This window comes from Oncorhynchus gorbuscha, linkage group LG15 (genome assembly GCF_021184085.1).
Source record: "Oncorhynchus gorbuscha isolate QuinsamMale2020 ecotype Even-year linkage group LG15, OgorEven_v1.0, whole genome shotgun sequence".
Taxonomy (NCBI): Eukaryota; Metazoa; Chordata; class Actinopteri; order Salmoniformes; family Salmonidae; genus Oncorhynchus; species Oncorhynchus gorbuscha.
The window spans coordinates 12,192,364-12,254,138 of record NC_060187.1 but is presented as its reverse complement, the minus strand read 5'-3'; the positions used below and the strand labels follow the sequence as shown (position 1 = coordinate 12,254,138).

The 61,775-nt window shown below is 43.2% G+C and overlaps 2 protein-coding genes across 6 annotated transcripts; both read right to left on the bottom strand.

Moving 5' to 3' along the window:
• Positions 1-6,618: 6,618 nt before the first annotated feature.
• prrx1b (paired related homeobox 1b) lies at positions 6,619-20,025 on the bottom strand. Of its 3 annotated transcripts, none has more exons than XM_046299718.1 (5): positions 18,970-20,025; positions 14,882-15,057; positions 13,363-13,544; positions 8,864-8,929; positions 6,619-8,563 (listed from the first exon to the last, which is right to left on the bottom strand). In XM_046299718.1, exons 1-5 carry the CDS (start codon positions 19,484-19,486, stop codon positions 8,431-8,433), a joined length of 1,074 nt encoding a protein of 357 aa, XP_046155674.1. In that variant the 5' UTR covers positions 19,487-20,025; the 3' UTR covers positions 6,619-8,430. The 3 variants fall into 3 exon arrangements, with proteins under 3 accessions (XP_046155674.1, XP_046155673.1, XP_046155672.1); XM_046299717.1 differs by having other exon boundaries at positions 8,868-8,929; positions 18,970-20,019; XM_046299716.1 differs by lacking the exon at positions 8,864-8,929 and having other exon boundaries at positions 18,970-20,017.
• Positions 20,026-25,186: 5,161 nt separating this feature from the next.
• gorab (golgin, rab6-interacting) lies at positions 25,187-32,999 on the bottom strand. Of its 3 annotated transcripts, none has more exons than XM_046302465.1 (6): positions 32,947-32,999; positions 30,569-30,638; positions 28,490-28,823; positions 28,124-28,225; positions 27,856-27,996; positions 25,187-27,317 (listed from the first exon to the last, which is right to left on the bottom strand). In XM_046302465.1, exons 1-6 carry the CDS (start codon positions 32,956-32,958, stop codon positions 26,714-26,716), a joined length of 1,263 nt encoding a protein of 420 aa, XP_046158421.1. In that variant the 5' UTR covers positions 32,959-32,999; the 3' UTR covers positions 25,187-26,713. The 3 variants fall into 3 exon arrangements, with proteins under 3 accessions (XP_046158421.1, XP_046158423.1, XP_046158424.1); XM_046302467.1 differs by lacking the exon at positions 32,947-32,999 and adding an exon at positions 32,926-32,944; XM_046302468.1 differs by lacking the exon at positions 32,947-32,999 and adding an exon at positions 32,911-32,929.
• Between the last annotated feature and the right edge of the window lie 28,776 nt (positions 33,000-61,775).

The following is a 61,775-nucleotide window of genomic DNA, read 5'->3' as shown; positions in this document are numbered from 1 at the left end:
TCACCAGATAGGCTGTAATAGGTTTCACGTTTCGTTTGTTGTTTTCATTTACAGTTATTTCATGTACCGCGATTATTTTCATTAAAGTCATGAGTAACCTACACGTTGCATTTCGGTCTGACTCTCTTCATACAACAGACGAACGTCGTTACAGTAGTCTACTATAACAACATTATGTAGCCTACTATAACAACATTATGTAGCCTACTATAACAACATTATGTAGCCTGCTATAACAACATGTATGTAGCCTACTATAACAACATGTATGTAGCCTACTATAACAACATGTATGTAGCCTAATATAACAACATGCATGTAGCCTACTATAACAACATGCATGTAGCCTACTATAACAACATGTATGTAGCCTGCTATAACAACATGTATGTAGCCTGCTATAACAACATGTATGTAGCCTACTATAACAACAGGTATGTAGCCTGCTATAACAACATGTATGTAGCCTGCTATAATAACATGTATGTAGCCTACTATAACAACATTAATGTAGCCTGCTATAACAACATGTATGTAGCCTGCTATAATAACATGCATGTAGCCTACTATAACAACATGTATGTAGCCTGCTATAACAACATGTATGTAGCCTGCTATAATAACATGTATGTAGCCTACTATAACAACATTAATGTAGCCTGCTATAACAACATGTATGTAGCCTGCTATAATAACATGCATGTAGCCTACTATAACAACATGTATGTAGCCTGCTATAACAACATGTATGTAGCCTGCTATAACAACATGTATGTAGCCTACTATAACAACAGGTATGTAGCCTGCTATAACAACATGTATGTAGCCTGCTATAATAACATGTATGTAGCCTACTATAACAACATTAATGTAGCCTGCTATAACAACATGTATGTAGCCTACTATAACAAAATGTATGTAGTCTACTATAACAACATGTATGTAGTCTACTATAACAACATTAATGTAGCCTGCTATAATAACATGTATGTAGCCTACTATAACAACATTAATGTAGCCTGCTATAATAACATGTATGTAGCCTACTATAACAACAGGTATGTAGCCTGCTATAACAACATGTATGTAGCCTGCTATAATAACATGTATGTAGCCTACTATAACAACATTAATGTAGCCTGCTATAACAACATTAATGTAGCCTACTATAACAACATGTATGTAGTCTACTATAACAACATGTATGTAGCCTGCTATAATAACATGTATGTAGCCTACTATAACAACATGTATGTAGCCTACTTTAACAACATGTATGTAGCCTACTATAACAACATGTATGTAGCCTACTATAACAACATGTATGTAGCCTACTATAACAACATGTATGTAGCCTAATATAACAACATGCATGTAGCCTACTATAACAACATGCATGTAGCCTACTATAACAACATGTATGTAGCCTACTATAACAACATTAATGTAGCCTACTATAACAACATGCATGTAGCCTACTATAACAACATGTATGTAGCCTACTATAACAACATTAATGTAGCCTACTATAACAAAATGTATGTAGTCTACTATAACAACATGTATGTAGCCTGCTATAATAACATGTATGTAGCCTACTATAACAACATGTATGTAGCCTACTATAACAACATGTATGTAGCCTGCTATTAACAACATGTATGTAGTCTACTATAACAACATTAATGTAGCCTGCTATAATAACATGTATGTAGCCTACTATAACAACATTAATGTAGCCTGCTATAATAACATGTATGTAGCCTACTATAACAACAGGTATGTAGCCTGCTATAACAACATGTATGTAGCCTGCTATAATAACATGTATGTAGCCTGCTATAACAACATGTATGTAGCCTGCTATAACAACATGTATGTAGTCTACTATAACAACATGTATGTAGCCTACTATAACAACATGTATGTAGCCTACTATAACAACATGTATGTAGCCTGCTATTAACAACATGTATGTAGCCTACTATAACAACATGTATGTAGCCTACTATAACAACATGTATGTAGCCTGCTATTAACAACATGTATGTAGCCTACTATAACAACATTAATGTAGCCTGCTATAACAACATGTATGTAGTCTACTATAACAACATGTATGTAGTCTACTATAACAACATGTATGTAGCCTGCTATAATAACATGTATGTAGCCTACTATAACAACATGTATGTAGCCTACTATAACAACATGTATGTAGCCTGCTATAACAACATGTATGTAGCCTACTATAACAACATGTATGTAGCCTACTATAACAACATGTATGTAGCCTGCTATAATAACACGTATGTAGCCTACTATAAAAACAGGTATGTAGCCTGCTATAACAACATGTATGTAGCCTGCTATAATAACATGTATGTAGCCTACTATAACAACATTAATGTAGCCTGCTATAACAACATGTATGTAGCCTACTATAACAACATGTATGTAGTCTACTATAACAACATGTATGTAGTCTACTATAACAGCATTTATGTAGCCTGCTATAATAACATGTATGTAGCCTACTATAACAACATTAATGTAGCCTGCTATAACAACATGTATGTAGCCTACTATAACAACATGTATGTAGCCTACTATAACAACATGTATGTAGCCTGCTATTAACAACATGTATGTAGCCTGCTATAACAACATGTATGTAGTCTACTATAACAGCATTTATGTCGCCTACTCTAGCAACATGTTATATGTGAATGAGGTTGACTGGTCAGTGGCCCCTTCTGACCCAGTGACATTACTGCATGGAGAGACAGCAGCCAGCAGAGGGAGGAAGAGAGCTGGTTATCTGATGAAGAGTCGTTCAGAAACGTTATCTCCCATTGTATGCCTATGTCCATGGGCAGACTGGTCCAGTTTTTGCCAAGTGGGACCGTCTAACTTGTTTTTTTGTTTGTAAAATGATCATTATCTGGCTAATAACAGGGGGCCTCGGGGGAAAAAAGGGGATGGTGTAATAAATGCCAGGGCTGATTTCTGGTCCCAGTCCGCACCTGCCTATGTCTGTATTTACCTGTTGGGCCCGAGCAGGCTAGTCACCCTTTCTTGTAGCTTCTTGATGACCATCACAAACATTCTAGTACCGTAGTTCGTCCATTTACCTGTTCTTGAGTAGAGTGGTTGGTTATGTGCCATTTCCCAATGTGTAGACTATCTTCAAAAGGCCTTTATCATGGAGAACAACTCTGAATGCTAGATGGGTAAGAGCTAGGCTTGTATCGTAGGCCCTTCTAGCTTTAATCAGAAACAATCCTATGATTAGGCTCCATGATTCAGTTCTTCCATCAGCCAATCAGAAAATGGGAATGTAATATCAAATTGTGGTCACTGTCTTTGATATTGGATTGATTTGGTCAACTTTTGAAATACCAAGTAGCAAACATTAGTGACTGCGAAAACAAATGTAGTGCCATTTTGACGGAACAGTGTCATTTCTGGTGGAGTGGAAAGGGCCTATGGAGTAGATTACAGCAGGCTATAGGTCCATTTTTACAACATGAATTTAAAGATTCATAAACCAAAAACTGTTATATAGACCTAAGGGTAAGAAAACAGGAAGGATATGCTGCTTGGTTATTTTTAGGGTTGTAGAGGTCAGGCAACTCAGCCTGTGTTGCGTGCAGTGAGCTCTCCTCTCCAGCTCCCTTTTCCCACATGATGAAACCTGTCATGTTCTGAGCCAACACGCGCATGTGTTCCACTCAGAGCAGCTCAAGCCAAACCCCTCAATCAATTTCTATTCATAAACGCCCTTTCAGCAGCAAATACTGGAAATAGTTCAGCTGTGCATGGGGAATATGTATTGCGCGCAAGAGGAATCTGATGGTGATTATATTGTGACGATGTCTCGGAACACACGTCATGTCAGTCACCGTAATTGTTGTTTTGGTCTGTACCCGGCTGCCTCTCGCCTCTCGGGGGCTGAGCAGGCCCAACCAACCATGCCACAACAGTCGGTTTAGGGCCTACACAACCCAAATGTGTATTTCACAATAATTGGCTTTCTGTGAGTTGAGAAAAACATGGGGGTGATCTTTAGGCTGAAAATGGCATTTGTTTGCCTGGCATTTACATGAGCTTCCTGTTGTCAGGCCGAATCTACACACTAGGCCTAGCTAACAGAAATGACTTTGATATCAAATACAAACATGGTGAATGTTATTTATGATTTTAAATGTACTCATTTTCAAATTCCAATAAAAACATGTGTGACGTAGCTAGTAGCATTAAAAGTCAATTGGAAATGGCTTCAAGGTCGACTGATTATGTTCATAATGATAGTTGACTGTAGGCCACAGAGCTTTGTTTATCCTATGGCTGTTGCATCTGTATTTAAGAGAGATGTTCAACCTTTATTTAACTAGGCAAGTCAGTTAAGAACAAATTCCAATTATACAATGACAGTCTACCCCAGCCAAACCCTCCCCTAACCCGGACAACACTCGGCCAATTGTGCGCCACCCTATGGGACTCCTCATCACAGCCAGTTGTGATACAGCCCGGGATTGAACCAGGGTCTGTAGAGCACCCCTACCACTGAGAGGCAGTGCCTTATACCACTGGCTCACTCAGTCAACTTAACTCTCCTTGTGTGGAACCATGTGTCTACTATAACAACCTCCACAACACAGAACATTCTTTTGGTTGTTCACCCGAAACACACACTGTTAACAGCTGTGCAGTATTTCACTCAACCTCTTCAGCTCGAATGTTTTCTGTGCAAAGCAAAACCTCTCACTATTATAAGATCTGTGATCATGTGGCAATGACAGCAGGGCGGTCGTGGGAAGTCCCTGGGAAGAGACGAGAGGGAAAAAAGTGGGAGAAGGAGAAACAATAGGAAGAAGATGGACAAGGACAGAAAAGAGAGGGATGAATAATGAAAGGAAGGAAAGGTAGATACAGAGTAGATGTGTGGAGGCTGAAGTTGATGGTTCTCTCTCTCTCTTCCACTCTCTCTCTCTCTTCTTCTCTCTCTCTCCTATCCCCTTTCTCATTCCCTCTCTCTCTCTCTCTCTTCCACTCTCTCTCTCTCTTCTTCTCTCTCTCTCTCTTCCTCTCTCTCATCCTCTCTTTCACTCCGTCTCTCTCTTTCCTTCTCTCTCTCTCTCCTATCCCCTTTCTCATTCCCTCTCTCTTTCTCTCCCTCTCTATCACCCCCCTCTCTCTCTCTCTCTCTCTCTCTCTCTCTCTCTCTCTCTCTCTCTCTCTCTCTCTCTCTCTCTCTCTCTCTCTCTCTCTCTCTCTCTCTCTCTCTCTCTCTCTCTCTCTCTCTCTCTCTCTCTCTCTCTCTCTCTCTCTATCTGTCTCTCACACACACTCTCCATACACACACACTCTCCATACACACACACTCTCCATACACACACACTCTCCATACACACACACGTACACAGACCCCCCCCCCTCTCTCTGACTGTCTCCTCTGTAATGAGCTCCAGATGTGGAGCTGAGGGGGGTGAAGGGGGAGGAGGGGGTAGCAGCTTGCATGTCATCTGTGCGGCTGGAGAGAGAGACACCCATCCAAAGGGACCCTGTCAGTCCTGATGGAGTGGCCAGGGCCTGGGGCGAGGGGTGCGGAGGACAAGGGCGAGGAGGGGTACAGGGGGTGAGGGTTAGAGGGGTGAGGAGGGGTACAGGGGGGCGAGGGTTAGAGGGGTGAGGAGGGGTACAGGGGGGAGGGGGTCAGAGAGGCTGTACATCTGGAATCACTTCAGGTCAGTCTGGCCTGGCCGTGAAAGGTGAGCCAGGGCGCCACTGTGCTGTGCAGACCTGCAATGACCAAGCACCCCTGGTATCTAGTACTATCCCATATAGACTACCATACAGCAAACCTCCACAGTGACCAATGCCGTCACAAACCAATATGGTCAAAAACAAGCCCTAACACTGTTAGGGCTTGAATAGGGCTTAAAATAGTCCCTTTCTCATACACAACAAGGTGTAGGGACGACAAGCTGTAAAATACATTGGATTGCGCTGCAAAGATGTCAAACACCAGCAGTTTTATGGCAGGATATTCAGTGTCAAGTTAAGTCAACTAGTGTTTGTTTACGACAGGTTATGAAGGGCCAGTGAGTAGAAACACCTCTCTCTGACAGCCGCTGAGCACAAAGAGGCCACTGTGCCCACACTTTTAGAGAGAGGATTTCCCTACTCGTAAATATCTGTTTTTTAAAGATGGAATATTTTTGTTTGTGGTAATCAGCAGATCGTGAAAAGCTTGAGGTTTGGAGAGTAGCGTTATTCTGAAGAAGTCTGTCCCTGGGTTATAAAACACTTTTAAGTGGACATGCACAACTTTCAAAAGTCATTTTCTCTCCAAATGGTCACCAATTATTTGATTTTTTAAAAACAAATCCAATGTTTGAAATGGCCTCTGTTGCAGTGGCCGAATGGAAGAATGGCACTTGGTGTCATGGTTATTTTACAGTATGAATGATATCTATGGATATGGCCTCCTTAGGAGCATAATATTTGTTCCTTTTTATTTAGCAGAAGTCTTGAGCCATACCAAGATCCAAGTCACCGTAGAAAACAGTTAAATCAAGTACAGGCTTAACTGAATGAACCACAAAGACTGAATGTAATATGACATTTTATTCAATAGTTTGGAGAATGGCCTCATCTCCAAGGGAAGATCCTCAGAGCCAGATGTGATGGCAGGTAGCTATGCGGGACTACTGGCCGGGAATCGAACCCCCGCTGGGGTAAAGGAGTTACAATTACGCACCTTAAGGTTATTATAGCTGCTGGTGGTGGGGAGGTGAATGGTTGTTGAAAACTGTTGCTGAAAGACAGCAAGTGAGAGAACGAAGATAAGTTGACATGTAAATACATCCCAAGACTTACGACCCATATTGGTTGAGCGAGAGGAAGGTGATAATTGCAAAAGTGAGCCCATAAGTTAAACATCAAGCGTGAGGAATGTGCATAACGGGGCCGTGCTTATAGGCTATAGGGTCAATAGGTGAATGTCATTCTGCACGTGGCTAATAGGAAAGAGGAGAAGAAACAAGACACTATGTCCCTAGAATAGGAAACAGAGTGAATTATGTTATGCTTCCTGGATGAAGTTTAACAAGCTTTCACACCGGCCTTCCTGATTGAACTTTGGTAAATTACATTTGATATGATTCCCTTTCGTCAACAGCTCATAACACATTGTATTCTAAAAATAACTGCCAATATTCTAAAATTCTACATATTCTAAAATTCTAAATATTCAAAAATTCTAGATATTCAAAAATTCTAAATATTCTTAAAATTCTAAATATAAAAAAATTCTAGATACTCTAAAAGCGGCCTCCACATCTTTCTATTTAAATAGTTTAAATCTCATGTAGATATCGTGGCTGGATAGTGCAACCCTCAAATAGCTTTCAACCGTGTAAGTCTGACACAGTGGCATTACTTTGCTTGAGTTTATTAATATACATGATTATCTGTTACAAATAAAGATTATCATACAAAGATGAAGCGAAACTACGGTCTTGGATTCAGAAATAGGTTACATTAGCCTTTCCTGTATAGTGTACCATGGCATTATATGAATCAAAATGCGCCGGGAAAAATGTTTGCTTGTCAGTGGAATAAAATGGAAAGAAATGTGAGAAGAAAAAATATTAAAACGTATAAATGTTTGTAACCTCCCAAGGATAAGTCCTTGTTGATGTTGTTGTTGTTGTTGATCAGGAAGTTACTCATCCCATTCTGCTGTTATAATCCTATTGAATGCTCTATAATAAAAATACAGAAAACTCCATTTGAAAAGTCGTCCATCCTGGTGTCTCCTCCTCATCTCCTCCTCATCTCCTCCTCATCTCCTCCTCACCCCACGGAAGTGGTCACTGTGGTCTTGACCGTGAATAAAACTAGAAATGGACACTGACAGCCTGACAGTCAGATTGATTCTGTCAGAATTTCCATATCTTTGGAGACTAGCCTTTCATTCAGTCAAAATCAAATTGAAAGAAAGAATAAAAACAGTCATTTGCTACAGCATCCAGTCCCAGTCTAGATGTCTTTGGTTTAATTGGTTGATCTCTTTGGTTTAATTGGTTGATCTCTTTTGTTTAATTGGTTAGTACAGACAGCGACAGTTCAGCGATGCTCAGGATAGGAGAGACGCGGCTCACAGAAACAACCTCTCATGATTCCCCCGTGTCGCTTGCTTTCTCATCAGATGCTTCAGGTTTGCGGACAGTATAGGAAGCAGGTCCATCGCTATAGCTCCGGAACGAGAGGAGACTTCAAGCTAAAATGGATGGCAGATCTTAATCATCCCTGTGGGGGCCAGGCAGGGGTCTTACTGTCTGTCTGTGTGGGACAGACATGTGAGAGAGAGAGAGAGAGACCCCAGCCCCACCATGAAGCCTCTCTCTCCCCCCTCTCTCCTCAGTTGACCGTGGGCACGTGGTTCAAGCTGTACTCCTTGGCTTTGAGCCGCAGGTTGGCGATGCTGTTAGCCATGTTCATTCCCTGGGATGTATTGGGGTTGGAGCATGTGGGGGGGTAGGTTGCCATGGCACTGGAGGAGAGAATGGTACAGAGGGCAAAGGTCAGATAGAACTGTAACCAGTGGCGATGGAGCCAACATGACAATGTGAGTTCAACTAGAATAGCATTGTTATTAACATCACAGAGCTCATCATGAGGAAAAACATAAAATGTGTTTAATTGTTCATTGCTGTAAAAGTCCAGATTTTGGCAGTCTTTTTAATGATGACTGAATAATTCATTTGTTTTGACTTACTCTGGAAAATACCAAGACACATCAAGCCAAAAAATAAAACAATAAGGAACCACATGTAGTAAAGTGAAAGAGTACTTGCTTTGTGAGGGCAGCATTTTCTGTGGCACTCGCATTGGCACTCCCTCCGGCATTGGGTACCAGCTTAATAAGAATATATAAATGGTGATGTATGTGTTAGCACCACATTAGTGTGATATTATTCACTGGCATTACTTCTGGTCATGTGACTATCCACTATAGTGAGTACAGCCGGGCCAGAAAGCCATCCCAATTTAGTTATTTAGCAGACACTCTTATTCAGAGCGACTTGCCTACATTTTATTATTTGTCCCCCGTGGGAATCAAACCCACAAACTTGGCGTTGCAAGCTCCATGCTCTACCACCTGAACCACATGGGTTCCCCACTGAGATACAGTTGGAGAATGGAGCCTTTGGTCATAGCGCCCAGGCCAGAAATGTTATACTTAGTTTCATGGGGGGGGGTTTACTGTAAATCACAACCAATGTAACCAGAGGCACAAAAAATCCTGCCCAGTGGAGCCTGCTGTTGCTCTAGTGTTTGTTATTTGGTATTGTATAACAGAGAAGGTCACAGGGATCAACAGTGGATTTAATACAGTTTGTTTTCAGATTATCACCTCCTCACAAGGGCCATTGGATCTCTCATTCCTCCCTCGTGTTAAGGAGAATGGAGAAAAGGAATGAAAAGAGAGAAAGACTGACCTGTTTACAGATACTCTGTAGTTCTAGAAATAGGACTCAATCTATATTGTGCCACCATAGATTATACAAAACATTCATGCACTGTGTTTTTAGAATATTAGTTTGTGATGGGTATAAGAAAGGTCATTGGAGAGAGTGTAGAACTGGCAAAAACTGAGAGATGGAGAGGAAAGTATAGGCCTGACTGAATTCAACCACTAAAACTATGACAAATAGGGCCAGGTTTTTCTACTGTAACACAAATATTCAAAAAGAAACACACTATTGACTAAACCTGACTATTGTTTAACAAAGCCAAGGTCGAATACTGTTTCATTGGATCCAGATGGACAAAAAGAGAGATCTCGAAGGGTTAGTGTCAATATGTGGTGTATATGCAGGTAAGAAAGGAGGAGGAAGTGGTGGTGGGGTGGTGGGGTGGTGAGAGGGGGTTGGAGGTTAGGGGTGATGGGGTGGTGGGGTGTTAGTGAGATGAGAGGGGGTTGGAGGTTAGGGGTGGTGGGGTGGTGGGGTGTTAGTGAGAGGAGAGGGGGTTGGAGGTTAGGGGTGGTGGGGTGGTGGGGAGGTGGGGTGGTGAGAGGGGTTTGGATGTTAGGGGTGATGGGGTGGTGGGGTGTTAGTGAGATGAGAGGGGTTGGAGGTTATGGGCAATGGAGTGGTGAGTTGTTAGTGAGAGGAGAGGGGGTTGGAGGTTAGGGGTGATGGGGTGGTGGGGTGTTAGTGAGAGGAGAGGGGTTTGGAGGTTAGGGGTGATGGGGTGGTGGGGTGTTAGTGAGAGGAGAGGGGTTGGATGTTTGGGGTGATGGGGTGGTGGGTTGTTAGTGAAAGGAGAGGGGTTTGGAGGTTAGGGGTGGTGGGGTGTTAGTGAAAGGAGAGGGGTTTGGAGGTTAGGGGTGGTGGGGTGGTGAGAGGGGGTTGGAGGTTAGGGGTGGTGGGGTGTTAATGAAAGGAGAGGGGTTTGGAGGTTAGGGGTGGTGGGGTGGTGGGGTGTTAGTGAGGTGAGAAGGGGTTGGAGGTTAGGGGTGGTGGGGTGTTAGTGAGGTGAGAGGGGGTTGGAGGTTAGGGGTGATGGGGTGGTGGGGTGTTAGTGAGGTGAGAGGGGATTGGAGGTTAGGGGTGGTGGGGTGTTAGTGAGGTGAGAGGGGGTTGGAGGTTAGGGGTGATGGGGTGGTGGGGTGTTAGTGAGGTGAGAGGGGGTTGGAGGTTAGGGGTGATGGGGTGGTGGGGTGTTAGTGAGGTGAGAGGGGGTTGGAGGTTAGGGGTGATGGGGTGGTGGGGTGTTAGTGAGGTGAGAGGGGTTGGAGGTTAGGGGTGATGGGGTGGTGGGGTGTTAGTGAGGTGAGAGGGGGTTGGAGGTTAGGGGTGGTGGGGTGTTAGTGAGGTGAGAGGGGTTTGGAGGTTAGGGGTGATGGGGTGGTGGGGTGTTAGTGAGGTGAGAGGGGGTTGGAGGTTAGGGGTGGTGGGGTGTTAGTGAGGTGAGAGGGGATTGGAGGTTAGGGATGGTGGGGTGTTAGTGAGGTGAGAGGGGTTGGAGGTTAGGGGTGGTGGGGTGGTGGGGTGTTAGTGAGGTGAGAGGGGTTGGAGGTGATGGGGTGGTGGGGTGTTAGTGAGGTGAGAGGGGATTGGAGGTTAGGGATGGTGGGGTGTTAGTGAGGTGAGAGGGGGTTGGAGGTTAGGGGTGGTGGGGTGTTAATGAAAGGAGAGGGGTTTGGAGGTTAGGGGTGGTGGGGTGTTAGTGAGGTGAGAGGGGGTTGGAGGTTAGGGGTGGTGGGGTGTTAGTGAGGTGAGAGGGGTTGGAGGTTAGGGGTGGTGGGGTGGTGGGGTGTTAGTGAGGTGAGAGGGGTTGGAGGTTAGGGGTGATGGGGTGGTGGGGTGTTAGTGAGGTGAGAGGGGGTTGGAGGTTAGGGGTGATGGGGTGGTGGGGTGTTAGTGAGGTGAGAGGGGGTTGGAGGTTAGGGGTGATGGGGTGGTGGGGTGTTAGTGAGGTGAGAGGGGGTTGGAGGTTAGGGGTGATGGGGTGGTGGGGTGTTAGTGAGGTGAGAGGGGGTTGGAGGTTAGGGGTGATGGGGTGGTGGGGTGTTAGTGAGGTGAGAGGGGTTGGAGGTTAGGGGTGGTGGGGTGTTAGTGAGGTGAGAGGGGTTTGGAGGTTAGGGGTGATGGGGTGGTGGGGTGTTAGTGAGGTGAGAGGGGGTTGGAGGTGATGGGGTGGTGGGGTGTTAGTGAGGTGAGAGGGGATTGGAGGTTAGGGATGGTGGGGTGTTAGTGAGGTGAGAGGGGGTTGGAGGTTAGGGGTGGTGGGGTGTTAATGAAAGGAGAGGGGTTTGGAGGTTAGGGGTGGTGGGGTGTTAGTGAGGTGAGAGGGGGTTGGAGGTTAGGGGTGGTGGGGTGTTAGTGAGGTGAGAGGGGTTGGAGGTTAGGGGTGGTGGGGTGGTGGGGTGTTAGTGAGGTGAGAGGGGTTGGAGGTTAGGGGTGATGGGGTGGTGGGGTGTTAGTGAGGTGAGAGGGGGTTGGAGGTTAGGGGTGATGGGGTGGTGGGGTGTTAGTGAGGTGAGAGGGGGTTGGAGGTTAGGGGTGATGGGGTGGTGGGGTGTTAGTGAGGTGAGAGGGGGTTGGAGGTTAGGGGTGATGGGGTGGTGGGGTGTTAGTGAGGTGAGAGGGGTTGGAGGTTAGGGGTGATGGGGTGGTGGGGTGTTAGTGAGGTGAGAGGGGTTGGAGGTTAGGGGTGATGGGGTGGTGGGGTGTTAGTGAGGTGAGAGGGGTTGGAGGTTAGGGGTGGTGGGGTGTTAGTGAGGTGAGAGGGGTTTGGAGGTTAGGGGTGATGGGGTGGTGGGGTGTTAGTGAGGTGAGAGGGGGTTGGAGGTTAGGGGTGTTGGGGTGTTAGTGAGGTGAGAGGGGATTGGAGGTTAGGGATGGTGGGGTGTTAGTGAGGTGAGAGGGGGTTGGAGGTTAGGGGTGGTGGGGTGATGGGGTGTTAGTGAGAGGAGAGGGGTTTGGATGTTTGGAGTGATGGGGTGTTAGTGAAAGGAGAGGGGTTTGGAGGTTAGGGGTGATGGGGTGGTGGGGTGTTAGTGAGAGGAGAGGGGTTTGGATGTTTGGGGTGATGGGTTGTTAGTGAAAGGAGAGGGGTTTGGAGGTTAGGGGTGATGGGGTGGTGGGGTGTTGGTGAGGTAAGAGGGGTTTGGAGGTTAGGGGTGATGGGGTGTTAGTGAAAGGAGAGGGGTTGGAGGTTAGGGGTGGTGGGGTGATGGGGTGGTGGGGTGTTAATGAGAGGAGAGGGGTTTGGAGGTTAGGGGTGATGGGGTGGTGGGGTGTTAGTGAGAGGAGAGGGGTTTGGAGGTTAGGGGTGATGGGGTGGTGGGGTGTTAGTGAGGTGAGAGGGGGTTGGAGGTTAGGGGTGATGGGGTGGTGGGGTTTTAGTGAGAGGAGAGGGGTTTGGAGGTTAGGGGTGATGGGGTGGTGGGGTGTTAGTGAGAGGAGAGGGGTTTGGAGGTTAGGGGTGATGGGGTGGTGGGGTGTTAGTGAGAGGAGAGGGGTTTGGAGGTTAGGGGTGATGGGGTGGTGGGGTGTTAGTGAGAGGAGAGGGGGTTGGAGGTTAGGGGTGATGGGGTGGTGGGGTGTTAGTGAGAGGAGAGGGGTTTGGAGGTTAGGGGTGGTGGGGTGGTGGGGTGTTAGTGAGAGGAGAGGGGGCTGGAAGTGGCATTAAGGAAGGGGTGGTGGGGTTAAAGTGTGGTTATTGCAGGAACAAGGGGTGAGAGGGAGCCTGGGGTCTGAAGGAGAGAGCGGTTGGATCTGTGTTTTCGGTGAAAGGGGTAGAGCTATGACAACGATAGGAAGGAGGGGGGGGGTCTACCTGTAAGGAGAGGCACTGCCCCAGGATAGGTAGTCATTTGGGCGGGGGGCCGGACGGGGTACGATGGGCTGCTCCACGGCTGTGACGTCCCCGGAGTAGGACTTAAGGAGCGAGGCGTTCTTGCTGGCCAACATGGCTCGCTCGTTCCGACGAAACTTTGCTCTTCTATTCTGAAACCACACCTGGGAAAAATACATACAAATGAGCGCACATTCAAAGAATTAATGTACAGTAGTCCCTCAAATAAAAGCAGTCCAATTGATAATGACAGTAATTATAGACGTTTAATTTAGCTACAGTTTATAAACTACTTTTCATACTGATATAAATCCTTCACACTATATCTCTATGTAAAGTGTTATTCATATCTGAATATTTCAGAATTTATATAATATTTAACTCCTGAATTTAATGATATCAACAACTTCTCCATGAGATTCATGTTTTACATTTTACAATGTGTAAAAAAGTATTAACATGCATGTTTTAACGGTCATGTTTTATAACCTTTGTTCATATCTAATAGATACTGTAACACTGAGCCGTATCTCTCAGCACGCCATGATGATGAAATACTGTCCCTTCAGTGTCGAGTCTTCCATACTCAACCACACACACGCACGCACGCACGCACGCACACACGCACACGCACACACACACACACACACACACACACACACACACACACACACACACACACACACACACACACACACACACACACACACACACACACACACACACACACACACACACACACACACACACACACCACATGCCTCCTTTGTTAGCAGATCAAGGGCCTGACTGGGGAACTAATAATGCCGTTCCTCACTCTGAAATCAAATCCATTATTAAACGTTTTGGGAGCGCCAAGGCTCGGGAGGCACAGCTTTACGCAGCGCCTCAGGAATGAGCCCAAAGTCTCTTTTATCAAAGGATTTCTGCATCCCGCTCTGGTACGAATTAATCGCAGATGTTCGCTCCCTCTCCTTCACTCTCTTGTTCAGTCTCTCCCTTTCTCTCTCTTTCTCCATCTCTCTCTCTCTCACACACACACGCACCCACACATACACAACTGTGTCATCAAGATCTACCCAATGTTTTTAATAAATATCATACAGTTGTCTGATATAGAGAAATAGCCTGCAAGGTCCTTGGGTCCTAATAGTTTCCATGATTAGAGGACACAAGAACGTGGGAGCCTGAGGATCACCTATTAGGATTATGCTGTGGAGTCCTCTTTATGATGAGATAACACAAGGACGTGGGAGCCTGAGCATCACCTATTAGGATTATGCTGTGGAGTCCTCTTTATGATGAGACAACACAAGAACGTGGGAGCCTGAGGATCACCTATTAGGATCACCTGGCTGGGGCTATTAGGATTACAGTATGCTAATGACTGGGAGGACGTGGTTCTCTGTGGCTCAGTTGGTAGAGACGATGAGGCCACCCAAACTAAAAATGTATGTTTAGGATAAAAGCGTCTGCTAAATGGCATATACTGTGACCCTACCTGCACCCGTGCCTCTGTGAGGTTGACCCTGCGTGCCAGGTCCTCTCTGACGAAGGCGTCGGGGTAGTGTGTCCTCTCAAACACCCTCTCCAGAGCCTGCAGCTGGCTGCTGTTGAACGTAGTTCTGTTCCTCCTCTGTTTCCTCTTCTTCTTCTCCTCTGCGTTCAGCTGCTCATCTACAACACAACATCATGGTCAGACACAGGAAATACTTCGCACAGACTAACTGTAGAATATGATCTGTGATCTAACAGAAACAGTAAACATCCTCTCACTGTTGGCTGTCTGCTCCCAATAATTATTTTTATATCCTACATTTGTTTATCCCATTTATACGCATACAGGTTCACACAGATAAACATACTACGATAGAGATATATGTTATTTACATTTACATTTAAGTCATTTAGCAGACGCTCTTATCCAGAGCGACTTACACGGTGTATAATGTACTGAATACAGGTATACACACATAGGCTTACAGTACGTAAACACTTCCTGTCAATAGCACCATATTGTCTCTCAAGTGTGTTCACTGTGGACTGTTTCTACAACCCAGTTTGTTGTCATCATGTAATGTAATGAGAGAAAGAGGGAAAGGTAGAGGTGGGGAGAAAGAGAGAGAGACATCGTTACAACACTGTATATAGCCATAATATGACATTTGAAATGTCTCTATTCCTTTGAAACTTTTGTGAGTGTAGTGTTTACTGTACATTTTTTATAGTTTATTTCACGTTTGTTTATTATCTAGTCCACTAGCTTTGGCAATGTTAACATGTTTCCCATGCCAATAAAGCCCTTTGAATTGAATTGAGAGGGAATGCGAGAGAGAGAGTGAGAGAGTGAGTGAGTGAGAGAGAGTGAGTGAGTGAGTGAGTGAGAGAGAGAGAGAGAGAGAGAGAGAGAGAGAGAGAGAGAGAGAGAGAGAGAGAGAGAGAGAGAGAGAGAGAGAGAGAGAGAGAGAGAGAGAGAGAGAGGGAGAGGGAGAGGGAGATCAATCACCAACTATGTATGCTTTATTTCTCTCCTCAGAGGATGTATAACCTCTTCTATGACTTTATTGTACTGAGAATGTTATAATTGTTACTGTTGCTGCAGTGGGTGAATGTGTGAATCCAAATTAAGCCGACAAGTCTCTTTTGGGGGATAGTTGCACAATTTCACGCGGAAGAACAGCCATTTACAGTTCTCAGTAAGTTCCCACAATGTTGTCATCTTTTACCCATTCATCAACGGAAAACCATGATGAATGCACTGAACAACAGCCATAACGTTTCTATTAAGAGGCCTATTCTCTTAGTAAGTTTATTTTCTTTATAGCAAGGCAACACAGAATGGAGTATATATTAAACTTCATGTTTCTCTTTATTTTTACCAATCACATTTTCTGTCGCCTATTGCTGTGGTTGGCCTTGTGGTCGAAAGTTTGGAAGACTCAAGAAGGCCCCAACATTTATATGCTAGGGCAGGCTTCAAATAAATGTTTAATCAGTACCTTGTCCATTTCAACGGTTTAAATATGTAGGTTTTATATCAGGAATACACCCGGAGAGACTAATAATACAAAACAAAAACAAATTGCGCACAGTCGACATTGGGAACACAGTCGACATTGGGAACACAGTCGACATTGGGAACACAGTCGACATTGGGAACACAGTCGACATTGGGAACACAGTCGACATTGGGAACACAGTCGACATTGGGAACACAGTCGACATTGGGAACACAGTCGACATTGGGAACACAGTTCCAGGGCTATAAGAGGCTTATCTTAATTATACCATTAACGATCAAATACTGTGTAAAAAAAAGTTTGAAACTAGAATGTATAAAATACATGTATTATGTTATGCTAATAATTTATATTAATCTGAAACCAATTGTTAATTCTGTAAAGTTGCAATTGCACTCATTGTAATAGGGTATCTTGTTGTAAACTAATGATAAAAGAACAACTGCTAAGTCACACGTAGCAGCAGACGACATAACAGGACATAAAGGCTATTTCTGTTATTATGTTACTCATATCAACTACATCTATCATGGCGTAATGGGCGTGGGAAATGGGCTTCAAAAATCATTATTAGGCTAAATAATTGTGCATAAAAAGATATACACATTTTTTCAAATACAACGATTGCCAAAATAATAGAATCGATATAGGCTATTTGTTTCTATCAAATTTAGCTGAGGTTTATTCGTTGCCAAAAAGGATAATGTGTAAATTTCGAAATTACAAATTTAAACATGAACTGAAAATCGATAGGATAGTTCCGCACTAGGAAAATACCCACTGGGCACAAATGTCAGTTCAACGTCTAGTTTTGATTTACATTTGGTTGAGTTGTCAACTAAGGTGAATTCACAGTTAAATCAACCAACAATGTCACTATGTCATTGGATTTATGTTGCAGGTTGGGTGAACAAAAATAAAAATAAAACCCTTACATTGATGACTTTTGCAAATCCAAACTGTTTTCCACGTCATCAGTTATTATTCTTTTTTTATGATATGGAAACAACGATTATTCAACCCGTTTTTGCCCAGTAGGTATGTTGTTTGTCCCTGCTAAAATAATACATTAAAATCATGTTATTATGTGAGGGCCTAAGAAATATAATAATCTGAGCTGAAAACATTAGGCCAAAGGTGCAGTTGTTGTTTGCATACTGACAAATGGCGTGATGCTTTACTGGAGGCTGATCGAACCACATAAGAAACCTTTTATGTGGTAAACGGGGTGAAAACCATTCAATTTCAACGGATGCCTATAATCATGATGATTTAGGCCTTAACCAAATTATAGTAGTCTAGATCCTACTGCGATCTGACTCCATGAAAAAATGTTTATGGGAATTAGTTAAAGCTCGTGTGAAATTGTTGGTAATATATTGTAAAAGTAAGAAAATTCACAACGATGATTTATGGGCTTTGCATGATGTTAATTGTCCAAGCTATGTGTTCCGCCTCCTAATATTACACGTTTATTGCTTGTTTTCTATAGGCCTAAATATGTTTACGAATACCAAACATTACACAAACATCCCAACATGATTAATTACGGAACATAGTTATTCTTGACAAGCAGATCTAATGACGTTGTGTTATTTGATCCCGTAATTGTCACAGCCACGTCAACAGGACACATCCGATAATTATGACAAATTATTATGTAGAAATATTCTGAAGTTGTTTGACAAGCGAAATAACTGAATTAACGACATCAACTTGCGCCTTCCCTTACCCACGTTTCTCACATACCTCTCCTCGAGGTCCGATTTACCCGTAAAATAACAATAACACTCATTAAACCCTAACGTTTCTGTCAACCTCTCCAAATGACTGGATAGGAGGGCGTATCACCCGGGACCTGACGGGTTCATTTACTCTCTCAACAGTATGGCTGAATGGGGAAAACCCGCGGTGTTCTTTTGCTTTTAATGGGGTGTATCCAAATTGATTTCTGTCTCCTCTATCGCATTTAAAAAAATGTTTTTATAGACAAACCACATTTCAGGCTATCCTCCTGACCCATCTAAGTCATCAAGGCAGTTGTGGACGCCTCTATAGTAGTGTTTGATTTGATTTATTATTGTAAAGCTTGCCTTTCCCATAATATTTTGTTTACCATATCCACCAACATCGCCATACTTCGTTGACGTCAAAGTGTTAATGGTAAATGAATGGTCGTTTTCAGTGTAGTCGTCAGAGACGATATATTACCACGAGTCACGAAGGACACTATATTTCAACGGGAAAAGACTGTGCAAGACTTAATGAAAATAAATGAAAGTAGCTTGCAGTATTGTGTTCATAATTCTGTACGGTATTTGTTCACACTGTACACTGCAATTCTTCTCCAAAGTGGCCCACTCAAATTACCGATGGCGCACACCAAAATGAGTTCAAACCTCAAATCATGCGGATTATTTTGCGAATTATTAACAACATGGGTTCCTATAGTTTACACGATATAGACCTAGCCTGCATTTGCTAATGTAGCCTAATAATCCATTTCTGCGTTAAGGTGTTAATCAGTCCCGAGTGTATAGGCTGCACTTGGTGTCCACTTCTTACTTACTCTCCTGCTGGGTGGTGTCGCTCCCACTGGTCAGCCCCGGGGACTCCAGCATATTCCTCCCTGCCTCACCGACACTCTCGTCCGCCTGTGTCCCAACCATTTCCCTGGCCTCCTCCAGATCCAACAGGTGGCTCACGGAGAAGTTCTTTTTGGCTTGAAGGTTTTCCAGATTCGATGTAATCGGACTCTCCAAGCGATTTGATATCGTTGCTTGCCTGTCCCTTACATGTGCATAGCTAGAAGTCATGACGCAAATAGGATACAGTAGAAAAAAACTGAGCAATAATAATAAGCGAGCCAAATGTATCCTTGCACATAGAACGCACGAACAGGAACAGCGCCTACAAACCAGCGGAGAAACCTCAGTTTTCCAAGCAAAGCACAGTTGCTGCTCACATCCAGACGCAGCAGCGGCAGTAAACCAAACTTCTACAGATAGAAGAAAAAAGCTTTTCCCCTTGTTTGTTTTCCCTCGATCACAAATCTCTACGCATCCGGTCCATCCATACACGCGCATAAACAACAAATAGAGTCTCCATATAAAATCACAGCGTCCTGCATCTGGGTTTTCAAGAAGTCCTCTTAAAAAGTCCTCCCCACTTCCCACTCCTGTTGACTCACGGTCGCAACTGACTGAGCTTAACTGATGCCGAACAGATGCGCTCGTGTGTGAGTAAAGCTGGCTCAGCTCAGGGCTGAACGCACTGGGAAACTGACTCTGCAATGGCTAAGGCACCTTTCTTGGAACTATTGCTTTTTCTCAGTGAGAATCAGTCGACTCTCTCTTGCTTTCCCTCACTCTCTCTCTGTTTCTCTCAGTCTCTGCTTCTCTCTTGCTCTGGCACTTCAAATGAGGCGCACGCTGGCACGCTGCGGATGCTGCCTGAACCAACCGGGGAGTAAATGAAACTCTGAGACTCCTGGGAGGGTAGATGGACCATAATAGGAGTCCGTAATTACGTGGCGATGCTTGTGTGCTGTTTCTGACGTTTCACAGACCCCCTCGCTACGCTCCCGTCCTCCTCAAGCTCTACCCTCCCCTTTCAGCAGCAAACAACCACACCAACAACATCTCCACCACCCAAAAACCCACTGATTAAGGCTTTTTAACGAATCTCTGGCAACCTTAACCAACCCCTTGGACCCCGCGGCGGGAAGAGCCCCAGGAGCTCTGGAGGGGAGGGATAATTATCACCCCATGTGATGATAGCGTCAGTAAAGAGATTTTAACTGTCGGGGTATATCGGCCCCAGACCAACCCAATCACTATTACTGTTCAGGACGATTTATTGTCAATGTCTCCTCGTAAAACTGTTATCAGAACAGCAATTATGCAGTATACTTTGAATAACCACATATCTAATGAACATGTTGCCATGGGCAACATGTTCATTAGATATGTGGGTATTCAAAGTATACTGCATAATTGCTGTTCTGATAACAGTTTTACGAGGAGACATTGACAATAAATCGTCCTGAACACAAATAACAAACCTCTCCTTTCCAGCTCATATAGCTAGCTCAAAATAATACCAAATAAAAACAATGATAAACAATACATTCTTAATTAATCAACTGTAATAATGCCGTTATTGGCATTGCTTAGCTATGATTCACCCTGGCACACAATAGGCTATAACCAAAGCCAAACCCCAGACATTCTAATAGGCTGCACAAGCCGTTGTCTGACAAACATACATTTGTAATACTTTGGGTTTAGTGCAAAATTCTATTCAGAATTGTTGGAATTGGGGTCTCATTTGTGTGCGCTCTGACTGGGGGTCTTGACAGGGGGGCTCGGGGTGGGATGGAGGAATGGAGAGATGGAGGGAGTGACGTGTTTAGATGGCAGGAGTATAGACCCACTATAGGCTCCATACTGCCATAGACATCCCGTAGATTCCAGCCCCTGATCTGGGAAAAGAACCCTTGATGCCATCAAAGGGACGCGGATTGAATCCAGATGTTATTTTCTCGTTCTTTCCATGTATTTAATGAAGGCGCGGGGATAGAGTAGTGTTTTTCATCATTAGTTTTTCCTCCAGATTTTTTTCCCTGCCTACACGTTCATTCCAGTGCCAGTTTCGAAAGCCTCCCCAACAGTCTCGGCCTAAAACTCAAAGCTCCATCTAGGCTACTCTTTTCACTCCCGCTTAAATAATGTTATACGACAAAGTTACGACAAAACCAATTCCTTCGTGTTTGTCTGGCCAAAAAGAAAGGTCAATGTTACTCTGTATGAAATGTGCCATCCGAAGTCTGGCTGACCTTTGGAACTATAGGTCTATTCCGGCAAAAAATGCATATATTCATATGATTATTTCTCATTTGAACTCCTTATAGCCTGCATACTGATATGCATACCGTATTAAGCGTGGCACATGCATGTACAAATATCTTATTCAAAGTAGCAAAGGGAAGTTTCAGGAGAGGAGAATATTTCAGCTATCAGCTATTGCCGCCTAAATGCCCATAAAAGCCCCAATCTCTGCACATTTGCAAGGGTCAAGCAAACATGTTTTGCTCGATAAAGGTCAAAATGTAAACAGCACTTTTGTCATTCATATGTAATTAAAAAGCAGAAACATCGTTACCAATCCATCCAAGGAATCAAATGACGCCCATGCGCTATAGTTGAGTCTTTACACACGTGGACCATTGACCCTTGATTGTCATTTCAGGCAAAGGCAATGATTAGTCTGACAAAAAACCCATACTAATTCATCGTTAATATGTTAATGGTGATATAAAAAAGCACAAATAAATCAACGTTTGAGTTGCCATGTCTCCATTATGTTTAACTTCTCGGATTTTTTTCACCTATTTTTTTTCCCTTGTAAAACGTAATAAACTCAAATGCACGGACATATTACGAACAACGGGGAAGAAACAACGAATTTAACGTAAATGGGAAAAGGGAGGAAAGGGAGACGTGCGCAGTTACAGTGAAATACCGTTATTGCGTTGCTGTAAACCGATGTCTAAGATTCAATAAGATAATTTGATAACACACTTTACACCTAATTTTGTCCATCTTCATAACAGTTCAATCATTGTTTCGTGCATATTATGTGCAGTTAAGTAATTCACTCTGGATATTCAAAGAGTGGCTACAGGCATAAGAGAAACGGAAGTACTAGGCATACATCATTTTGACACATCATTTGTGAAAGCTGTGTAACAGTCAGTAAAGATAGGCTACAGAGAATCGTACAAAATGGGTGCTGAGCAGACATTTCACAGAAAAAACATTTGGGAAAGAAAGACGTGTTCAGTTTTTCAAGCAGCAAGAATTGTATACCACAATTAAAATGTTGAAATAATCTACACAGAATGTATTTTTTGGGGAATAGCTGTTTTTTCAGACAATAACATGAGTACAGAAACATAATACAGTGTAAATAATAACCGAAAGGTTTGAAATAATGGGCAATAATGTCGACCTACTTTAACAAGGCCTATTGGGTTTTAGATTTTAGGTTTATGGAGCAATGACATGAAGTATATGCTCTAAAATATAGTTCCAGCTTTGGGACGCATGAAACCGTTGCCTACAGAAGAAGGCAATAGCAGCCGTTGGCTTTATAATCAGAATCAGCGCTGGTGAATTAATTTCACACGCGCATGGCTTTGTAAACTCGGTGTGTTGTTTAATCGGGAGCAGATTGGTTTTTATGTCGGAACACAACACAGGCAGTTTGCAATTAGCGTGAGAGAGTTTTCAATGTTGGAACAATAGAGGTAGAGACTAGATAGAGAGAGAGACCGTGTCGCAAGTCCCCTCAGAGTCGCATGGCCCAAATGGCAGAGAGGGACTGAAATTTAACACACAATGACGTATCGGCAATACGGTTATCAATACAATATCCAAGTGGAAACACTTGCAGTAAATTATCTACTGTTATACCACGAACCAGTAAAAATTTAACAGCTTCTGTGCGTTCAAATTATTTAGATGATCTCGATTAGAAATGGCCAATGTTGATTATATTGTTATTGAAAACATCTGCCAATTGTGGATTCGAATGTTGTAATCCGAACTCGGTGCCTGTGCGAGGGATTTGCAGTTCAACAGGTCTCAAGATGAGAATTCCCTCGTCGCAGCAATCAGTGATGGAGAGGGGGTGGAGGGGATGGGGGGCCAACACATAGTTTCGCGTCCAGGATATGGAGAGTCAACTAGGAGGCTATTTTACTCCCAATTAGAGAAATAAAGGTGGACATGGGCCAACGCGCTAACCCAATAGGCACTAAGGGTCACTGGACAGCACTTACAGCCAGCCAGTCAGCCCGGCCGACAGAGACGCATGCTGCCGACTAAGATGAGTACAAGTCATTCAGCCAAGGGCAAGGCAATATTTCAGCTAATACACCACTAAATCAGCAACAACAGAAAAACATACAAAGTGTGTGTTTTCATTGGGGGAATTGAATAAGCGCTGGTTGGTTGACCAAACTGCAATTATCCTTAAAGTCAATGGCAATGCACATGCAGGCCTAGTAACCTTCAGTGTTTCTCAGAACAATTTTCAACAATTTCGATGCGTATTTACATAATTATTCAAACACAGGCCTACATTTTTTATAAGTAACGAAAATTCAAAGTAGGCTAAATTAAATAATATACAATATAAAATCAAATTAACTTTCGTTCAATAAGCTATATACAGGCCTAGCGGTTTCTAAATTGATAATTGTATGTCACACACTTAAAAGAGAAAATGAATGTCTGATTCCATATCATATCTGATAACATGAGCAGGCTAGGCCTGGCCTGGCTTAAATGGTTATTACACTGATTCCACGGGTCATTAAGCCCACATTATCAACATGAAAATGTATAGCAAAAACGGTATTTTCTCTCTCTCTCAAATTCTAATTCAGGGTAGGCATATGTTTCGCACAGTTCCATATATCTACAGCTGTATAACCGATTTCGATATGGCTGAGGCTAACAAATAGACCTATCATTTAGAAATACCTTGATAAATAATGTGATCGAAGAAGCCCAAATATAGGCTACACCTTGGCCTATTAGACAAATATATACAAATATATATTTTTACCGCTATAAGCAAACTGTGCAGTGCAGTTATAATTGAACTCTCGACCATGAACTTTAACTCATAAATAATTAACAAATAGCGTATCAGTTGTTTAATGTCAGTGTACTTTTTGATAGGCCTAATTTGAAATTAAAAGTGTACTTTTTCCTATATATGTTGAAAATAAAAGCGCACCAGGAATTAATTATATATAGCATATTCATTCATTAAAACATTTGGGGTATTGGGCCAAAGCCTTAATTATTCATGATTTATGCAAATACAATTCATTTTCCATACTCCAGTGTCAAGGTCAAAATTCAATAACGCCGACGGGCCAGATGGCGGAGATTTTCAGTAAAAGTTGATCTCACAGCTTCTCTGTGGTTGGTTCTCGGGTTACACGGCCCTTCTCGACCTGTCTAGGGACGCTAGCGCCACATAAATCACACAGTGCTCTAGAAGTCTACTGCTTTCTGAAGTTGTTGGGCTTTACCGCTTCACCAAACCCAATGGCTAATAGTCAATTCCAATTCGTGTTTTTGTATACTTCTACCTTATAGCCTTTAGATTCCATAATAGTTGGTCACATACCCTACTGAATTAGGGCGGCCTCTATAGTTAAATTAGTACAAGTCAGCTCTATATTTTTTCAATATGATTTATCCCAATGAGGAACAGTCGCTATACTATTTTCTGAGGCATAGATGCACTATTAGGCCATAAGCAATGGCATACACGCAAATACCGGTAGGCTTTAAACATCCATCAATAAATAACACATTGTTATTAAATCAAATTAGTAAAATATCATCATTTCAGGCAGGATATTAAACGCATTAAAGCGTTGACCTGTGAGGTGGCGGGGACATTCAGTGGTCACTCACTACTCGCTAACTAATTAAAAGAGCTGGGTTTATGGTCTCCCTTTCAGACGGCCAGATGTGACCAAAGCGCTGTAAAATCTGAGCGGTTTACAGAACGCTTACTGCACTTTAAAATGACTTGAAAAAGCGATGGGAGTTCGAAACGATTCTCACTAAACTCCACTACGGCACCACAAGCTCCAATAAGGAATATGTTTACCTTACAGCACCTAGAAAGACAGACTGAAACAGATCATTCAAAATACTAATTTCATATAATGAAAATGACAGAAACAAAGCAAATCATTAGAGATACAAGTTTCGTATTAATTTAATTATAATACTTCATTCATACTAATTTAACCAACAAAGATGACATGAACAGCATAGAAGTGTTACAATGAACAGCATAGAAGTGTTACAATGAACAGCATAGAAGTGTTACAATGAACAGCATAGAAGTGTTACAATGAACAGCATAGAAGTGTTACAATGAACAGCATAGAAGTGTTACAATGAACAGCATAGAAGTGTTACAATGAACAGCATAGAAGTGTTACAATGAACAGCATAGAAGTGTTACAATGAACAGCATAGAAGTGTTACAATGAACAGCATAGAAGTGTTACAATGAACAGCATAGAAGTGTTACAATGAACAGCATAGAAGTGTTACAATGAACAGGTTTTGTGCAGTTGCATTTATGTTCAGAATATATATATTTTTAATTAAAAAATGAACACATACCCACATACTAACCACAGTGTAAAAATAATACATGTTTAAATATCCACCCACTTTTAATAAGCCCATTTCCATACGAAACAACAGATGTTGGATTTAAACAAATTCACATAACATTCATTCTAAGGATAATATTTGAAAAACAAACCACTTGGTAGCATTTGGTACTCCCTGGCACACACAGGGGCATAAAGCTGGTTTTTACACACAAAACAACTAGCTGCAGCACACTCATATCAGATACATGTTATATTGCTGTAGACACATTTGTACCATAGAGTGCCACTGAAAACAAGCTGTTCTAAAGCCATAACAGTAAAGCAGCAAAATGCCATGGAGCAGTTCTCTCAGAGCATACATACATTATGAGATATCACCTTACCATTCCCTAGGAAGCCTGCAGGAGATCTACAAGTCTTTAATATGCCTGAGACAGAGTTTGGTTTTGGGAAATACCAGCCCTTCGATAGCAAAACCCCAACAGATATGTTGATCTACAACATGCAGAGAGAATAGATCTGGCAGCACTGCTTTGTGTACACAAGTATCTTCTATTCATCTGTAGCCTGGATCTGCACAGAGGATCATTCAGGGGTTTAATGTTAACCACCTCCTTTCAGCTTCACCATAAAGACAAAGCAGGCCAATTAAATAAAAAACGGCTATGCTTTCAGTTCTACATATTCTTGGCTAGGCATGACACAGAGAGTATTCACCTCGGCTGTAAATATTGTGCAAAATAAGTGCTTGAAGCATTTTTGACACAGCCACATTAAGAGCATACAGACAAACCACCCGACAAACCGTAACAAAATACCAATGTTGTTCGCTCCACAATGAAGAATCAGTGAGCCAGTTCTCAGACAGTACAAATCTAAATGAATTTCCCCCAATGGTAGAATGTTTATACATATACAGTACACAGGATTGTTACACAAAGAGGAAACATCCCCTAATGGATGTATTGGACATAGTATTAATATACTGAAGCTAGATAGTAACGGGCAGGACTGACATTCTGGGTCAGTAAGAGTCTGTTACTTTGAACAGTGAAAGTAAGGGCTGACATCTCATGGACCTCCCCTCGTCTCAGGAAGCAGAAGCCGGGGCCTCAGCCTCGCTCTGCCCCGCTAGGGGGATGTTGGCCGTTTTACAGTCCTGATCGCTCCCAGTCACTGCAGGGTAGTCCTGCTGGAGCATGGCACCGCCTGCCTGTGTCTCAGTCTCTACCCCTGGTGTGGACCCTGTATCTGGGGGAGACTGTTCATTTGTTTCTCCCTGGTTCTCCATGACACTCTTCTGCTTCCTCTCCTCCTCCTCCCGCTTCCTCTCCTCCTCCTCCCGCTTCCTCTCCTCCTCCTCCCGCTTCCTCTCCTCCTCCTCCCGCTTCCTCTCCTCCTCCTCCCGCTTCCTCTCCTCCTCCTCCCGCTTCCTCTCCTCCTCCTCCCGCTTCCTCTCCTCCTCCTCCCGCTTCCTCTCCTCCTCCTCCCGCTTCCTCTCCTCCTCCTGGTCCTCCTCCGTGGCCTGGAGGTGTAGTTGCTGCAGCAGCTCCTCCAGCTTGTGGGCCTTGCGGAGCTCGTTCTGCTGGATGATGGCACACAGGTGCTCCGTCAGCTGCTCCTTTATCTCGGTCTTCTTGTGGAGGTCCAGTTTGGCCGTCACATACTCAGACTCCGCCTTCTCATAGCGCTTCCTGAACAGAAAAGGAGACAGACAGATTTATTAGGAATTTGTTTTATAGCAAAGGAAGGAATACATGGCCTACCTCACCTGACAAAGACTTATGTGAAGTCGAAACGTTGTTGATTTGGGTTCAGAAAAAAAGTCACTGTGGAGCAGCAACATTCCTTGTGCAGGCCACTCATTCCTTTATCTCCTTAAATAGTTATTTTTTTCAGCCCAGCGCCATTATTCTCAAGTTTAGGATGTACTTATCACCATCCTTTTTTCATATCTGAGAGGGGACATTGTTTTATCAATGTATTGGGATGTACTGAAGGAGTATGCTGAATAACCTGTAGGGAGCAGTATTTCCAGAGTTTGAAAGAAGGAAATGTTCACTGCCATATCAGTATAGCTACAGACTGTTGTGGTTGATTTTTTATTGGTGATACAACAACAATAATGGGTATTAATAAATGGATGACCTCCCCTGAGTGAAAAACACCCTGATTGAAAAGAATCCCATCTCCGTGGCAAGGATTCAGCATGTTCTTCAAATTGTGTGTTACCTTGCAGTGTTATAGTCCCAGCTGGCCTGCTCGATCACACCTCTCAGTATGCAAATGTCGTTGGACACCATATTGTCCAGAGTCTGCAAGTCTTTCTGGATCCTCTTCAGCTTCACTGACTCTGCCTGGGTCTGTTTGGATCTGTGTACACAGAAAAACAGGCATTCGGGTGAATTTATGAATGAGTAACCACAGCAAGTGTCCAAAGGAAACCAAGTGTATCAGAATAGCTGGTAGTGATAATGTGAACTACGGCATCTGTCCTTACTTCTCAGCAATGGTCTTGGTCAGGAGGGCTTTCTTGCGCTTATTCCTGTCTTCCATCATCTTTTGGTCTTGCTGAAGCAGCTCTATGCGAGTCTTCTCCCGACTACAACAACGAGGAGCATTAACACCCAATACAGAGAAAGGCAATCAACAGACATGAGGATGATCTACAGACAATAAAGGACAGGCCTAATTAGCCTAAGATAAGTATTCTTCAAATAAAATCACTGCACTCTTCTTGGTTTTTGGAACCTGTCAGTGTTAACAACAGTACTGCTATGCCAAACTAAATGAATGTACAGGCAACTGTGAGATCATCATAAGACATTGATCTACACCTAATTTATGATAACAAAGACTTACTAACAATTCCACCTCTTGTTTTTCCAACTCCTTGACAATCGGCGATGTGTCCTCTGCTGGTGCAGGAGCATGGTTTACGGCAAGGGTCTCTTTTTGGCTGGGTTCCTCCACCGGCTTTGTGGGGGTGACAATGGGCTGAATGACAGCCTTTGGCAGGGCCTTAGTGGGCTGCGGCGGAGGCTTGGTTAGCTGCTGCTCGGGTGGTAGTGCAGACGAGTCGGGTCCACTCTTCTGCTGAGTGGCTAACTGGAGGGCTCGCTCTCGCTGCAACTGCTGCCGACTCCGGTTAGTAGAAGCTGGTTTCCGTCCACGACCTAAAGCCGCAGGCACCGCCTGGTCTGATGAATGAGGTAAAACAGAGATAAAGCGATACTGGATATCGATACACTTTACAGACGTAACTAGCTACTGAATTGACTAATGAATGGATATATGTGGACAGCCAAATCTTGACTAAGCAGCTAACTTTATACTAGCCCTTGATCATGAATCTCAGTTTCATTACATTACACATAACAGTCATTGGACAAAGGTGTCTTCTGTATGCGTAGTTTTGTTAAGCATCCCTGACGGTCAATCTGAACATGCATACGTGTCATTGTGTTAAGGTTTTGGAAACATAAGTACCTTATCTTTCATAGCTGGAAATATTAAGTTGATACACACCATGATAGGGTTAGTGTTCCCACATGGCCATACTTCCATGTTACAGGGCTTGGTTACAGATAACAGAGGGATGACAAGAGGCCACCACCTGAGATAATTAGCTATCTTGTGCTCTCCGAACACCTGTGTTTAAGCATAATTTGAGAAGTGAGCAGAACTGTAGTTTCATTGCATGGAGGCACCCATAGCTGTAAGGATCTATGCAAAGCTGCTACAGTAAGTGTATGTTATTTTATTTGAAGGATTCTTTCTCACTGATGAAAAGGTCATATGTTTTGAAAGCCGTATCACAAGCGATGATTACGGACGTTGGGATTGTAGTTCACATGAGGCAGTTGTGGGCGAAGCAAATGGCAGAGAACAGAAGACCTAGAGCCACCTAGAGTTTTCGTGAGCTAACCTTATGTTAGCCCAAAATGTACTCTTAAGCAGCCTACCACTCCTTATGGCCCAAGGATCTAATGTTATTTTCAGACAAAGATTGTTTCGGCTGCCAGAGCCAACCAAATACTTCATCTAAACGTGAATCGATTCTCAATTGCGATAAGGTTCTAGAAATATAAAGCACTTTACTTCCATGCCACATCAAAAATAACGTTATACACTGTTTTCACCGGATTCATCAGTTGCAGCCAACAGTATTTTTCAGTCACAACACGTTTATGTCGGCCTTCTTCAGTTACACACAGGTGCTTGGAGCATGCTAGATAGCTAATTAGCACAGGTGGTCACTGTCTTCTGTAAACAAGCAGTGTAAAAGAGGTTTAGTGTTCCCACACTGCCATAAAGGTGTACATCAATTTAACATTTTAAATCATTACTGCTCTCTGATATTAAAGTCACAAAGGTCCTTATACTTCAAACTGTACCGCATGAGATGCATGTTAATGTTCAGACCGAGTGTCGGATCGTAACAAAAAAAAATATACAGAAGATGCCGTTGTCCAATGACTTAGTGTGCGTCCGTAAATTCGTTCTGGCTATCTACTACAATTTCAGAGCACTCTCGTCTGAGTGTGCCAGAGCGCAGAATAACTGATGACGTCGGCAAAAAAAAAACGTAATTACATTGTTGCCAACAGCAGTTATTAGTCACCTACGCTATGGATAACATGAAAATAACCTAACCAGCTCTGATAAAGCGAGCAAATTGGTCAGTGAAGTGTTGTCTGGAAGTAACTAACCAACGTTAACTAGGGTGCTTGACTGCTGTTCGTTGTGAGGTTAGAACGCTAACGTTACGCATCCGCCAAAGCGTCCAGTGATCCGAGAGCAAAACGCTTTGATTACGAACGCCCAGGGCGCACTCCGGTACTCCAGATTGAATTTACAAACACAACCGTGTGTAATGTAATAGAACTAAGTCATGATTGTCAAGAGCTGGCGTTATGCTAGCTTTAAGTCAAGTTTAAGTTACCTTTTTGCTGCAACTTTCGTAGCTCCTCTTCCGAAAACCCTGACCACCCAGCCATTTTAAGATTGATATCCTAGGAATTTAGCGACACGAGATATTTGTTAGCTATTAAATATTTATCGAAACCATCAATTTAAAATGCTAAAAGTAAGTAACAATCCAGGAAAACTTTCTACTTAGCCGCCATCTTTGTTTATTGATGCCACGTCAAAGACCCCGAAAGGGACCAGTGAAGGACATAAGAAATAACGCCTGTTTGATTTATTTAAATTCAATGGTAGTTGATTAATTCACATGTGATATTCACCAGTTTATGTGCTGTTAGACTAATTATAAAACACGCACAAATACTCAACTGAAATTGGTTACCAAGCAGAAAGTTTTTTTTAATCATGTAAAAAGAGAAACACTGGCATATACTTTGGACACTAGTATGCTTCAGAGCCAGAGTTTGTCTGAAGGACAGTTTATACTTGGTCTAACGACATGTCTGTGTGTAGACGATTAGAATGCGACGAATGTCGCTGGTCAAAATGACATTTAATTTATACTCCGGTGAAATGTCTGTAGACCGTCGCTGCGACTCTTAGTTTCCTTGACGCACAAACACAAACAAATGTATCTGCGACTGTCTCAACGTCCGCTGTCGTAGTTACCGGACTGCCACAGCAACCAGACCAGACCAAATCAAATCAAATGTTATTTGTCACATGCGCCGAATACAGGTGTAGACCTTACAGTGAAATGCTTACTTACAAGACCTTAACCAAACATGCAGTTTTAAGAAAAATCCCTACAAAAAGAAAAGTAACAAATAATTAAAGAGCAGCAATAAAATAACAATAGCGAGGTTATATACAGGGGGTACCGGTGCGGGGGCACCGGTTAGTCGAGGTAATTGAGGTAATATGTTCATGTAGGTCGAGTTCTCCTGTGACAAGATGCGAGAGTTCTAAAATTCTCCTATATTTAATGACCTACTTTTATTTAGTTACACTGTGACAGTAAGCTATTTTGTTAGTTCGCCATTAGTTTGTAAATAATTATGTTGTCTTGGATTTATAATCCTGTAATAATGAATAAAAATAATTGCTAAAGGAAAGACTGTCAGCTATACTCTGCCTATGGTGAGTCTCCTCATTATTTTAACTGGCTAGCAATGAACCATAATATTGTTTAGAACGTTACTTTTAGTTGCCTGGCTTGTTAGATTGACGTTTACGGAATTCATTTTTAATCGGATGGGTTTATTTGTGTTATGTAGAGTCTGCTGATGTCATGCAGAGTCTGTCAATTTGTGTTTATATATTTTCATAATGACAAGTTAGATGTCGGATAGTGCTGAGCGATTGACCGACATGTGTGTTATTTTTCGATTTTTAAACCACTAATTGACCAACGTCGGTTAAATTATTTGAATTCTATTTCGTTCAGTTTTTTCTGTGACCTCAATGCTCACATTGCACAGTTTCTCTAAAGATAAATCAAATCCAGCCTGAATTATGCGATATATTAGGGAGTTGTAGTTTGCAACAGGCCAATATTCTCAACCTGGTCTCATAGACTAGACATAACATAGTAAATGTAAGTCCGGGACACTCAAATGAGTATGACATGTTACTCTTGCTATGGTGACAATCTGACAGATGGGTGGTTGGTCAGGGTGGATGGGTAGGTGTATAAAGCAAACATCTAGTAACCTAAACGTTGTGAGTTTGCATCTCATCACAGATACCCTTAGCATTATAGATAATTAGCAACTTTTCAACTACTTACTACTTTTGAGTTACTTTGCAACTATAGTTAACAAAAATATATGTGGAAAGACTCATTCTGATTGGCTGGGCCTGGCTCCCCAGTGGGTTTGCCTGGTTCCCAAGTGGATGGGCCTATGCCCTCCCAGGCCCAGTCATGGCTGCGCCTCTGCCCAGTCACGTGAAATCCATAGATTAGGGCCTAATTCATTTATTTCAATTGACTGATTTCCTTCTATGAACCTTAACTCAGTAAAATCTTTGAAATTGATGTATGTTGCGTATATATATATTTTTGTTCAGTATACTTAGCATGTTAGCTAACCCTTCACATAACCCTAACCTTAACCCTTTAACCTAACTCCTAAACTTAACCCTAACCTTAAACCCTGACCCCTAGCGTAACTAACTTTAGCCACCTAGCTTGAATTCGCAACATCATTCGTTTTGCAAATTTGGAACATATTGTACTTTTGCAAATTTGTAACAAATTGTAGATTTTGCAAATTCATAACTAATGATACAAATTGTAAGTTGTAATATATCAAAAGAAATGGGTGAGGGACATCCATAAATAAATTTATACCATACACAATCATACTAAACTCAGGAAAAATGTCCTCTCACTGTCCAATTCATCCTCCCATGTCCATTCCTTTTTGCACAGCTCCTGCTGCCGCTGCCTGTCACCACGCCGCTTGGTCCTCTTGTGGTGGGTGATTCTGTTACGGTTTTCTTCTGGTGAAAGAGGAGGACCAAAATGCAGCGTGGTTATCTTTATACATCTTTAATGAAAGATGAAAATAGAACAATATACAAAACAAGAAACATGAACAAACCGAAACAGCCCTATCTGGTGCAACAAAGACAGGAGACAATCACCCACAAAATACCCAAAGAATATGGCTTTCTAAATATGGTTCCCAATCAGAGACAACGATAAACACCTGCCTCTGATTGAAAACCACTCCAGGTAACCATAGACTTTCCTAGACAACTCTCCTAAACACAACCCCATAAATCTAATAAACCCCTAGACAAGACAAGTCACATACATCACTCATGTCACACCCTGGCCTGACCAAAATAATAAAGAAAATACTAAGGCCAGAGCGTGACAAGATACCTTAATAGAAAATGACTCAAGTAAAAGTGAAAGTCACCCAGTAAAACACTACTTGAGCAACTGTCTGAAAGTATTTGGTTTTAAATATACTGTACCGAACTATCAAAAGTAAATGTAATTGCTAAAATATACTTAAGTATCAAAAGTATAAATCATTAAGCAATCAGATGCACCATTTTCTTGTTTATTTTATTTATGGATAGCCTGGGGCACACTCCAAAACTCAGACATCATTTACAAATGAAGCATTTATGTTTAGTGAGTCCACCAGATCAGAAGCAGTAGGGATAACCAAGGATGTTCTCTTGATAAGTGTGTGAATTTGACAATTTTCTTGTGTTGCTAAACATTCAAAATGTAACAAGTACTTCTGGGTTTCAGGGAAAATGTATGGAGTAAAACGTTCATCATTTTCTTTAGGAATGTAGTGAATTTACAAGTAAAAGTTGTAAAAAGCCCCCCAAACTTTTTAAAGTAGTACTTCAAAGTATTTTCAATGAAGTACTTTACACCTCTGAATATTATTCCCTCTTCCTCTTTTCCCAATCAAACGTTATCCTTTTAATCTCATTCAATTGTCCATTGAGGGTCAGAGGAGTTAAATTTGTATAATATACCTTGTGTAGTGTTCAACAGAGTCGTGTCTTTGGCTATACCGTATTAAGTGATATGACATGATATTCTATAAAATAATTTATCCGTAATTAATATCACCTGATTGAGCTAATCATGTAAATGTAATTAACTAGAAAGTCGGGGCACCACGAAATAATATTTATAGAGCTGTTATCTTCCGAATAAACTCTTAAAGACCTAGTAATATTTTACATCAATAGCAGTCAATATTAATCGTCATCTTAATTCAGTCTCATCTGAAAGTTGTAAATTCTTGGTTATCTAAATACCTAACTAATCACACAGAATTACACATACACATATTTAAATCATAACTTGATTACAAATTACGTCATAAAGGAAAACGTCTAGCGGGCGGCACAGATATGACAGCTGGTTACACAAAAGAAAAGGGTCTTGGTTTGAGTGAAAGAGCGGGAAGACTGAGGAATAAAGGGCGAAGCTGTGCTATCGTAAATACAATATCTTATAAATTACCGCCCATTTGGAAAATGCAATAAATATTTACTCTGAGCTGTGCTTCAGTAGGTTGGTGGTAGATGGGAGGCCGTGTTGCACAACCGAGTCCTTTGTCCTTTGAATAATGTCTCTGCTGGTAAATGGAATACATTGTAGTAATGTTGTTGTGTGGTAGACGGGATACTCTGTCTGTTCCTCCCTAACCCTCGTTTGCAGCGGCTGTTGCTAACTCAACGACTAGGAGGTATCACTTCTGTAGTCAATAAGAGTTCAAAGTTCATACCATTCGCAACCAAAGCTCACGCTGATGTTGGCTTCGTTCTGTAGTTATTATCTGAACCATTCTGACATCGGACCGTCGTCCTCACGTCCTCAGAACAGGAGGTTATATTGTCGTCAAGGGCTTATATAGGAAGGGAGAGGAGGGCGTGTTTGAAAGGTTTTATAGCCCATGTCCCTTCACAGGGGCGGGCCACTGATTGAGCAGAGCCCTATCTTATGAAAACACAAATCTTACATTTTAGAAGCTAAAATCACATTTCATCCCATCATGAATAATGTCATCTTATCATTGATGAGAATGTTTCAGATGACAACCGAACTGACATCATATTCATTAAGTACCACCGCATATGTTCCATTGGTTGGATTACCAGAATATAGTTAATTTACCCCCACCTTCTGATGTTCAAGCATGAAGCTTAAATAGGCTGGATTGTAAGCAAAGGGATCAGAGGGCTACGTCAGGGATCAATGTTTACTCTTTCAATCACAGTAGATCTATACTTTTCTACTGTGGAGCTAGTTGACTTCATGGCCAAGAGCATAATAAAGAAATAGGCGCTTGTCAAAGAACTTCAGCATCTTGGCTACTTCAGCATCTTGGCTACTTCTTGGAACTTCAGCATCTTGGCTACTTTGGAACTTCAGCATCTTGGCTACTTTGGAACTTCAGCATCTTGGCTACTTGGAACTTCAGCATCTTGGCTACTTCGGAACTTCAGCATCTTGGCTACATCGGAACTTCAGCATCTTGGCTACTTCGGAACTTCAGCATCTTTGGCTACTTCGGAACTTCAGCATCTTGGCTACTTCGGAACTTCAGCATCTTTGGCTACTTCGGAACTTCAGCATCTTTGGCTACTTCGGAACTTCAGCATCTTGGCTACTTCGGAACTTCAGCATCTTTGGCTACTTCGGAACTTCAGCATCTTGGCTACTTCGGAACTTCAGCATCTTTGGCTACTTCGAACTTCAGAACTTCAGCATCTTTGGCGGGAACCTCAGCATCTTTGGCTGCTTCGGAACTTCAGCATCTTTGGCTGCTTCGGAACTTCAGCATCTTTGGCTGCTTCGGAACTTCAGCATCTTTAGCTGCTTCGGAACATCAGCATCTTTGTCTGCTTCGGAACTTCAGCATCTTTGGCTACTTCGGAATTTCAGCATCTTGGCTACTTCGAGAAGCAGAGGTCTGGGTTCCTAGGACAATTAAGTATTTGGTTAGGTTATGGCAATGTGTCTGCTCCAATTTTTGTGAGAAAGTACATTTTTGGAATAAAGAGGCATGCAATAACCAGCACCATAACATCCAATTTAGAAGCTCCAAACTGTTTAAAAGAATATTCCTTTTTGGTGGGCGGTTTTACCATAATCAGTGAAGCGTAGACTAGAGGCATACAGTGGTAATCCCGATTCACTTTTATTATCCTGACCGATATTCATTCAACAATGCTTCTGGGTCATTCTTGAATTGCGGTGGTAAATGCTGTTCCTTGAATTTGGCACTGTAAAAACCCTTTGAAATGACAAAAACATGAGACATTTACATTTTCAGTTTTCTTTAACTGTTTTTAATTAAGAAAACATGCTAGACAGTGAACACAAGTATTTACACAATGTTTTACTAGTAATGTGTCCCTCAGTTTTAAGTCACAGGGAGTACAGGGAGTACGTAGGACAAGGTCACTATCTCTGTCGGCTGGGTAGTGAGACAGACCGTGTGTGCGTATGTTTGTGTGTATGTGTGGGCGTGAGAAGTCGGTATAAAATGAATTGTTTTGTATTCTTGACTTCAGAACGTTCCCGTGGTTACACATTTAACTGTGATAGACTGGACCTCTGTCTGTTTTCATTTCTATCAGTATCTTACAAATCCTGATATAGCAGACTGAGTAATCATTCTCCTATCACAGTGAATGACACCAGATATACTGAAGGACCGAGAACACTGATTATTATTCTATTGATGACATTATGAAAACTGTGTGATTCTGTAGCAGCTGGCAAGATACTGCCTCTTGTTTAGACTTCCTACAAGCCTCTCAGGCTGATGTTTAGAGAAGATTTAGTCAGGCTGTCACGACTTCCACCGAAGGTGGCTCCCCTGCCTGTTCGGGCGGGGCTCGGCGGTCGTCGTCACCGGTCTACTAGCTCCCACCGATCCCTTTTTCCTTTTCTGTTAGTTTAGTCTTATTAGTTGCACCTGTTCCTTTTTGTGTTTCTTGAGTTTTGTCTACTTAAACCTGTTAGGCCCACTTAGGTTTGTGCATAATTATTTTGTTACTCTGTTGGTTGTGGATGTGGTTTCGTTTAGTTTTCTCCAGACTGTTTGTCCTGTGTTTGGGCTGGTCAGTGTTATGTCTGTGGATGTGGTTTCGTTTTGTTTTCTCCAGACTGTTTGTCCTGTGTTTGGGCTGGTCAGTGTTATGGTTGTGGATGTGGTTTCGTTTTGTTTTCTCCAGACTGTTTGTCCTGTGTTTGGGCTGGTCAGTGTTATGGTCTGTGGATGTGGTTTCGTTTTGTTTTCTCCAGACTGTTTGTCCTGTGTTTGGGCTGGTCAGTGTTATGTCTGTGGATGTGGTTTCGTTTTGTTTTCTCCAGACTGTTTGTCCTGTGTTTGGGCTGGTCAGTGTTATGTCTGTGGATGTGGTTTCGTTTTGTTTTCTCCAGACTGTTTGTCCTGTGTTTGGGCTGGTCAGTGTTATGTCTGTGGATGTGGCGTTTTGTTTTCTCCAGACTGTTTGTCCTGTGTTTGGGCTGGTCAGTGTTATGTCTGTGGATGTGGTTTCGTTTTGTTTTCTCCAGACTGTTTGTCCTGTGTTTGGGCTGGTCAGTGTTATGGTCGTTTTGTGGACTGTTTGTCCTGGTTTCAATGTTATGGTTTTGTGGTTTCGTTTAGTTTTTCCGGACTGTTTGTCCTGTGTTTCCAGACTGTTTGTCCTGTGTTTGGGCTGGTCAGTGTTATGGTTGTGGATGTGGTTTCGTTTTGTTTTCTCCAGACTGTTTGTCCTGTGTTTGGGCTGGTCAGTGTTATGTCTGTGGATGTGGTTTCGTTTTGTTTTCTCCAGACTGTTTGTCCTGTGTTTGGGCTGGTCAGTGTTATGGTTGTGGATGTGGTTTCGTTTTGTTTTCTCCAGACTGTTTGTCCTGTGTTTGGGCTGTCAGTGTTATGTCAGTTTTGTTTTTCCAGACTGTTTGTCCTGTGTTTGGCTGTGACCTTTTTGTGTGGATGTGGTTTCGTTTTGTTTTCTCCAGACTGTTTGTCCTGTGTTTGGGCTGGTCAGTGTTATGTCCTGTGGATGTGGTTTGGTGTTTTGTTTTCTCCAGACTGTTTGTCCTGTGTTTGGGCTGGTCAGTGTTATGTCTGTGGATGTGGTTTGTTTTGTTTTCTCCAGACTGTTTGTCCTGTGTTTGGGCTGGTCAGTGTTATGTCTGTGGATGTGGCTGTTTTCTCCAGATGTGGTGTTTGTCTGTGGATGTGGTTTCGTTTTGTTTTCTCCAGACTGTTTGTCCTGTGTTTGGGCTGGTCAGTGTTATGTCTGTGGATGTGGTTTCGTTTTGTTTTCTCCAGACTGTTTGTCCTGTGTTTGGGCTGGTCAGTGTTATGTCTGTGGATGTGGTTTCGTTTTGTTTTCTCCAGACTGTTTGTCCTGTGTTTGGGCTGGTCAGTGTTATGTCTGTGGATGTGGTTTCGTTTTGTTTTCTCCAGACTGTTTGTCCTGTGTTTGGGCTGGTCAGTGTTATGTCTGTGGATGTGGTTTGTTTTTTTGTTTTCTCCGGACTGTTTGTCCTGTGTTTGGGCTGGTCATTTATGGTCAGGACTGTTTGTCCTGTGTTTTTCAGTGTTATGTCTGTGGAATGTTTTCGTTTTGTTTTCAGACTGTTTGTCCTGTGTTTGGGCTGGTCAGTGTTATGCTGTGGATGTGGTTTCTGTGGATGTGGTTTTGTTTTCTCCAGACTGTTTGTCCTGTGTTTGGGCTGTTCAGTGTTATGTCTGTGGATGTGGTTTCGTTTTTTCTCCAGACTGTTTGTCCTGTGTTTGGGCTGGTCAGTGTTATGGTTGTGGATGTGGTTTCGTTTTGTTTTCTCCGGACTGTTTGTCCTGTGTTTGGGCTGGTCAGTGTTATGCGCCCTGTAATTTGGTGTGACCTTTTTGTGCCGGAGAATGAATAATACATTTCACCGAACCTTCTGCTCTCTGCGCCTGACTCCTACCCACCACTCCTAGTAAACCGTGACACAGGCTGGTGTTTAGAGAACATTTAGTCAGGCTTGTGTTTAGAGAACATTTAGTCAGGCTGGTGTTTAGAGAACATTTAGTCAGGCTGGTGTTTAGAGAACATTTAGTCAGGCTTGTGTTTAGAGAACATTTAGTCAGGCTGGTGTTTAGGGAACATTTAGTCAGGCTGGTGTTTAGGGAACATTTAATCTGGTTGGTGTTTAGAGAACATTTAGTCAGGCTGGTGTTTAGGGAACATTTAATCTGGTTGGTGTTTAGAGAACATTTAATCAGGCTGGTGTTTAGGGAACATTTAGTCAGGCTGGTGTTTAGGGAACATTTAGTCAGGCTGGTGTTTAGGGAACATTTAGTCAGGCTGGTGTTTAGAGAACATTTAATCAGGTTGGTGTTTAGAGAACATTTAGTCAGGCTGGTGTTTAGAGAACATTTAGTCAGGCTGGTGTTTAGAGAACATGTAGTCAGGCTGGTGTTTAGGGAACATTTAGTGCTGTCTGATAAGAATATAAAGGGTCTCCAAGAGGCCAGTTAGACATTTTCTTTGCTTCTGTGTTGGAGGTGTATCCCTGTTGCATCTTCTAATAAAGTGTTAGGACAGAGCTGCTGCTGGTCATTTAGAGTGGGTTGGCTGCTTGTGTCAGGGCAAGGCATAATAGGGAAGGGCAGGATGGGGCGGACACAGCCTTGGTTCTCTGATGAGGGGGACCTGATTATAGCGAAGACCTTCAGGGACACACAAGGGTTATAGGTGGGGGGCGTCACCTCCCTATTTAGGGAGGAGGGGTTTTGGGGGGAGGTTGATGAGTTTTGTTGATGACTGTGCAGGGTTCAAAGGTTCAAGGTGTCAGGGGACAAGAGGTGTGTGTGTGTGCACCCTTTTTTTAGCACAGCGAATAGGCATCAATCTGAAGTCTGTTTATGTATGTCTTTGGAACAGAATCTCTGTGAAGGCTAAATGTAATGAATAAATGTTTATGCATGTCTTTAGAACAGAATCTCTGTGAAGGCTAAATGTAATGAATAAATGTTTATGTATGTCTTTAGAACAGAATCTCTGTGAAGGCTAAATGTAATGAATAAATGTTTATGTATGTCTTTAGAACAGAATCTCTGTGAAGGCTAAATGTAATGAATAAATACAGGGTTTGTAACATCATGTTACAGGATGGATAGGACATCTGGGACAGTCATGAAAAAAGAACAATTTATTTAACATCACCTTTACTCCCCCTCATTCATAGCAGGATTCATTTCTACTGCAGTAAAGATGTTCGAACAAATTAACTACCGACAGCATGATTTCTTACAGCCCAATAAACTGAACAAATTCACAGTAATATACAGCATGGAAGAAATCCACTAACACTTCTACCATATGTCCGAAGTCAGATTGAACCAAACACTTCTACAGTATGTCCGAAGTCAGATTGAACCAAACACTTCTACAGTATGTCCGAAGTCAGATTGAACCAAACACTTCTACAGTATGTCCGAAGTCAGATTGAACCAAACACTTCTACAGTATGTCCGAAGTCAGATTGAACCAAACACTTCTACAGTATGTCCGAAGTCAGATTGAACCAAACACTTCTACAGTATGTCCGAAGTCAGATTGAACCAAACACTTCTACAGTATGTCCGAAGTCAGATTGAACCAAACACTTCTACAGTATGTCCGAAGTCAGATTGAACCAAACACTTCTACAGTATGTCCGAAGTCAGATTGAACCAAACACTTCTACAGTATGTCCGAAGTCAGATTGAACCAAACACTTCTACAGTATGTCCGAAGTCAGATTGAACCAAACACTTCTACAGTATGCCAGAGGTCAGATTGAACCAAACACCTCTACAGTATGCCAGAAGTCAGATTGAACCAAACACTTCTACAGTATGTCCGAAGTCAGATTGAACCAAACACTTCTACAGTATGCCAGAGGTCAGATTGAACCAAACACCTCTACAGTATGCCAGAGGTCAGATTGAACCAAACACTTCTACAGTATGCCAGAAGTCAGATTGAACCAAACACTTCTACAGTATGCCAGAGGTCAGATTGAACCAAACACTTCTACAGTATGCCAGAAGTCAGATTGAACCAAACACTTCTACAGTATGCCAGAAGTCAGATTGAACCAAACACTTCTACAGTATGCCAGAGGTCAGATTGAACCAAACACTTCTACAGTATGCCAGAAGTCAGATTGAACCAAACACTTCTACAGTATGCCAGAGGTCATATTGAACCAAACACCTCTACAGTATGCCAGAGGTCAGATTGAACCAAACACTTCTACAGTATGCCAGAGGTCAGATTGAACCAAACACTTCTACAGTATGCCAGAAGTCAGATTGAACCAAACACCTCTATAGTATGCCAGAGGTCAGATTGAACCAAACACCTCTACAGTATGCCAGAGGTCAGATTGAACCAAACACTTCTACAGTATGCCAGAGGTCAGATTGAACCAAACACTTCTACAGTATGCCAGAGGTCAGATTGAACCAAACACTTCTACAGTATGCCAGAGGTCAGATTGAACCAAATGTTTTGCTGCAGATCAAATTACAGAAATAAAACTTTTTCTCTGCTAGATTATTATTATCACTCTCATAAAATATGAGACAGCTTAGAGCAAGAAGAACGTGGGAATAAAATAAACATTGAGTTTGGTATGAAGAACATGAGAGACCCACACAAAATAATTATGAGAAATAAAATCAAATTGTATTTGTCACATACACATGGTTAGCAGATGTTAATGCGAGTGTAGCGAAATGCTTGTGCTTCTAGTTCCGACAATGCAGTAATATACAACGAGTAATTTAACATAACAATTCCACAACAACTACCTTATACACACAAGTGTAAAGGGATAAAGAATATGTGCATAAAGATATATGAATGAGTGATGGTACAGAACGGCATAGGCAAGATGCAGTAGATGGTATCGAGTACAGTATATACATACGAGATGAGTAATGTAGGGTATGTAAACATATAAAAGTGGCATTGTTTAAAGTGGCTCGTGTTACATGTATTACATAAAGATGGCAAGATGCAGTAGATGGTATCGAGTACAGTATATACATATGAGATGAGTAATGTAGGGTATGTAAATATATTAAGTGGCTAGTGATACATTTTTACATCAATTTTTCCATTATTAATGTGGCTGGAGTTGAGTCAGTGTGTTGGCAGCAGCCACTCAATGTTAGTGGTGGCTGTTTAACAGTCTGATGGCCTTGAGATAGAAGCTGTTTTTCAGACTCTCGGTCCCTGCCTTGATACACCTGTACTGACCTCGCCTTCTGGATGATATCGGGGTGAACAGGCAGTGGCTCGGGTGGTTGTTGTCCTTGATGATCTTTATGGCCTTCCTGTGACATCGGGTGGTGTAGGTGTCCTGGAGGGCAGGTAGTTTGCCCCCGGTGATGCGTTGTGCAGACCTCACTACCCTCTGGAGAGCCTTACGGTTATGGGTGGAGCAGTTGCCGTACCAGGCGGTGATACAGCCCGACAGGATGCTCTCGATTGTGCATCTGTAGAAGTCTGTGAATTTCTTCAGCCTCCTGAGGTTGAAGAGGCTGCTGAGAAATAAACATTTATAAAAAACAATGTTTATAACTAATGCTCTTATCCAGAGCCATTTACAGTAGTGACTTGTTACTGATTGTCCCATTGACAATAATGATTATTATAATTTACTTATGTTAATATTGTATATCTATCACCTAATTTCCAAAGTACGCTTTAGCAATATGTACATTGTTATGTCATGGCAATAGTGTAAATTGAATTGAATGCGTACATTTTAGTACTGGTCTCCCATGGGAATTGAACCCACAGCCCTGACGTTGCAAGTGTCATGTGCTACCAACTGAGCCACATGTTATAGTCAGTGTTCTGTTATAGTGTTGAAAAGTTTGACAATTAATTTGTATGTCAAATGGGAGCGTGCATTATCACCGCAACCAATCAGGTTTAATGAAATTAAACTAGAGTTTGACAAACAGGGTTGAGGATGGTTGAATGCATAGCCATGCAACAAGTGCATGTGTTGCCCTTGTCCTCACTGCCATCCATAAAGACACACAGCTTTGCTTTTAGTCAAACAGGAAACGGCCTGAAAAATAAACAGCCAATCTGAGTCGACACATCTCGGAGAGTCAGAGGGCTCAGGAGAAATTGGGGATGATTAGGGGTCAAACCATCCTCGCAGCACGGACGTTGAAGCCGGGATGCATCTAATTGCTGTTTAAAAAGCCCATATGTCTGAGACTGTTTTGACCCCTCTGTCCCCCTTCCCTATCCAACTCCAGAACAGCCTCCCCTGCTCCTGTTCCTAATTTGTTCTTTAATGTCCATTCCTGACCTCTCGTCCTGCCATCTGCAGTGAGTTTGGAGCGCTAACCCCAGTTGACATCATGCATACAGTTTGTCTTGATCTCTCTCATCCTCTCCTATTCTCTGTCACTCTCTCTCTTCCCTTCTCTCTCTTTCTTCCCTTCTCTCTCTCTCTTCCCTTCTCTCTCTCTTCCCTTCTCTCTCTTTCTTCCCTTCTCTCTCTCTCTTCTCTCTCTCTTCCCTTCTCTCTCTCTCTTCCCTTTTCTCTCTTTCTTCCCTTCTCTCTCTTTCTTCCCTTCTCTCTCTTTCTTCCCTTCTCTCTCTCTCTTCCCTTCTCTCTCACTCTTCCCTTCTCTCTCTCTCTTCCCTTCTCTCTCTCTCTTCCCTTCTCTCTCTCTCTTCTCCTTCTCTCTCTCTCTTCTTTCTCTTTCTTCCCTTCTCTCTCTCTCTTCTCTTCTCTCTCTTTCTTCCCTTCCCTCTCTCTCTTCCCTTCTCTCTCTTTCTTCCCTTCTCTCTCTCTCTTCTCTCTCTCTCTCTTCCCTTCTCTCTCTTTCTTCCCTTCTCTTTCTCTCTTCTCTCTCTCTCTTCCCTTCTCTCTCTTCTCTCTCTTTCTTCCCTTCTCTCTCTTTCTTCCCTTCTCTCTCTTCCCTTCTCTCTCTTTCTTCCCTTCTCTCTCTCTCTTCTCTCTCTCTCTTCCCTTCTCTCTCTTTCTTCCCTTCTCTCTCTCTTCTCTCTCTCTCTTCCCTTCTCTCTCTCTCTTCTTTCTCTTTCTTCCCTTCTCTCTCTCTCTTCCCTTCTCTCTCTTTCTTCCCTTCTCTCTCTTTCTTCCCTTCTCTCTCTTTCTTCCCTTCTCTCTCTCTCTTCTCTTCTCTCTCTTTCTTCCCTTCTCTCTCTCTTCCCTTCTCTCTCTTTCTTCCCTTCTGTCTCTCTCCCTTCTCTCTCTCTCTCTCTCTCTTCTCTCTCTCTCTTCCCTTCTCTCTCTTTCTTCCCTTCTCTCTCTCTTCCATTCTCTCTCTCTTCCCTTCTCTCTCTTTCTTCCCTTCTCTCTTCTCTCTCTCTCTTCCCTTCTCTGTCTTTCTTCCCTTCTCTCTCTCTTCCCTTCTCTCTCTCTCTTCCCTTCTCTCTCTCTCTTCCCTTCTCCCTCTCCCTTCTCTCCCTCTCTTCCCTTCTCTCTCTCTCTTCCCTTCTCTCTCTCTCTTCCCTTCTCTCTCTTTCTTCCCTTCTCTCTCTTTCTTCCCTTCTCTCTCTTTCTTCCCTTCTCTCTCTTTCTTCCCTTCCCTCTCTCTCTTCCCTTCTCTCTCTTTCTTCCCTTCTCTCTCTGTCTTCCCTTCTCTCTCTGTCTTCTTTCTCTCTCTTTCTTCCCTTCTCTCTCTCTCTTCTCTCTCTCTCTTCCCTTCTCTCTCTCTCTTCTCTCTCTCTCTTCCCTTCTCTCTCTTTCTTCCCTTCTCTCTCTCTCCCCTTCTCTCTCTCTCTTCCTTCTCTCTCTCTCCCTTCTCTCTCTCTCTTCCCTTCTCTCTCTTTCTTCCCTTCTCTCTCTTTCTTCCCTTCTCTCTCTTTCTTCCCTTCTCTCTCTCTCTCTTCCCTTCTCTCTCTCTCTTCTCTCTCTCTCTCTTCTCTTCTCTCTCTCTCTTCCCTTCTCTCTCTCTCTTCCCTTCTCTCTCTCTCTTCCCTTCTCTCTCTCTCTTCTCTTCCCTCTCTCTCTTCCCTTCTCTCTCTTTCTTCCCTTCTCTCTCTCTCTTCTCTCTCTCTCTCTTCCCTTCTCTCTCTTTCTTCCCTTCTCTCTCTTTCTTCTCTCTCTCTCTTCCCTTCTCTCTCTTCTCTCTTTCTTCCCTTCTCTCTCTTTCTTCTCTTCTCTCTCTTCTTCCCTTCTCTCTCTTTCTTCCCTTCTCTCTCTCTCTTCTCTCTCTCTCTTCCCTTCTCTCTCTTTCTTCCCTTCTCTCTCTCTCTCTCTCTCTCTTCCCTCTCTCTCTCTCTCTCTTTTCTCTCTTTCTTCCCTTCTCTCTCTCTCTTCCCTTCTCTCTCTTTCTTCCCTTCTCTCTCTCTCTTCCTTCTCTCTCTCTCTTCTTCTCTCTCTCTCTCTTCTCTCTCTTCTCTTCCCTTCTCTCTCTCTCTTCCCTTCTCTCTCTTTCTTTCCTTCTCTCTCTCTCCCTTCTCTCTCTTTCTCTCTCTTCTCTCTCTCTCTTCCCTTCTCTCTCTTTCTTCCCTTCTCTCTCTCTTCTCTCTCTCTTCTTCCCTTCTCTCTCTTTCTTCTCCTCTCTCTTCTCTCTCTCTCTCTCTTCTCTCTCTTTCTTCCCTTCTCTCTCTCTTCTTCTCTCTCTCTCTTCCCTTCTCTCTCTCTCTTCCTTCTCCCTCTCCCTTCTCTCTCTCTTCCCTTCTCTCTCTTCTTCCTTCTCTCTCTCTCTTCCCTTCTCTCTCTCTCTTCCCTTCTCTCTCTTTCTTCCCTTCTCTCTCTTTCTTCCTTCTCTCTCTTTCTTCTCTTCTCTCTCTCTTCCCTTCTCTCTCTTTCTTCCCTTCTCTCTCTCTCTTCCCTTCTCTCTCTGTCTTCTTTCTCTCTCTTTCTTCCCTTCTCTCTCTCTCTTCTCTTCTCTCTCTTCTCTTCCCTCTCTCTCTCTTCTCTCTCTCTCTTCCCTTCTCTCTCTTTCTTCCCTTCTCTCTCTCTCTCTTCCCCTTCTCTCTCTCTCTTCCCTTCTCTCTCTCCCTTCTCTCTCTCTCTTCCCTTCTCTCTCTTTCTTCCCTTCTCTCTCTTTCTTCCCTTCTCTCTCTTTCTTCCCTTCTCTCTCTCTCTCTTCCCTTCTCTCTCTCTCTTCCCTTCTCTCTCTCTTCTCTCTCTCTCTTCCCTCTCTCTCTCTCTTCCCTCTCTCTCTCTCTCTTCTCTCTCTCTTCTCTCTCTCTCTTCCCTTCTCTCTCTCTTCTCTCTCTCTCTCTTCCCTTCTCTCTCTCTTCCCTTCTCTCTCTCTTCTCTCTCTCTCTTCCCTTCTCTCTCTCTCTCTCTTCTCTCTCTCTCTCTCTTCTCTCTTCTCTCTCTGTATCTCCACACTTCACACAAACACATGATTTCTATCGCCTCTTTGGAAGAAAAAATGGAAAGCTTTACACACTTATTTCTAATTCTTCTCTCCCTAGTTCTTAGCAACTTCTGCTTGTCTCCCTCTCTCCATTCTCTCCATCCCTTCTCCCTCATTAGGTGGGTCTGCACTGTAGGGTGAGGTGGTGCTTTCAGATAGAGTAATATTCAATAAACTGCAACGTTAAGCTATGTGGGTTTTGCTGTCCCAGGGAGTCATTGCCAGAGTCCCATTGCCCTCATTATTTTCCCCAAAGTGGCTCACATTCCGTGCCCTGCTAAACGAGGGCCAAGCCCTCTTATAGCTCTTGGAGAGTCTCACACATCTGAACAGAGCTCTGTGCTCTGAGCTCAGAGGACTCACACCTGTAGAAAATAGAAACACAGTGAAACAATGGAGCCCTGTCTATCTCTCTCACCTGCCACCTCTTCTGTTTTCCCTGGCAGCTATCCTCTGTGCGGGCCTTTGTACACACCAGTGAGCTGCTTCGACCACACCCTGGTCCAAGCAGGCTCTAGGTCCCAGCCTTCAGCCTCAGCCCCAGACCTCCAGCCAGCTACAAGGCCTGGTCAGGGAGCCAAACATCCAGCCCCAGATGTCCAGCCAGCTGCAAGGCCTGGTCAGGGAGCCATACCCCCAGGTCCCAGCCCCAGACATCCAGCCAGCTGCAAGGCCTGGTCAGGGAGCCAAACATCTAGGCCCCAGCCCCAGACGTCCAGCCAGCTGCAAGGCCTGGTCAGGGAGCCAAACCTCCAGGCCCAGATGTCCAGCCAGCTGCAAGGCCTGGTCAGGGAGCCATACCCCCAGGTCCCAGCCCCAGACATCCAGCCAGCTGCAAGGCCTGGTCAGGGAGCCAAACATCTAGGCCCCAGCCCCAGACGTCCAGCCAGCTGCAGGGCCTGGTCAGGGAGCCAAACCTCCAGGCCCAGATGTCCAGCCAGCTGCAAGGCCTGGTCAGGGAGCCATACCTCCAGGTCCCAGCCCCAGACATCCAGCCAGCTGCAAGGCCTGGTCAGGGAGCCAAACCTCCAGGCCCCAGCCCCAGAGCTGAGCAGAGAATCAGGTTAGAGGTAGAGATGGAGGGAATCTAGACTGTCAGTTTGTGTTGAGATGATATTGGTAAACAATAAACAGTGGGATGGGACTGATACACACACACAGAAAGAGAGAGGGAGAGAGAGAGAGAGATGGAAGGAGATGTGGAGATGTGTAGACAATAAGTTGATTATGGAGGAGACATGGAGTTGGCGAGACATGTTGTTGATATGGGGTGGTTGAATAGTTTTGACCCAGTACTGGACTTGACAAGAGTTCCAGATGACTCACATAGTATGGGGCTCCCATACAGCCAACTGTCATGGTGATGACAACTGGTTAAATGGGCTGCCACAGGCTTCATCAAGTTTCCTACAGAACCTAGATTGGAATCAGAGAAGCACATGGACAGAGGAATAAACCCTCACACAACACTTCTCAAATACAAATGCACCAGTTGCCTCCTACATGGCCCCATAATATGGACTCAAAATCAAATTCTTAATCAACTTATTTTTAACCATTGCACATTGCTATTGTTTTATTCATTACTGGTTTAATATATTTAACTGTGGGTCTGGCGGCTTCGCTGTCTCATCTCAGCCTTGTCCCAGAGTGGAGCTCACATCTGGTTGTAATCAGGAGAGAGTGAGAGAGAGAGAGAGAGAGAGAGAGAATGCATGCCCATTAGTAGTCCATGATTTGGCAGTAGTCTCCACGTACAGCGGTACCCCATCCATCTCTCCACTGGAGTTATACAGAACATAGCCTCCTAGAAGGCCTTTACTCCAACCCATTCTTCCCACCCTTATTACCCGATTTAATTAGATTCTAAACGAGGGGAACAAAATGAACAGGAGTCATGGATTTGGGTTATTGGCAGCCTCGGGGATAAGGAGACCCTGCTGAGAGCAGAGAATATACATTTATGGGCTAAAAACGCCTAACGTCAGACACTACAGGGTTAATTTAATTAGAAAGGGCAATGGCTGGTGTTCTGTGGATATGAAGAACAAAATGAGTCATTATTCGAACTAAATCCCTGTTATAATCTCTCCCTAATTTACAGCTTTTTGCCTGGTAGGGCTTTTTATGTTCTAAATAAACAATTACATAAAATGTATTTGATATTTAAAATCCTTCTTGGAGACAGTCTGAGGTTTTAAAACAAGGCAAATGTAGGTTGAAATGAGAGGTCGTACACTTTGGGTGATTCCAAATGGATTAATAGAAAACATTCCTGTAAACAATCGTGTATAAAAGTAGGAAGGCAGGCAGTGATGTTGTTTGGTCTCAAGACATCTGTTGTGATTGGATACAGTTGTTATCTGGCTTCTAAACTAATCAGGAAAAGTTGCATTCTGGAATTTCTTCAATGAATGACTAAAAAGATGGAAAATTATAAGACCAGGCAACTATAACTTTGGGGAGGATATAACCAGTAAATTACAAACGCATATACTGTACCCACACGCACACATGCACATGCACAGAGAGAGAGAGAGAAATACAATCTTAATTAGATCCAGTCCTCGAGCACTGAGGTATTCCACTAAAAACCAAACTCCATGTTTTGTATGAACATCAGGATTCATTAAGCTCTTGGTGACAGATGCCCCAAATCCTTCATCAAGCCACATCACCACAGCTGATACTGAGACCCAGACAACGTGGTGGTCTCAATCATGAGAACCCAGTAACACACACAGACTGCTCTTTGATCATTAGCTTTACATGTGTGCCTTATTGCGTAGATTAGTTTCACATTATCATTGTAGATCCCAATAGTCTAGCTCCACTGTGATTGGTTTATGTGACAGGATTGCTAAACACAAGGAACGATTGGACACATTTAAGGCTGACTCACTGTGTGAAATAGACCCGTGATCATAACCCTGACACAAAATCAGCTGAAACTGATTGCAACAAAAGCATGACGTCATTCTATTCAGTCTGTTTTTTTACGACCAAAAATAGACCTCTTTATCTGCATGGTTGTGATCTGGTTTCTCTGTGTGTCTGCATGGATATAAACTGTGGAGTTTAAATGGTCCTATACTTAACCATGGCCTCCTGCAATACAAACCCTAGTGTAATAAGATGAGGAGGAGTCGCTCTGTAATTAGATTTAAGCCATTTGTTTATCTAATTTGAGTTACAACCTCGTTAATGTATGTGCTGTCGCCACCGCAGGAGTTTTTGTTAACGCCCGCCGTCTAAACGTATTGGCCGACACGTTTTGAAACAGTGGCCAAGCCCTCTCATCAGCCTTGGTCTGTTGGTGCCGATGCTTTCTCAAGCAGCGTCTCCACTACTGACTCTGTCAGACTCCGGCTGACATAATTACCATGACACCACATCAAGAGAGAGTGTCACATTATATGTCCCACTAAATGTAAACAGAGCCATTGCCATGGAGAAGCTGGCATGGTTCTACCCACCCCTCTTTCCCATCAACCCTCATCAGTCAGATGGTACCCATTGTTCCATGATCTCTCTGGGTGTTAAGGAGTTGTGGGTGCAGACCAACACCAACACTCTCTCTCACAACACCAACCAGGGAGGACACCTCAACTGACTCCTTCCCTTACTCCTTCACAACACCAACCAGGGAGGACACCTCAACTGACTCCTTCCCTTACTCTCTTTCACAACACCAACCAGGGAGGACACCTCAACTGACTCCTTCCCTTACTCTCTCACTTTTTTGTATTTTCTTAATCACTCTCTTCAATCCTCTCTCTTTCTCTCTCATCATCCCCCCCTTTCTCTTCCATCCATCCCACAGGTCTCTGGTAAGCCCATTAATAAGCATGTGTTCGTAATTACATTACTGTATCCATCAGCGACACAGAGGTGCCCTGGCACAGGAACACTGGCTGCCTGGGAGTAGCGGTGAGCAGGCCTCTTTCTCTCTCTTACTCTCTTTATGTCTATGCCCCCTCTAAACCCCCAGCTCCCCAACACGCCAACCCCATTGCCCAAAAATAGTTTAATTGGGAGTTTTTTTAATGTCTTTATTACAACAGAAACTGGCACAATCCAGCCTACCACATCACCACCACCACAGTCCAGCCAGTCAACCCCTAGAGGTAATACTGTGGGAGCCATGCCTGGTGGATTAGGGGAACATTTATTTAATGCCTTTGTTACCATTCCTTTATATACCACGCCTTAGCCACATACACATACATACAGGCAATTACCGTAAACACATACACACAAACACAGGCATGAACAACAACGCCCATTATCACACACACACACACACACACACACACACACACACACACACACACACACACACACACACACACACACACACACACACACACACACACACACACACACACACACACACACACACACACACACACACACACACACACACACACACACACACACACACACAGTGGCTGTGATTTACTACACAGTACTATTTTATGAATCTAATTACACTTCCCAGAAAAACACACAGGGGAAAGTGCTGCCTATGTGTTTTGGTGGAAGGAGTAAATGTTGTTTTATTTTATGAGTAAGAGAGAGAAAGACATTTTATTTTATGAGCGCCTGCAAGGTTTCCTTAATGTGTCAGTAACATGAAGGGTGTGTCCTGTAAAACGTGTGTGTTTTAATGCTCTTTCTGTTTGTGTTTTTCTCTACTTTAAGTCTCCTCAATGAGGGATGCAATCACTCTAAATGGAAGAAAAGAGGCTTTGGGTAACGGCACTAGCTAATTTCTCAAACATACACATGCGTCTGTCGTTTGGATTCATGACTTTGGGATAGAAATTATTTGAGGGATCTATGAACGTTTGAACATCTTGGCCATGTACTGTTATAATCTCCACCAGAAACAGCCAGAAGAGGACTGGCCACCCCTCATAGCCAGGTTCCTCTCTAGGTCTCTTCCTAGGTTCCTGCCTTTCTAGGCAGTTTTTCCTAGCCACCGTGCTTCTACGTCTGCATTGCTTGCTGTTTGGGTTTTTAGGCTGGTTTCTGTACAACACTTTGTGACATCAGCTGATGTAAAAATGGTTTTATAAATACATTTGATTGATTGATTGATTGATTGATTGATTGATTGATTGATTGATTGATTGATTGATGATTGATTGATTGATGAAGGTTTCAGTTATCTAGTAGTCTAGCCTCCAAAGGATTCTACATGGAAATTGCTCTGGTTAGAATTTATATCTGTGATCCTAACCAGAGACGTACACTGAGAGCACAAACTATTATGAACACCTGCTCTTTCCATGTCATAGACTGACCAGGTAAATCCAGGTGAAAGCTATGATCCCTTATTGATGTCACTTGTTAAATTCACTTCACCCAGTGTAGATGAAGGGGAGGAGACAGGTTAAAGAAGGATTGTGTTTAGCCTTGAGACAATTGAGACATGGATTGTGTATGTGTGCCATTCAGAGGGTGAATATACTCAGTGTATTTTCCCTTTCTGTAATACACATGCTTTCCAGTGTTCTATTTGTGACCCTCTTTTGTGTGCAGGTTGATCATCACTAGACTTAGGGTGCAGGTTGATCATCACAAGACTTGGGGTGCAGGTTGTTGGTCACTAGACTTGGGGTGCAGGTTGATCATCACTAGACCTGGGGTGCAGGTTGATCATCACCAGACTTGGGGTGCAGGTTAATCATCACTAGACCTGGGGTGCAGGTTGATCATCACTAGACCTGGGGTGCAGGTTGATCATCACTAGACCTGGGGTGCAGGTTGATCATCACCAGACTTGGGGTGCAGGTTAATCATCACTAGACTTAGGGTGCAGGTTGATCATCACTAGACTTGGGGTGCAGGTTGATCATCACTATACTTGGGGTGCAGGTTGATCATCACTAGACTTTAGGGGTGCAGGTTGATCATCACTAGACTTGGGGTGCAGGTTGATCATCACCAGACTTGGGGTGCAGGTTTATCACCACTAGACTTGGGGTGCAGGTTTATCACCACTAGACTTGGGGTGCAGGTTGTTGGTCACTAGACTTGGGGTGCAGGTTGTTGGTCACTAGACTTGGGGTGCAGGTTGTTGGTCACTAGACTTGGGATGCAGGTTGTTGGTCACTAGATTTGGGGTGCAGGTTGATCATCACTAGACTTGGAGTGCAGGCTGTTGGTCACTAGACTTGGGGTGCAGGTTGTTGGTCACAAGACTTGGGGTGCAGGTTGATGGTCACTAGACTGGGGGTGCAGGTTGTTGGTCACTAGACTTGGGGTGCAGGTTGTTGGTCACTAGACTTGGGGTGCAGGTTGATGGTCACTAGACTTGGGGTGCAGGTTGTTGGTCACTAGACTTGGGGTGCAGGTTGTTGGTCACTAGACTTGGGGTGCAGGTTGTTGGTCACTAGACTTGGGGTGCAGGTTGTTGGTCACTAGACTTGGGGTGCAGGTTGTTGGTCACTAGACTTGGGGTGCAGGTTGTTGGTCACTAGACCTGGGGTGCAGGTTGATCATCACTAGACTTGGGGTGCAGGTTGTTGGTCACTAGACTTGGGGTGCAGGTTGTTGGTCACTAGACTTGGGGTGCAGGTTGTTGGTCACTAGACTTGGGGTGCAGGTTGTTGGTCACTAGACTTGGGGTGCAGGTTGTTGGTCACTAGACTTGGGGTGCAGGTTGTTGGTCACTAGACTTGGGGTGCAGGTTGTTGGTCACTAGACTTGGGGTGCAGGTTGTTGGTCACTAGACCTGGGGTGCAGGTTGTTGGTCACTAGACTTGGGGTGCAGGTTGTTGGTCACTAGACTTGGGGTGCAGGTTGTTGGTCACTAGACTTGGGGTGCAGGTTGTTGGTCACTAGACTTGGGGTGCAGGTTGATGGTCACTAGACTTGGGGTGCAGGTTGTTGGTCACTAGACTTGGGGTGCAGGTTGTTGGTCAATAGACTTGGGGTGCAGGTTGTTGGTCACTAGACTTGGGGTGCAGGTTGTTGGTTACTAGACTTGGGGTGCAGGTTGTTGGTCACTAGACTTGGGGTGCAGGTTGTTGGTCACTAGACTTGGGGTGCAGGTTGTTGGTCACTAGACTTGGGGTGCAGGTTGTTGGTCACTAGACTTGGGGTGCAGGTTGTTGGTCACTAGACTTGGGGTGCAGGTTGTTGGTCACGACTTGGGGTGCAGGTTGTTGGTCACTAGACTTGGGGTGCAGGTTGTTGGTCACTAGACTTGGGGTGCAGGTTGTTGGTCACTAGACTTGGGGTGCAGGTTGTAGGTCACTAGACTTGGGGTGCAGGTTGTTGGTCACTAGACTTGGGGTGCAGGTTGATGGTCACTAGACTTGGGGTGCAGGTTGATGGTCACTAGACTTGGGGTGCAGGTTATTGGTCACTAGACTTGGGGTGCAGGTTATTGGTCACTAGACTTGGGGTGCAGGTTGTTGGTCACTAGACTTGGGGTGCAGGTTGTTGGTCACTAGAGTTGGGGTGCAGGTTGTTGGTCACTAGACTTGGGGTGCAGGTTGTTGGTCACTAGACTTGGGGTGCAGGTTGATGGTCACTAGACTTGGGGTGCAGGTTAATGGTCACTAGACTTGGGGTGCAGGTTGATGGTCACTAGACTTGGGGTGCAGGTTGATGGTCACTAGACTTGGGGTGCAGGTTATTGGTCACTAGACTTGGGGTGCAGGTTGTTGGTCACTAGACTGGGGATGCAGGTTGTTGGTCACTAGACTTGGGGTGCAGGTTGTTGGTCACTAGACGTGATACTGAATGCTATGGATTGTTCTTATATCTGTTGAGAGTGAATAACACCAGATCTACTGAAGGACCGAGGACGCTGATTATTACTCTATTGATTACATTAGGAAAACTGTGTGATTCTGGTACAACTCCATATTAGAAATGTGTCCTTTAAAATGTTTTGTACACTCAGTGTATATAGATACTGTATGTGTCTGTGTCTCTATCCAACAGTACAGTTACAGTAACCCGCCTCAGTGGTCAGACCAGCTCTTCCTGTAGGGGTACCAGTGGGTGGCCAATGGGCCAATCATCTCATCAGCTGCCTCGTTAGGGCTGTGTCAGACATGCCATCATTAGCATGTTGCTGTCGTTAGCATGTAGCCTTCAGCGCTAAGGGAGGTTCCAGAGGAAAACGTCAGTCAACCGCCAGTGTCTGACAGAGCTCATTACTCACCTTACTGCGTTGGCAAGGAGCCTCTGGGTTTGACCCAGACACCCACTCTCCTCTTGTTTAGGGTGTAGGACATTTGAGTACAGGTTATAGAACACACACACACACACACACACACACACACACACACACACACACACACACACACACACACACACACACACACACACACACACACACACACACACACACACACACACACACACACACACACACACACACACACACACACACACACACACACACACACACACAGTAATAAAGCCAACACAGAGTCACAAACAGCCAACACAGCCAAAAGGAATGTGTTTTTGCTTTATTTCTGTTGACGTGTAGGGGCAGAGAATTAAAAGCATCTGTCTTCATTTTCATTGAATTTTAGGAGTAGAACAAGCTTCAATTCATAGTTATTAAATCAAAGTCATGTCCTTGATAATTAATGGACATAATTGATACTTTAAGGGTGTGTGTGTGTGTGTGTGTGTGTGTGTTATCTATTTGATAGACTCAGGAACAAGTTTAGTCAATGCTTAGTGACTCAGCCTACCACATGCGACCCATAACACACACTTTCTCTGTCACACATACACAGACAGACACAATACTATACACATCCATAGACAGAAACATACTACACACGTACACAGACAGAAACATACTACACACGTACACAGACAGAAACATACTACACACGTACACAGACAGAAACATACTACACACGTACACAGACAGAAACATACTACACACGTACACATACTACAAGCACGTAAAGCAGCTCTCGTGATTGACATAACAATCAGGCTAAAGTAGCTCACCAGTTACTGTGCTTGGCGTGCTAGTATATCAATAACCCCTCATCTTTTATACAACATGAATGAACCCTGCAATCAAACAATGTTGATCATTATGAGATATTAGTTTAGTGACAACAGACAGATAAGTATTAAGCCCTTATAGAAAAAAAAACTATTACAAAAATTACTGGAAGTTTACCACATCTTTATTGAAACAAGTGTGTGAAATGCCTTATGAGAAAATATCAAGTGAAAAACAAAAACATCTGCTCCCACGTTCACTCACAACTGGAGAATCTGTAGCTGGCTTTGAAATGTCCAAGGCCATATTATCCACACAAACTCTCACAGACATAATGACAAACAGACATAATGACAAACAGACATAATGACAAACAGACATACAGACATAATGACATACAGACATACAGACATACAGACATAATGACATACAGACATACAGACATAATGACATAATGACAAACATACATACAGACATAATGACATGCAGACATACAGACATAATGATAAACAGACATACAGACATAATGACAGACATACAGACATAATGACATGCAGATATACTGACATAATGACAGACATACAGACGTAATGATAAACAGACATACAGACATAATGACATACATACAGACTTGCAGACTTGCAGACAAACAGACATAATGACAAACAGACATAATGACAAACAGACATAATGACAAACAGACATAATGACAAACAGACATAATCACAAACAGACATAATCACAAACGGACAAACAGACATAATTATATACAGACATACATACATACAGACATACAGACAAACAGACTTACAGACATAATGACATACATACATACATACAGACATAATGACAAACAGACATACAGACATAATGACAAACAGACATACAGACATAATGACATGCAGATATACTGACATTCTGACAAAAAGACAAACAGACTTACAGACTTACAAACATATTGACATACAGACAAACAAACATAATGAAATAATGACATACAGACATAATGACATGCAGACAAACTGACATGCCGACATTCAGACAAACAGACATAATGACATACAGACATAATGACATGCAGACAAACAGACATACTGACAAACAGACATAATGACATACAGACATACAGACATAATGACATACAGACATAATGACATACATACATACAGACATAATAACATACAGACATACAGACATAATGACATACATACATACAGACATAGTGACATAATGACATACAGACATAATGACATGCAGACATACAGACATACAGACATGGTGACATAATGACATACAGACATACAGCATAATGACATGCAGACATAGTGACATAATGATATGCAGACATACAGACATGGTGACATAATGACATACAGACATACAGCATAATGACATGCAGACATAGTGACATAATGACATACAGACATACAGACATAATGACATACAGCATAATGACATGCAGACATACAGACATACAGACAGGGTGACATAATGACATACAGACATACAGCATAATGACATACAGACATAATGACATGCAGACATAGTGACATAATGACATACAGACATACAGACATAATGACATGCAGACATAGTGACATAATGACATACAGACATACAGACATACAGACATAATGACATACAGCATAATGACATGCAGACATGCAGACATACAGACATAGTGACATAATGACATAATGACATACAGACATAATGACATAATGACATACAGACATATAGACATAATGACATGCATCATAATGACATACAGACATATAGCATAATGACATGCAGACATAGTGACATAATGACATACAGACATACAGACATAATGACATACAGCATAATGACATGCAGACATAGTGACATAATGACATACAGACATACAGACATAATGACATACAGCATAATGACATGCAGACATACAGACATACAGACATAGTGACATAATGACATGCATCATAATGACATACAGACATACAGACATAGTGACATAGTGACATAATGACATAATGATATACAGACATACAGACATAATGACATACTGTAGTTGACTGGCATTCAGTTGAAACTACCATAGTAATGTTTAGACATTGTCTTTGTTTAGAAACTACTGCCCATGCATACACTTAGGTTCAGATTCAAAGCATTTCAAGCCTGTTTTTTTCACAAGGGAATAAGACATTGAGTCTCCCTGGTGGGAGCAGTAGGTTTCAACCAAACCGCACACTGTTCTATGAGTTTATACGACAATGGGAAAGAGTTGAAATACCGCAATAGATTAAACAGATTAAATACCTCAATGCAGCTCTCTACCATGCAAACATGGCATATGACATAGGATTATAATTGTGTCTCTATTCCAAAACATTTATGATCACACTCAGGCAGAGCAGACCCCTCTTATCCAATATGGGGATGTGGAGATTTGGATGGGGCTTAAATTAGACTAATTGAAAACAAATCCACAGAGTAGTTTTCGTAGCTAATGAGGTTAAGTCACTGTTTGCCTCCTCCGCTCACTCAGTCAGCATGAGAGATGATGAGAGAGGGAAACATGTGGGTCCCTGCCCTAAGCCTTGGCTGTTCCTCTGTCACAGCCAGGAGAATAAAGCCAGGCTCACACCTCATCCATCCAACTCCTGGAGGACTGCCACACAACACACACACACCTCCAACTATTCCAAAGCACATGAGCACCCATACATACACACACACACACACACACACACACACACACACACACACACACACACACACACACACACACACACACACACACACACACACACACACACACACACACACACACACACACACACACACACACACACACACACACACACACACACACACACACACACACACACACACACACACACGCGTGCATGCACACATTAGCCCAGAGTCCCTCTCTCACTCAGTCCCTGAGTTCAGCCAATCAATTTGTGACTGTGTGCTGTGTGCATGCGTGTATGTGTGTGAAGAACACAGAGTAATAATGGATCATAGTTTTGGACCTTATCCCGACCACTGCTTCCCAGGGGTGGAACAAACTGTCATATAAAGCCTCAACATTGAGGATCATCCATGAAAAACACTCACAGTGGGATACAATGTCTGGCAACCCTTTTCCCAGAACAAAAGATTTCAGCTGTCCAATAGCACCAGTCTTTAAATGAGAGAGCCTCATTCTTCTCTCTCCATCTCTCCTCTTCCCCGACCTCATCCTCCCGTTGCGATGGTTAGGCCGGCGGTGAGAGAGAGGGGATATTATTTTCCTTGCTTAGCTGGTCAAAGTTCTCCAGAATGGCCAATCAAAGGAGACCATTGCCACATTTCCCCTTTCCCAGAACCCCTTGGGAGGAACAGAGTGTATTTCATCTTCCATGAGAAACACAGCGAGCTCAGGGGGACAGGGAGAGGGGAACAGGGGGAGGCAACCTCATAGTGTAGTAAGGCATGGGGCTCCAGCCCACCACTCTCTACAGTATAGCTCTGTGTGATTGAGCTATTTAGGGGCCCCAAGCAATTATACAATTATCTGACAGAGTCATGGGAGGTTTTGGAGGAAAGGCCTTGAGACCCTCTCTCCTAAAACAATTCACAAACACATCCATCTGGAAAGTCCTGTTCCTTCTCCATCTTTCTTTCTCTCCTTTTCCCTGTCTCTGACTCTGATTCCCCCATTTTCGTTCACTTCTAATTCTCTCTCCCCAGTCATCGGTGTAATATCAGCCAGTCATCGGTGTAATATCAGCCAGTCATCGGTGTAATATCAGCCAGTCATCGGTGTAATATCAACCAGTCATCGGTGTAATATCAGCCAGTCATCGGTGTAATATCAGCCAGTCATCGGTGTAATATCAACCAGTCATCGGTGTAATATCAGCCAGTCATCGGTGTAATATCACCAGTCAGTAATATCAACCAGTCATCGGTGTAATATCAACCAGTCATCGGTGTAATATCAGCCAGTCATCGGTGTAATATCAGCCAGTCATCGGTGTAATATCAGCCAGTCATCGGTGTAATATCAGCCAGTCATCGGTGTAATATCAGCCAGTCATCGGTGTAATATCAGCCAGTCATCGGTGTAATATCAGCCAGTCATCGGTGTAATATCAACCCATCGGTGTAATATCAGCCAGTCATCGGTGTAATATCAACCAGTCATCGGTGTAATATCAACCAGTCATCGGTGTAATATCAACCAGTCATCGGTGTAATATCAGCCAGTCATCGGTGTAATATCAGCCAGTCATCGGTGTAATATCAGCCAGTCATCGGTGTAATATCAGCCAGTCATCGGTGTAATATCAACCAGTCATCGGTGTAATATCAACCAGTCATCGGTGTAATATCAGCCAGTCATCGGTGTAATATCAACCAGCCGTCAGGTTTCTGTAGCTCAACATGGTTCCTCTCCATTAGGCCAGCCAGGTAAGCGTCTGATAATGTGATGACTGGAAAGGGTAACTATCCTGCGGACAACAACAGAGATGACTACTTCCTTTGTTGCTGTGGTTGCCTGAATTGTACGGTGCAGGATGATGACTCATTAAGTGTTTTTGTGGGGGTTTGTGGGTTTTTTAGATGTCTGTCTGGACGTTGCGAGCAGAGAGAGTCGAGGGGGATTAATATTTTCCGTGCGCCGTGTCCAGGACATTTACAGTTGGCGTCAGGGTAGGGTGCTGGTCTGAGGGGAGGCACTTTGAAGTGTTTGTGGTTTCGCCACATCTGCAGACAAGATGTGTAGGGTTGGGGGTTCTAGCTGGCGGGATGGGGAGGGGGGTTGGGGAGAAAAGCGGGGGTGGGGGTATCAGGTTCTGTCTGTATTCGTAATGTCATGTGACAATGAACAACATCCCTTAACTCTTTCCCAGGCACTGAATGCCAGTGGTGGAGTCCTTCAATTCTAGTTTCTCATTGAAAATGCGTGCAGTTTAGATGCTGCATCTCATGCACAGACAGATACTGCACTGTGTGTTTATCCATACTTTATTTAGTACAATTTTGTTATTGTCTTCACAAGAATCATTGAAAGACATTTGACAAAATTCACAAGAGTATATGCCACAGTGAGACGGAAGAAAATTTATATTTTGAGGTAATATTTTAATATTTGTGGGTTTTCCAAATTTATTAATAAATCAAATTAATCTTTTTTTTTTAATAACTGAAACATAAAACACATAATCGGTGCCTAACTGTAATGTCGTGGATAAATGTCAGTGCAATTTTGAATGACAATATTTTTGGTCTCTCACACTTTCTAAATATGGTGTCAATAAAAACACAAATATCACAGCCTCCACTTTTAACTTCAGTTTCTTATTTGGGGTCTTTTAAAATCTAACCGCAGGTCTTGTGAAGCGAAAGTGGGGCGAAGCCAGGGCAGAAGCATTGTGTCGCCCGCGGTACCCGTTAAATCTCTTCTACAGACGCGGTTGGTCATTGGCACCCTGTGTCTCCGTCTGTCTGCTCGTCTCTGGGCTCTAACGCAGCGAGGCCGCCTACCACCAAACCAAAGCTGAGTATCTTTATAGAATTAGGCCCACACTGCGGGGACAGTAGTTTAATCATGAGTTTATGGAGCAGGGTTTAGCCGTGCCCATAGTCGACGCGCCACAAATATTTTCACATTTCATTAACAGGCTTTGCCAAGGTGGCGGTGCGGTCCTGGTGGGACTGGCTGGAGGAATGAATCAGACATTTTTATTTCCACACACCATACTATTCCTCCGAATCCCTCCATGACACGTCCCTCCCTGCTCCAGGCCCAGACTGCTGTGCTACGTGCCATTTGTAACTATTATTAAAGTCATATTTCACAGCTTAGTTCATAAAATCCATCAACTTGCTTCAAATGAGTTTGGCTGCTGTGTCCTATGCGTTCCCTATACCGAGCTTCATACAGAGTGATGTTAGTGGAGGCTTTCCCACCACTGTGCTGCTGCAGCTCTACAAGCTCTCACTATCTCACTTCAGAATCAAGGTATTTAGGGGTTAAGTTTAGGCATTAACTTTGAAATCTTAAGGTTAGGGTTAGGGTTAGGGTTAACTCAGAATGGTTAAGGTTAGGGTTAGGGTTAACTCAGAATGGTTAGGGTTAGGGTTAACTCAGAATGGTTAAGGTTAGGGTTAGGGTTAGGGTTAACTCAGAATGGTTAAGGTTAGGGTTAGGGTTAAGGTTAGGGTTAACTCAGAATGGTTAGGTTAGGGTTAACTCAGAATGGTTAAGGTTAGGGTTAACTTTTACATTTTAAGGTTAGCGTTAACTCAGTAGGGGTAGGGTTAACTCAGAA

What these genes read in the sequence shown, in the direction of transcription:
- prrx1b (XM_046299718.1), bottom strand. Translation starts at nt 19,486, where the DNA reads ATGCGCGTGTATGGATGGACCGGATGCGTAGAGATTTGTGATCGAGGG. An exon ending in TCACAGAGGCACGGGTGCAG is followed by an intron (nt 13,545 to 14,881) that starts GTAGGGTCACAG and finishes TATTTTTCCCAG; the next exon opens with GTGTGGTTTCAGAATAGAAG. An exon ending in ATGCTGCCCTCACAAAGCAA is followed by an intron (nt 8,564 to 8,863) that starts GTACTCTTTCAC and finishes TCTCTCCTCCAG; the next exon opens with TGCCATGGCAACCTACCCCC.
- gorab (XM_046302465.1), bottom strand. An exon ending in ACCAAGACCATTGCTGAGAA is followed by an intron (nt 27,997 to 28,123) that starts GTAAGGACAGAT and finishes CTGTGTACACAG; the next exon opens with ATCCAAACAGACCCAGGCAG. An exon ending in TGGGACTATAACACTGCAAG is followed by an intron (nt 27,318 to 27,855) that starts GTAACACACAAT and finishes TTTTCTGTTCAG; the next exon opens with GAAGCGCTATGAGAAGGCGG.